The sequence below is a fragment of the Leiobunum rupestre genome, chromosome 1 (genome assembly GCF_980474605.1).
Source record: "Leiobunum rupestre chromosome 1, qqLeiRupe1.1.hap1, whole genome shotgun sequence".
Lineage (NCBI taxonomy): Eukaryota > Metazoa > Arthropoda > Arachnida > Opiliones > Sclerosomatidae > Leiobunum > Leiobunum rupestre.
Window position 1 is genome coordinate 79,426,849 of NC_143384.1, and position 72,089 is coordinate 79,498,937.

At 37.6% G+C, this 72,089-nt stretch overlaps 2 protein-coding genes and 1 long non-coding RNA gene across 6 annotated transcripts; 2 read left to right on the plus strand and 1 right to left on the minus strand.

Moving 5' to 3' along the window:
* Positions 1–4,594: 4,594 nt before the first annotated feature.
* Positions 4,595–13,458, plus strand: LOC149966750 (uncharacterized). Its single transcript, XR_016480421.1, has 3 exons — positions 4,595–4,782; positions 7,799–7,963; positions 12,988–13,458. It is a non-coding gene; the product is annotated as an uncharacterized LOC149966750 (long non-coding RNA).
* Positions 13,459–23,142: 9,684 nt separating this feature from the next.
* On the minus strand, positions 23,143–24,748 carry LOC149966751 (uncharacterized). 3 transcript variants are annotated; one of them, XM_090172395.1, is made up of 3 exons: positions 24,680–24,748; positions 24,233–24,324; positions 23,143–23,439 (listed from the first exon to the last, which is right to left on the minus strand). In XM_090172395.1, the coding sequence occupies exons 2-3, from the start codon at positions 24,315–24,317 to the stop codon at positions 23,192–23,194; spliced, it is 333 nt and encodes a 110-aa protein (XP_090028521.1). In that variant the 5' UTR covers positions 24,318–24,324; positions 24,680–24,748; the 3' UTR covers positions 23,143–23,191. The 3 variants fall into 3 exon arrangements, with proteins under 3 accessions (XP_090028521.1, XP_090028512.1, XP_090028531.1); XM_090172386.1 differs by having other exon boundaries at positions 24,619–24,716; XM_090172405.1 differs by lacking the exon at positions 24,680–24,748 and adding an exon at positions 24,461–24,483.
* A 31,219-nt stretch (positions 24,749–55,967) lies between these two features.
* On the plus strand, positions 55,968–66,988 carry LOC149966752 (uncharacterized). 2 transcript variants are annotated; one of them, XM_090172416.1, is made up of 3 exons: positions 55,968–56,077; positions 63,304–64,517; positions 66,778–66,988. In XM_090172416.1, exon 2 carries the CDS (start codon positions 63,377–63,379, stop codon positions 64,427–64,429), a length of 1,053 nt encoding a protein of 350 aa, XP_090028542.1. In that variant the 5' UTR covers positions 55,968–56,077; positions 63,304–63,376; the 3' UTR covers positions 64,430–64,517; positions 66,778–66,988. The 2 variants fall into 2 exon arrangements, with proteins under 2 accessions (XP_090028542.1, XP_090028550.1); XM_090172424.1 differs by having other exon boundaries at positions 55,968–56,073.
* Positions 66,989–72,089: the final 5,101 nt, after the last annotated feature.

Sequence of the window (72,089 nt, forward strand, 5' to 3'; positions counted from 1 at the left end):
TTTGTTATTTTTTGTTATTTATTAACGGGTTTTATTATCGTCTTAAATATAGTTGCAATACAGCGAAGGCGTTCATTTAACGTTTATTGATATTCGATCTTGCGTTAAGTCAAGTGGCTCTTTGTGCTTTGTTGATGGTAAGGTTTTTGTTTCTTGTTAATACATTTGGTGTGGATATTTGGATATCTACGATTCCTAATACAGTCATTGGTTTCGTGGGTTTGCGAGTCAATATATGATATTGGAAATTGGACGGCATTCGTCTTTTTCACGCGGTATGTGTTACAACGTCAACTGGAAGTTTACGAGTCGTCCACTACCAGATGTCGAAAATAGCTATTCTACGGTATCTTCATCAAGGGCAAGTGTTGAAATAAATTGAGCGTTAAAGGTGTGGCTATAGTATTTCGTAAGCGAGAAAAATACAAATACCCTCTGTAGATATTTCTTTCATTAAAATTTGTTTCGAATTATATTCAACTGACAAACTTGTACTGTAAAAAGGGTTTAATTCAATTGTGCATTGTTATAGTACGTCTAACTCACTGTTGTAACTACTTAATTTATAATATTCTGAATAAATTAAAATTGGTCGTTTAGTCTCAATTATTTTAATTATAATTAAAATTTTATACCGGGCAAGATAGAACTGGGATAACATCATTTTTAGCAAATAACTCTGAATTGCGGAGATATATTTTTAAGGGTCAGCTCGAGAAATTAATACCACTAGGGATAATTCTTCCGAGGAGAGGTATATTTTGGCTTGCCAACTTGTTTAGTCAGCCCCATACTCCTACTGGCATCACGGTTTGCTAGAGAAGGTGAAAATAAAATTTGTATCTCTTCTCGAACGTCAGTGAGTTGGGGGGGTGGGGGTGGAAATGAACAACGCGTCAGAAACAAGATGGCGCAAATTTATCCTATCTATCATTTACCTCTCAAAATCATCTGGATGGCGCCAATATCAATATCGCGATCCTTTTTTTAAAACCCCGCAATGTTTAAATATCAATTTAAAATCAAAGATTAGTAACTTATCTCGATCAATGTTATTCCTCTCAATATAACGCCACTATCAGTATTCCGATCAATTTTTCTATCCATAAAAATCCGTGGAATCATAACCAATCAATTTGTATATAATTGTTTTGGTTGAAAATTGTATCAAAATTGATAGAATTGTAAGGTATATTTCTGAATCGATCAAAAAGTATCAGATTCAAAAAAGATATGATAGTGCCCATCTTTGCTGGGAAGGGCAAGCGAGTTGGGGCAGGCGCCTCGAATACTAGTACAAGATCCAGAAATGGTCCAGACGGGGAAGTACGGTAAAAAAAGGGAAACTTGTATTTTTCATACGTTGGAAGCTCTCCCACGGATTTGGTAGCATTTGTCAGAATTTCATTTGTCCGAATCGAGGCGCTTTTTTCCGAATACTCATTTGTCCGAACTGTAAAAATATGGCTCAGATGGCCGAGTTACGGTTTCATTTGTCCAAAAATTATTTTGTATAATTTGTTGGCAATTTAACTGTTCTATCCGTTTGTCAAATGTCCGAAATGTCATTTGTCCCAAAACATTGGCTTTAGTCAAATTCGAAAGAATAACATTTAACCGAATCCGTAACGAGTCCCAAACGTGCGGTTTTTTTATGTTAACATGAATAATTGTGGAAATTGAATCTAACCTAAATTCCAATGAAAACAGACACCTAACCTAACCTATTTAACTTAACCTAACCTATTTAACCTAACCTAACCCAACGAAAAGCATTCCATTTTAAAAATCAATTAATCTAATATTTATACAACATTATTAAAATTTGACCTTAAATTATTATAAAACAAAAAATTCCTACATAATGCATATACAAGAAACTATTTTTGCGATGAAAATTCGAACAAATGCTACTACTCGTTCGGACAAATGACACTCAAGGTCATTAAATTCGTACAAATGGAACAATTTCGGATTTCGAGTTCAGACAAACAAGTTTTCGGACAAACGAGTATTCGGACAAACGCGACACTATTCAGACAAATGCTACTACCCCCTCCCACGCTCTCCATTGTTGGTCACCTCATTATATTTTATCAACCTATGAACTCCGGGCGCAATCGTATGACCAATACTTTCAACTCGTTTTTAGGGTGGAACGAAAGTAACCAGTGGATTAATGAATGCGCAAAACTGTAAAATGTATCCTTTAATACGCGTTTACCTGCAAATGGTATTCAACGCGGCAAACAATGTATCATTATTCTAGTGTTGTTAAATTTCCAGAAAAAAAATAAAATTCTGAAAATTTTCCAGAATTTTTTCCGAATTGCGGAAAAGTTATCCGAAAATCTAAAAAATAAAAAGTTGAAACATAAATTACTTTTAACTTCTTATGAATATAAAATGCCTAATTACAGTAAATATACTACAGAACATTAATATCGTTACATTGTTTATCAGTGTAAACTAATCTAGAGGGTAAGTTTTACTTTTAGATTCGAAAAAATGAGGCGAAAATGCCGCTTTATTTAAATTTGCAAACAATAACAATATATTAGACTAATCAATTTATGAAAACCTTTTTATTTTTTTTTAAAATACGGAAAATTTTCCGGAAAAAAAACATCGTTTATTTCCCACGGAAAATTTTCGGACTTACAACACTACATTGCGTGTCTTAGCCCTTTGTAATTTTATCAAAAACGTAAAGAGAATTTCCGCAAAATTTAAAGCCCAGTTCACACTATACAATTAATTGGGCCACTTAATTGAAACCAACTAATTGTAAGCAAGAAAATTGTACAGTGTGAACAGAAAAAGTTGGAACAATGGTTACAATTTTTCTGTTCACACTTTTCAATTTTCTTGCTTACAATTAGTTGGTTTCAAACAAAGCGGCGACTGTAAATCAGAATTCTAAGCCTTCTTATCTGCGGGTGGGTAAGGAGCTGATCGTCTACCATTAATACAGATAAAGGCTGCTGCATTCTATAAACCTTTCATTTTAATGGAGTACAGTCTGTACCTTTTCATATTAACCACCCTGCTTTTGCACGTTCACCATTTAACTTTGGCTGTGCACCACAACGTGGTGGCCTACCACTGGTCGGTATTGGTATCGCGACTCTTTTATCGACCGGCAGATCAGCCTTTACAGATCGCCACACGACGGCAGCCTTTGACAGTACTGTTATTTTATCAGCATGTTGACCCTACTGTTATTCTATCCTGGGCCCAAAGTCCTTTCCCTTGCCCTTTGACCCGGCTCTCAGCCTCGTAAAACTCTTAACGCGTGTTTCCGTATTCGTCCCTTTCCCATCATTATTACTACTTAACATTTCCAGGGAGGCATTGTTCATATTCCCTGGTGCCCTTAAATGCCCTAGAGCCGAGCCGTGCAGGTCCATGTCATACTTATAGTTTCGGATGCTTTATTCATCAGTGGTATAACCCGTTTATAAAATTCACAGATCTATATATAACCTTCGTACTTAGTTTTTCAGATTAATGTTATTAACAGTATTTTAAAACGAAATAATTTATTCCAGTTATTTATGTAGGCTTCTTCCGGGCCTAGGTCATGATTTTGTCATAAAATACGCTTCAATTTTATTTACAAGGAGACAACCCGTGGTGGTTATCACCGATTTTGTTGAAACTCGGGGGTTAAGTTAGGTAGACCTGGTCCCTGGGTAGACCTTAGAGTAGTATGAAATTCCCAACCGAAAATGTTTTTGACATAAAAAAATAAAAAATCTGTATTTCAAAAAGAATTTTCTTGGTTTCACACCTGTGAAAGTTCTAAAAAATGAAAATTTTCTAAACCTATTTTGGATAAATTGTCTCAAATAAGGGCAAATTTGTAAACAATTTGGGCAAGTTTTCGTTAAATTTCAATAAATTACATGAATAAAAAATATTGAGATAGTTTTAAGTAAAATTGGGTAGAGGTAAATAAAATTGTTTGAAATCGACTAAAATTGTCTAAAAATCATAATTGGGTAAAAGATTCAAAATTGGGTAAAAGTATGAAAATTGAGTAAAGTGACCAAAAAAACTAGTAAAAGTCGTTCAAAATTAGATAAATGTGATCCAATTTCGGTGAAATTGGATAAGCCGCAGAAAATTGGGAAAACCTTATAGAGTTGGACGAAAATTGGGTAACCGCAAAAATGTCGTTCAAAATGAGGTAAATGTAATTAAATTCCACGCACGTCGTCTGCATCGTTTGCAATTTCGCTATAACTAATAAATTAAAGAACAAACCAACTAATAAAATAGTAACCCATTTGAAGTCTCTTAAAGACCCCGTGTTTTAATATTATTTAGGTCTATCGTTCACTTAATTTTTAAAGTTCGCGTTATAGAACGTCGAGTTATTCTGAGAATTTATTTCAACGCTCCAGTTTAAACGGCGTATTAACAATTCATCCCGCCAATAGCTTACAGCGTCATAAAGTTTAACGTACACCTGAGCTTCTAAGGATAATATATTATTTAAATATTATTATTCATTGTAATGTTTTCAACAGCTTAATTAATGACACTTAAGGCTTATGGTCTGCATTGTAAAGGTTGATAAAATTAGCTGATAAGTCCATTATAAAAAGGGATATAAAAGCTAATTTTATCATAATTTTTTTAAACAATTTTCGGGATTATTTTTAAAAATACCTTTTTTCTATTGACAGAAAATGATGTTAAAAGTGTTTTTCGGTGTTTTATTCGTCCAGTTTTTGTTTCTGAATGCACAGGGAAAAGAGCTCAAATTTCGTGATGGTAAGACAGCGTGTTTTTTTAAAGTCGTACCATTATTATGAACTATCTCGCTTTTATATCAACATCAGTGTGGACATATTTTAATAAATTTATCCTGGAATCGAAAGACAATTCAAAAACCACGGGAGTCACAGTTTGTTTGATGAAAACTGATTTACTGCAAATCTTTTTCGCGTTATTTTCTAGAAGCGTCAACTCAAGCATTGGTGCCAAGGGGTGGGGGAAACGGGGCTTCAAATGCACTAATGAAGGTATGAAGTACCTTACCCCTTGGCCAGGTATGAAGATTGCCCTCCTTTTCAAAACTTGGAACTCAAAATATAGAAACTTGTTGTTAAGACGCGGAAATAATTGAGTGAGCTCGAAAAGCGACCGACCCTCATTTGGAAGATTTTGACCTCTAATCCGCGTGCCACGACGACTCTCGTAGTTCAATGCTAATCAGTATTCTCGCATGGTCTTATACTTGCGTCGCTTACTTAACTACATCTTAGGTTTATTTTTGACCAGGATATTTAGTAACTTGCTGGGTTAAGAATATTTTCAAGTTACTGAAGGCGCAATATTTCACGTAAAAACTTGCCTAATTCGGCATAAAACCACTTAAAGACTTGAAACACTATTGTTTTCTATTTAAAAATAAATGAGGTCATGTCAAGTTAATTAAAAAAAAAGAGTGAGCCCGAAACGACCCACTCTGATCACGAACAGAAATTCAGAAAACGTGATGTGAAAAATACGAGCTTTTTAAATGTTCACAAATCAAGTGTCACATGAATCTTTTTATTTTTATTTTCCAGAATGTCCAAAATGAGATTAGCAATGTCAAAACATAGATTGCACAGACAATATGGAAATTATTTGAATAAAAATTCCTTTCTGCTTTAAAGCTGAAATGGCTAATCCTTGCGCAAAGCGTTGCGTGTGCGATTTCACGCACGCTTTTGAACATAGCTGCCTCGATCGTTACCACAATTGCCCTAATGAGTGTCTTCTGTCTATCAGTTGTGTGAGCAGCATGGACTTGACGCTCATTTATTAATGCAATATTGTTATTCGAAGTATGATTGAAGATGTAATGAATTTAAATATGACACTTCAATAAAGTAAATGATGTACAGTTTTTCTTACCATCTACTTCCTCCCATTACAAACTTTAATCAGATCCAGGAACTTTTTCTATTTTAGTTTCTATAACTAAAAAAGGTACTAGTCAACACGGAATTTCTGATATTCCATAAAATTTAAATATTTTCCGGTTTAAATACCGACTCAATATTTAACCACGATCCATTATCTTTTACGTGCAAAATAATTTGTCTCAATATATTTTGCGCATACGAAAATCAGTTGTGCCTATCAATTAATGTTTGTGCACGTGCGATAGCCTGTAACGTATATTATTAGATATTCTTATTTAATCTCCACTTTTAGCAAATAAAATATTAATGGTAGTTGCTTTTCAGGATTTTCTCTAGTTTCTTAAATAATTTAAAGAATCGGCTATTTTTAGAATAGCACTTATTGTAGAGTTCCTTGAGCGGGTTCCAAATGGGAATCTCGCGCTGGTCGCGGATGGAGTCATTGTAACCATATAACGTCGACATTCTTGTAATTGACGCGATGACTCCGTAGGCCTCGGAGTCCCGCGCTCTCCACGCCTCTCCCGTCGTAAAAACCTTTTCGCTATTGTTGCTCGAAAGCATAAGCCGCTGTCTTTCTGCCCCTCGCGGTAGTGTTCCATTTGAAGTTAAAAGTATCCCCTTTGTTAATAAATGAAACCATATGTACCCCCGCTCCTAACAGTGTCTTTTATCTTGACCGTCTTTTCTAAGAAAATAAGGATTGCCAGTGTAATGCATTTTTGTAAAGCCTTGTTATATATTTCTCGAAGGCCGAAAAACAACTTTCGACCTTTGACCCTCACTCCCCAATTAGTCCCAAATGGAAATAACGTGAGCCCGGTGCAAGGGGGTGACAATAATACTGCCCATGGTCTTAACAATGGCCGCGGTTTGTTTACATCTAACTCCCCGTGAATATGAAGACGATTAAAATCGAATTTTTTTCCTGCTTTCTCATCCCTGTATCTACTGTCCTTGATGTTAGGTTCTGGCGCAGATATTGGTCTTGAAGCGACTTGAAGCAAACATATATTATGTAAAATGAGTAACCTGTCTGCTATAAGACAGTTAAAAGGGTTAAGGAACCCTCGACTCGCGCCCTGACGCTTTCGGAGAAGTACGCGAACCCCTAAGCTGCCGTTCCTTAAGTGTGCTAAGAGCCGCGAGATTTGGGGTTCGGATATGTGCGGTTACGCGTGAGAAATTACATGGAGTGCCGCGTTTTCGGCTGTTTTGAATTCGACCCAAGGGATGCTGAGAACTGAACACATAAGTATTGCTTTTGTCTGTAGTTGAAATACCGCGGGGTGAGGAAGTTAGGGTTTAAGTTGTTGAAGAGTATTTTGAGTTAAGGTATTTAAGTGTTATATGTTGATTTAAGTGTTATATGTTGATTCAAGTGTTATATGTTGATTCAAGTGTTATATGTTGATTCAAGTGTTATATGTTGATTCAAGTGTTATATGTTGATTCAAGTGTTGCATTTTGATTCAAGTGTTGCATTTTGATTTAAGTGTTGCATTTTGATTTAAGTGTTGCATTTTGATTTAAGTGTTATATTTTGATTTAAGTGTTATAGTATTGAACCTGGCAATTCCTGACATAGGTAATTTAATTTCTAGTATATCAGTAAATATTAATTTTAAGTATAGTTTTTAGGGTAATTTACGGGACCCCAATTTTCGTGGTTTTATATTTTCGCCTAAAAATCTACATACCGTTCCTTAATTTAAATCCGATTTTCATATAAGTTATATTTTTGAATAGCTGTGGTTTACATATAACCTAGAGTTGCAAATACGTTCCTTAATTTTAATTCTAAGTAAGGTTTTTTAGGCAGCGTATACGGACCCCCGCAATTTCCAACATTGTAAATCTGCGTGTTTATACAGGTCATCGAGAAATAACATAGGGACTCATAAGGCAAGCATAGAAATGTTTGCCCTTTTCTGTCTAACCTAACTAACGATGCGCCCTCTTGCGCGGCTCTCTGGAGTAAGAAATTTAGGACAAAATGGCAACGTCCAAACGAGTCAACGAGAAGTCGCTAATAAAAGGTAAAAAAATGTTTTTTGAGTAATTTTGATACAGGATTAATTAATTTTGTGTTAGTAATAATAAATTTGGAATAGTAATAAAATGAAATGAATCTTTCTAGCCTTGTGTTTAGAATATTTTTTTTGATAATTTCTTATGACTAATAGGTTTTTTTCCAGATATTCTTAACAACGATTTTGAAAACCTAATATGTGAAATATTATAAACAGACTGATTAATTACCTTTCCAATTAGTGGAACTAGATGTGGATTTAAAATAGTTGGTCCAGATTGTCCTATGAAATGTAGTGATCAAACATATTTGGCACTCTCCTTGTAGTCGAATTTATCAATATAGGCCAAATCCCAACCGCTGTTTCAAATTTTGTAAATTGTTTTTTAGGGTTTGGAAACCTATAGTTTTTAATTCCCTCAACTTTGCGCCTGGAATCATTCTTCCAGTCGCCATAAAAACAATTTTTTACCGTCATTATACGTAAAAAATTAAAAATTTTCGTAAATAAACAGAGAGCTAGGAGGCAGCCATATTGTCCTATATTTTTGTTTCCTTAAAAATTCTCGAGGTAGCGATCCAGTCGTTTAGCGTGACCGTTCTATGTTATTTGTCTATGATTATACATCCCATATAAAATATATTGTAAAAAATTACTATAATTTAAGTTATTGTCAAATTTACCGACGAGCCAATCATTGCGAGGAATACTTTTGTCCCGCTTTTTGGGTCAAACTTGAGATGAAGGATCTCGTTTTAATTTCGACGCTAGCGACATCTGTTGAAAAAAGATCTACTTCACGTCTAGCCGACAATTGCTTTAAAATTTAAAATATATGCAAGTAAATATACGCCTATATTAAAAGGAGGGTAAAAATGCGGACCCCCCAGTAAAATTTGAATTTATATGGAAGTCCAATGAGAAACTGCTATTTCGTTACACGTCGTCTGAAACCGAAAACATGAAACTACGCGAGACGATAAATTCGTCTCCATACAACGGGGGCGCATCTCTGTAACTGGTTTTTGGAGAGAAAGTCGAAACGGTACGAGAGACGGTATCAGATATCTCACCAGTGACGTCACTGGTTAGATTTCAAAAGGTGCGAGTTACGGGGGTACCTACGTTTGTCTCTTTCTCTGTCTGTCTTATTAACGTGAAACTGGTAGCTGAAATTCAGATATCAGCTGATCACATTAATTTATTTTAAACGCTGAATAGTAGCGCTCGGTGGCTTAAGCCTTAAAGGGCAACACAAGTGGCCATGTAGGGGGGCGCTTGGTTGGGAACTATGTTTTCTTCTACAAGTCGTAAGTTGGTTTTAATAGGAGGATTTTATACCGTGCGAAAAGCGAAAACCTTATTCTAATTGGTGTAACCATGGACTAATTAACAATTTAGAATGTCGAGCTTTTTCAATCGTACAAATAGTAAAATATTCTGCTTACCGTCTGAAAGCAATTCCCAAATTTGTTACGGTAATTATTATTATCATAATATAATATTATTCATAAATATAAATGATTGTACCAAGGCTTAATAGTTGTTTACCTTTTTTTGATGATGAATAATTTCCGAGATAATTTCGAATCTATCTTAGAATCGGAGGTGGAAAAATATCATTTAACTATACCAATTATGCTAAAATAATAATTATAATTATAGTTATTTAACGTGATAACATGGATGGTTATGAGAGACGTTTGGGGTTGCCTTTGTAAACAACAATCTGAAAATTCAAATCACAACCGCTAAAACCGTTACAAATCTGTTTCCTGTTTATGACGTTTGAATCACCAGGATAAAAAATATTTGCCTGGCAACGCTGCTGAACGCGTTAACACTTTTTTTGGGGGTCTTTATAGAGAAATGTTATAGATCTGGGGCCCTATTCTGTAAGCAGTTCTCGATCGAGATATCTCTCGATCTCGAATCGTTCTCACGAGATGTCGAAAAACGCTATTCTATAAAATATTTGTCGAAAAATGCTACTCGAATTCGATGGACTTCTCGAAGTTCATCTCGTCGTGTCCGAAGCTTACGAGACCGCTTTCGACAGAGGTTTCAACCAATCATTGAGCTGGTAGTTCTTTTTAACTGCCTCCCCCCCCCCCTTCTCCCGTGTTGCCAAAAAGCTACCACTACCCAAACCGTCTTTCTTAGGGAAAAAAGCAATGGCGCTTGCTATAGCTCGATCGGCTTGTATTGTTAAATATAGCATTAGAAATCGATAATAGGCGTAATTTTCAAAGATAAAGAGTTATAAGAGACCAAACAACAAATCCTTTGGACTTAGAGCTCGGCGTTTGGATAAGAAATAATAACTTTATTCATTTTTATCCACAAACGAAAATTATCCGAAAAAAACCCGATTATTTTACATGTTAAATTGCTATATAGCCGTGGATAATATCCATGGATAAACAGTTAATCGTAATTTTTATGGTTAATCAAAACTTTAGCGGTTAATTTAGCTGTTTCGCCGAGCTCTATTTGGACTTTAAATATATATACTGTAGTATTACAATGAAAATAAATATCCTTTCTCTAAACTATAAAACATGGGCGTTTGTAATCAGCTGTTTATGTGATGGTGTATTCTTATTGGTCGGAAAATAGAGAGCCTATGCGCGATTACAACCGGAAATATGTAGAACCCACTTGGTCTACTCGCTTGTCGAGAGTCGAGATGCATCACTTCGAAGTCGATTTCGATGAAGTATAGAATAGCGTTTATCGTGAAATGACTTCTCGATCGAAGTGATCGCCTTCGAGATCGACTTCGAGTCGACATCGAGAGTGAGATCGAGATAAATTAGAGAATAGCCTCCCTGGGTCGTCCCTGTTTTTAATTAGTCCATGGTGTAACCACCTGGCGGATGGCGCAATTTCACTCTCATTCGCGAATTTTTCGATTTCCTTACCAACGAACCCAGGATTTTAGGCTAAGCTTAATATATTTATTATGGAGAAAAGAACGGAGTTAGTTTCCGAGAGTTTGACGTTGATATATTCGACTTAACATTGTTTTGGAATAAAATTATTTGCCAATTGAACATTTTTAATTATGGAGGTAAAAACATTAGGCCTTGGACGCGGTAAATCTCTGCCGCTAGCCTAACCTTGGATTAAGAAAATCCAAGACCTCACACACTTGGTTCTATATCTCGTCTCCATTAACAATTTCCTTATCATTATACCCCGACAGAATATTTATCTTTGCTTTATTAGATTTATTTTGTATAAAGGATCCGATTTGTCGGTAAGCTCGGAAACTTCTCTTTCCTCGGCCATTTTCGCGACTAAAGAAATCATGGATTTTGCATAAAAACCGCGAGAGGCGCATTTATACAAAATAAATTCAAAAGTCAAAATAAATTCGGCAAATATGGTTCTGCTTTTACAAGATAATTTACATTATGATTCTGTATAATGCGTTGAGAGGAGTTGGATGGTCATCAAGACGCCCACGCGTTCTTAATTGTTAGAAAAAATTCTCCAAACAATCTTGATTGACCCTGTGAGTTAAAATATATTTCACATTGAAGTTATCTCTTAAAGGGCAACGCAAGTGACCATGCAGGGGGGTAAATTATCTTATAGATAAAAAGAACGACTGCGCATGCGCTATCTGCCCTAGCCTTTCCCTCTGTAAAAAAAGGCAGAACCATATTTGCCGAATTTATTTTGTATAAATGCGCCTCTCGCGGTTTTTACGCAAAATCCATGCATTCTTTAGTCGCGAAAATGGCCGAGGAAAGTGAAGTCTCCATGCTTACCGACAAATCGGATCCTAATAAATGTAATAAAAAAAGATAAATATTCTGACGGGGTATAATGATAGGGAAATTGTTAAGGGAGACGGGATATAGGAGTGTGTGGTGTTGAATTTTCTTAATCCAATGTGAGGCTAGCAGCAGAGATTTACCGCGTCCAAGGCCTAATGTTTTAACTTCCATTATTAAAAATATTCAATTCACAAATAATTTTATTCCAAAACATTGTTAAATCGAAAATATCAAAGTCCAACTCTCGGAAACTAACCCAGTTCTTTTCTCCATAATAAATAAATTAAGCTAGGCCTAAATTCCTGGGTTCGTTCATTGCGAGCTAACTCAGCGAAGAAAATCGAAAAATTCGCGAATGAGAGCGAAATTGCGCCACGTGGCTACACCAAGGAGAATAAGGCTTTCGCGCTGTATAAAATCATCCTTGGAAAACCTACTTACGGCTTGTTGAAGAAAACATAGTCCCCCCCCCCCTGCATGACGACTTGCGTTGCCCTTTAAGTAAAAATATAAACCTATCATTGATTCAGAAGTAATGATAATGCCTTTTTTGGAATTGCCGCAAAAGGAACTGTGCACAGTGCACTCTGCAGCAGAGTGGTTTCAACCGAAACTTTTTGACGTGGCGTCTTGTTTCGTTTTCTGGCTCCAGCATCTATGGGAAACGAGATTATCTCCCCCCCTTCCAACCCAGCTGCTGAACTTTCCTTTCCCGACACTCTTACAAGAGCCAACCTCGAAAGCGAATTTTCTCTACAAACCTTGGTCTCCATATAAATTCCAATTTCGAAGGGTTGGTCGACATTTGTACCCACCTTCTTATATAGGCCTATATAAATTAGGATGCGAAATATTTGAAACGAAAAACCCTAGGAATTAACTAAGCTGAATGTGGCTCTACACGAGTCGTAACAGTGCTAGCTTCTCGGCGGTAGCACCTATGATGTAGCGTCTGCTACACCAATTTAAAAGTCATAAGAACTTTTTTAAACCAACTTATGAAAATATAAGCAACCGATGTACAAATTATGTTAATATGCAAGTATCATTATTTATAAAGTCAAATTTTCGAATAACGATGAGGAGAAACTAATGGCGTCTGCTTTAGCCGCTACCTATCTAGGTTTCGATGGCGAATCCAAGGGGGCGTTGCGATAGTTTTCGGTCGCGTATAATGTCGTGAGAAACTTAATAACAACAGGTATGTCAATTAGGAAAAAAATTCACAGACTTGATTTTCAGAGCTAATCCGCATTCAGCTTGTCGTGCCAAAGTAGGAAACGGCTTCACCAAATGGAAATGAAATTTCAACGTCCAAAAAACCTAAAGTACCTGAAAAATCAAATTAATCCTATCGAAGAAGAATTATACTGTCACCTATTACAAATACCAAAAAACCATTCGAAGTGCTAAAGACAGGCTTGGGTGGGCTCTCCGCACTGAGCAAGGAAACTCAGATACAATTGTAAGCACTTCTCAACATTTGGAATTGAACCTTAACTTCATAAGGCATACTACATCCACACCTAAAGAGGACGTACAAATTCCTCATACACCTAAGAAACTTGAGCGTAGCCTACATGATTAACCACCTAAACTAAATAAAAAACGCCTTTTTGATTATGAAACATTATCTCACTCGTTACCTTCTGAAATCACTGAAAATATATTAGACCTCTTTTATATAATCACGCTCGTGATATATCTGATGTCATGGAGAAAAAGAAATCTTCTACAGGAAATCTTCTGTCCCGTAAAGTTAAAGTTTTAAAGTTTAGATTTAAACGGTTTAAAAGTAAAAATAAAAGTTTTAAAAGATATCCTAATTATCCTCTGTCTCGTAAAGTTTAAATTTATAGTTTTAAATTGATTTAAAATAAAACATTTAAAAATATACTAAAATAGCTGTCAATTTACTAAATTTGTGTGATTAAGTTTGTTTCAGCTGTATATTTTATCTCACAAATATTTCCTAATTTTAGTACAGCCAGATTTTTATAAACCATAACTTATTTATCTCATTTTGGATATTGATAGAAGACCCCTTATTTTACGATTTCAAAAAGAAGTGATTCAGAGCGCCATCTGTAGCAAGCAAAATTAAAAAACAAGTCGTCGCGGCGCGATATTGTATCCCCCTTTAATGGGAGCGTGCACGGGCATTGATAATAACGTAGGCAACGGCTAGTCAAGGTCTTCTTTCACTCTTATTCGAAGATGACCGGGAAAATTGAATTTAAATTTAATGAGTTTACTGGAGGGCGTGGTGCCACCTATTAGCGGTAAAGGAACCTAAAATTTAAAACAGCCCAATGATAACGTCGTCATTGCAGAGTATTTGTCAATTTAAATTCTACTTATAGTATTTATATATCCCATATCCTAATTGTCCAGACATTTTTAAGCGAGAGTGGAAAGTGTTTCCTGTACGCCAAAATTAATTGGTCAATAGAATAATAACTTCGGGTGGGGGTAGTAAACACGTGCTAACCCCCACATCTTTTATTGCGCCATTGATCACTGAGGAAAGTAAAGACCAGAGTATTTTTCCCTTTTAAAGTATAAATATTTTTGGACCGAATTGAAATTTCCCGCCAAGAATAAATGTGAAATTGGTGACCTTGACTAATGTCACTCTTTGGCCAAAAGTGAAGTCGGTGAGTGACAAAAAGCGAGAGTGGGAAAGAGTGAAGATTTTAATTTGGTTGAACTCTCACTTTTGAGTGAGAGTGAGTCTCGAAAAATTACAAGCGATTTTGCCCATGACTGTAATATATCTCCGATTTCACCTAAAATTAGTATAAGCATTTCAATGAAACCAGTATTTACGATTACTAAAACGCAGGTTGCTGGAACAGAGACAACCTCCCATAGTTATCTCTCGATTGAATCATCCTAGAGAGAAGTATAGCGATGCCTAGGTTATTCGCTTGAAACCGGGACCTTCGCTTTCTGATCATGCGTAATTCGAGTTGGAAGCAAAAATAGTGAGAGGCGAAATCATAGGTCGCCAACACTTTTGGTCTCGGAGACTGAGACTGGGGGCCGGAGCCACCGATGTATGCTCGCCAACACTTTTGGACTCCAGTCTCCACTGGAGGGTTGGGCCGCCAGTTTCCGTACCTAGGTAATGATTTGAAATTGTTATGGTATTTTCCTGCGGGCAAAATTTGTAGTAAATTCACACACCCTTTATTCTAGAAAAATGATTTACGAAATAGCAGCAAGTCGTGTGAAATATTAAATCGCACTCATTAATTAAAAACATAAATTAAAGCTTAAAATTTAAATATAAAAACTAAATCATTTTAAACAATTGTAAACCTTAAAATGTTGTCCAAATCTATTCAACATTTGTTAAAATCCTTGTATATTTCCAATGTATTATTGTATTTTATATTATTGTATTGTATTGTATTTGTAAATCATCCACGCTCTCTGGATAAAGCCCAGAAAAGCCCAAGTACGTCAACAAAATTTCCACTGCTAGTGGTCACCCTTGCAACGGATATTGGTCATCGGCCCCTCTCCTTTTCATTGTGACGCGGAGTTTTCTTCGATACCCCGGAGACCGAGGAAGGGCAGAACTGCATAAACCTTTCTCTTGGATAGACCCTAATGGTCAATTTGGAAGTTCAAAGCAATAAATAATTTCTCTTGGATAGACCCTAATGGTCAAATTGGAAGTTCAAAGCCATAAATAATTTTATTCGTAGTCGGAAACAGTGTTTTTTTTTTGTAAGATATTTTTTTTAATAACTCAGCACTTAGACGCGAACGGGAACTAATATTTAAATAGTTATACAAAATAAGAATAAAGGACTTAGCTTTTGTTTCAGTCCGGAAGCTTAAGTGTGAATTAAAAGAAATCAAATAGCTCTCACCAGAGATATAACAAGGCGCGCCCGGGAGAAATGGAAAAACCAAAACGGGGTGGAGCTCTGCCTTTGAAAAAAGAACCGGGGTGACGCCCTGACCCGACTATACCACTGTCTACTGGCGATTTAACAAGCGGTAAGTAATTAAAACAAGACGTACAACGGTCAGAATACACACAATCCTTCTAATGTGTTAAGTTTGTTTGAGCTACTCACAGCAACCTGCAATGCCGGTATCACAACCAAAATATATCCACGGTCACACATATATACATATTTACAATTATTTGTTACTTCTAGTCATACTTTGAAAGCATCGATGTTTCCTTCGATCAGTGTCACTCTTATTTTTTACTTCTGATCACACTTATTTGTTACTACTAGTCAGCCGTTGAGTGTCACACTTATTTCTTCTGGTTATACGACAAAGACTAGTTCGATCAGATACTTATTTGTTACGTTGAGTGTCACACTTAATACTTCTGGTCATACGCCGAAGACTGGGTTGATCAGTGTCATATTTAAGAAGTCGGCCCAGGCCGTAATATTAGTTCCACATCAGTGTATTAGAGTGGACAAACCTATACACCCTTAGAAGACACAGGTAGGCCAACTAATACAAAAGTTGTTGAGGCTACGTGATTTCTTATCGTTTGATTTATAAATTGCCATCCTAAGTAAAAGAGTGGATGCCGCCCACCCTCAGGAGACCCGGGGGAAAACTGATATAAAATCTGTTGAGCCCATGTGATTTCCTATTGTTAGATATATAATTGTTAGATATATAATTTAGAGAGTGGGCACCGCCCACCTACAGGATACGCGGGTGGGCCAACCAATACAAAAGCTATTGAGGCCATTTGATTTCCTGTCTTTAGATAGACGGAAAGTATCAAAGATGATATAGGTAAGCAAAACATGACAAAAGTAATTCTTTTAAATTATTGAAATTTATATCAAACATTTCGGTAGTTTAGGCACCAAAAGTCATGTAAATTCGCAAATTCATAAAAAAAAAATACCCATTTTGCGGAAAATAAGAAATCAGTTGAAGACGCGTCAGTGGCTCAGTGCGATGATTTCATAGCAATTTTTAGGGCGTATTACAATTTTCGTGGCGTACGATATCGAACCATTTGGTGACTCTCCCTTAAAGGGGGTTGGTCAGAGGGGGCGAAAATTAACGCCACTGCGTGCGCGTCAAAGAGTTCTATCGAATGAGACCAAATCTCTGGACCAACTATACAAACTATACAAGTTCGCCAAGAAGGCGATAATATTTTTTTGTGCCACACATAAACGACTTCGTTAAGAAAGTGCCACACTTATTCGCCACCGAAAACTACAGCTGCGCCACCTAGTCACACTGCCTAGAACTATATTTGGGTGATACGGGTAATGGCGTTATGCGAAAATGCGCGTTTTATAACATCAATTAAAACATTTTACTAACGATTTTAGCATATTTTTTAAAGCGTGTTCGAATGTTTTGTATTAACAAAGGTGTATATACGACATTTATTTATTAATTTTGAACTGTCAATAGGTATTGAATTCGTAAATATAAGTATAAATATTCGAGTTTAATAACACTATGAGTAGGCCTTGGAGAATTCATACACGGGATCAATTTGAAAGTTTTAAAGGTATGTAGGAAATTTATTATTATCTTCACATTAGAACAAGCCCAGATTGTTCTAATTTCATAAACTAGTAGCTTCAGCATTTTGTATAATGTATAATGTATTTTAAATAATTTTATTTGGTATATTAGTGAATCGCTCCATGATTGAAATTTTTAAGTATATTGGAGAGTAGTCTACTCTTGATCCATAGAATAAGGTGTGCGGATGCTTAAAACAAAAGTTAAAATTTGAAGTTGGTGATGGAAAACACAGCATTGAAAGTGTCCATTGTTCATGCAATAGTGGGTAAATATATTTTTTATTAAAACCCAATTCTTTAATGTAACCTGTTTTACTTATTATTCTAGAAATTCAGGCTTTTGCAAACATGCAGTAAATTGCTGGTCTATTTTATATATAAAGATACTGAGAGCTATCCCAACTTTCTGACTTTAGAAGTGGGGTAAAATGAAGGAAAATAACTAACTGTGCCTTCGGTATTGTACGGTAATAAAATGGTTAGAGTTGCGAGGGTTAAATTTGGCTGGCTCAAAAAGGTTTATGTACTCTTATTTGGTCACTTAGTTAGTCTCAAAAATTTATTTCTAGCTTTTAGTCAGGATGAAATATTTGCGGAGAGTCCATTTGTAGCGAAGATAATATCAATTGAAGAGGCAGTGGCACAAAATAACTAAGTTGGAAAGGAAGGAATCTACTGGCTAACGATTGTAGAGGCTACTATGGAAAAATTCAGCTAGGCCTTTTCATTTTTTTGTCTATTCTCTCAAGGGCTATTTTTAATTGATATTAATAGAGACTGACAATATTTGAAGAATAACGTTGTCCAAATATATAATTTTTATTTTAGATTTTAGTTAAAGAAAAGTTATAATTAAATTTACACTTCTAGTAAAGGAAAGTTATATTTTTAATATGTTAAATTAGTTCCTATTTTAAATTTTGGCCAATTAGTATTTGTAGATAACAAATGAACTGAACTATTTATGTTATGAATTTTCTACTCAAAGCCATGTTAACTAAAAAGGCAAAAACAAATGTATTATAGAATTAATTCAAAGTTAAAAGCAATTAAATTCATTGAAGAAACCACTTAATTAGAAATTACAATAGAAGTGAATAAAATGTTAAGATATGCAAATAAGTATTAAAAATAAAAACCATTTGAATTTACAGTATTATTTTTAATCATATTGGGATCTGCGGCAATAGCTCGAAATGTTATTAATCAACTCAAAAACTCATACCGAACCATCAGGGTGGCAAAGATAGGAAAATTGGGGTCCAATACAAAATAGAAAAATATGCCCTTTTAACGCATAATTTTGTGGGCCTCAATGTAATATTTTCCAGCGATAATGACAATTGAACGGCTTGACCTAAAATTAATTTAATTCATTAGCATTTCCTTATTTTGCAGTATATAATAAAACAGATCACCTTTAAAACGATTCACAAAACGTAGGGTCCTCTCTTTTCATTTAGTTACATTGGATTTGTAATAAGTCTACATGGTAAATTATTGCTTGGAATGGCACTGCATTTCATGCGTCTCTTGAATTATCTTTATCTAAATGACAGTTATTATGATATATATTTAATAATATTAACTTAAAAATCAGTAATAACAAGTAAAATTTGTGTCTCAACCTTTCTTTCTAAAAAGTCTATCTTTAAAATGGGCGCTGCAAATCTGTGCCCACTAACTAATCTTCCCTGATTTTATATTAGTTAACCACACATTAAAAAGATTTTTGCATTTCGGAAAATTGTGAAACGATAACTCCAACGTTCTTTTCTCACCATTTACTCGAATTGTAATATTTTTAAAGGCAGTATTACTACAAAGAGGCAATTTATGATACCTCTGCGCCTACAATCCGCCATATTAATCGTTTGTTTTGATCAACATAGTACGCAGACAAACCAAGCTGCAGGGGTAGCGACTGTGGCGCCGCCTATACCCGTTTCGCTAGCGAATTACTTCTGACCACACACGGTTTCGATAAGAAAGTGCCCCCCTTATTTATTACTTCTGACCATACACGGTTTTGATAAGAAAGTGCCACACTTATTTATTACTTCTGACCATACACGGTTTCGATAAGAAAGTGTCACACTTATTTGTTACTTCTGACCATACACGGTTTCGATAAGAAAGTGTCACACTTATTTGTTACTTCTGACCATACACGGTTTCGATAAGAAAGTGCCACACTTATTTATTACTTCTGACCATACACGGTTTCGATAAGAAAGTGTCACACTTAATTGTTACTTCTGACCATACACGGTTTCGATAACAAAGTGCCACACTTATTTGTTACTTCTGACCATACACGGTTTCGATAAGAAAGTGTCACACTTATTTGTTACTTCTGACCATACACGGTTTCGATAAGAAAGTGCCACACTTATTTATTACTTCTGACCATACACGGTTTCGATAAGAAAGTGCCCCCCTTATTTATTACTTCTGACCATACACGGTTTCGATAAGAAAGTGCCACACTTATTTATTACTTCTGACCATACACGGTTTCGATAAGAAAGTGTCACACTTATTTGTTACTTCTGACCATACACGGTTTCGATAAGAAAGTGCCACACTTACTTATTACTACTGACCATACACGGTTTCGATAAGAAAGTGCCACACTTATTTGTTACTTCTGACCATACACGGTTTCGATAAGAAAGGGCCTCACTTATTAGTTACTTCTGATCATACACGGTATCGATAAGAAAGTGCCACACTTTTTTAATACTTCTGACCATAGAAGGTTTCCATAAGAAAGGGCCACACTTATTTGTTACTTTTGACCATAAACGGTATCGATAAGAAAGTGCCACACTTTTTTATTACTTCTGACCATACACGGTTTCGATAAGAAAGTGCCACACTTACTTATTACTACTGACCATACACGATTTCGATAAGAAAGTGCCACACTTATTTGTTACTTCTGACCATACGCGATTTCGATAAGATAGGGCCTCACTTATTAGTTACTTCTGATCATACACGGTATCGATAAGAAAGTGCCACACTTTTTTAATACTTCTGACCATAGAAGGTTTCCATAAGAAAGGGCCACACTTATTTGTTACTTTTGACCATAAACGGTATCGATAAGAAAGTGCCACACTTTTTTATTACTTCTGACCATACACGGTTTCGATAAGAAAGTGCCACACTTACTTATTACTACTGACCATACACGGTTTCGATAAGAAAGTGCCACACTTATTTGTTACTTCTGACCATACGCGGTTTCGATAAGATAGGGCCTCACTTATTTGTTACTTTTGACCATAAACGGTATCGATAAGAAAGTGCCACACTTTTTTATTACTTCTGACCATACACGGTTTCGATTGCCACAATCCAGGCGGCGCCACCGTCGCGATGCGACGCGCTAGAACTAAATTCAACTTTCACCTAAGAAGAATCTATTTCCGTTTGATTAATCCATGATAGATCCTGCTTAGGTGAAAGTTGAACATGGATCTATCACCTGCAGCTTTAGCCAGTGCAAGTTTTTATCATATAACTATTCTTGTTTTTTCTTTGAGTAAACAGTAAACACGATTAAGAAAATCTTTACGCCCAGGAACTAGCATTTTGTAAAAATATGTTCAAGGGTAAAAGTTCAGGCGAATGTGTGTTGAAGACGGCGTGGTTTGGTTGGTATAGTCGTCGGATTTTGGTTATTACGCGGCCAGCGGCTATCTGGGTTCGAGTCCCAGCCCCGCCTGAAATATAAATTATATAAACATTATTTTTCGCAGCTCCATCTACCGTGTCGTCGCTTTTCCACGCCAAACAAACATACAAAGAAACACTTAACGACATTCCGTCCATAGCAATAGTGTCACTTCGAATAAATATTCTATTTGAAACTAATTATTACATCTGGTCATACGTTGACAGCGCCGCGCTCTCCGAACGGCCTTGAAAAACGCTAGAGTTAAACGGGCGCGTAGAACTCTATAAACACGCGTATTTCCAATGCTGGAAGTTGAGGGGGGTCCGTATACGCTGCCCAAAAAAATTAAGGAACGTATTTGCAAATCTAGGCTATATGTAAACCACAGCTGTTCAAAAATATAACTTTCATGAAAATCGGACTTAATTTAAGGAACTGTATGTAGACTTTTAGGCGAAAATATAAAACCACGAAAATTGGGGTCCCGTAAATAACCCTGAAAACTATACTTAAAATTAATATTTACTGATATAACCGCTGAATCCTAACCTATCCAATAATATGTGTTAACGTTATCGGACTTAATTTTAAATAAAATATCTACCACATAAAGCGAAACCACCGAAAATAGTATATTGGGCAAATGCCCACTTCAAAGGCTCCGATTATTGTACATGGCGATGCATGTACATTCAAACGAGATATCATTGACTCTTCTAGCCCTAACCGTTGAAGAGATATGCGCGACACGGCGGCATCGGCTACACTGTACGTGAGACTAATACACTCAAATCCTTAGGATTGTGTGTAAAAACGTAATATAAAATGTTTGAATATTTATCTAGAGAGCAAACCGTGTTTTATTTATAATAGTTCCGAAATTCGCCAAAAGAGGGCAACAGTGTTTCGGGAGTGATCCCTTCTCTTGCCCCTGAAAAGTCCGTTTTTACCCCCGGAACATGTCTTCCCCCCAGTGAGAGAAATCTGTCCCGAAATAGAAGTCAACCTTTGGAGATAGCGTGGTAGAAGGCAGCCCGAGAAGTGTCCTTCAGAAATCCGTCCATGGTGAGACGAGCTATCTTTCAAAGAAGATGAGGGTGAGATAAGTCTCACCGATCATGGAGGGTGACATGAGACATTGTTTTCACGAAACCAAATTTTTGTGTCGAGTAAAACTACTTTTACAGATCAAAATCCCTAGTCAAACCAGGAAAATTTACTTTCGTTCACTTTTTAAGTTTCTTGAAAATTACCGGTGTTCTGGGTATCGCACGTGCACAAACTTTAATTGATAGGCACAACTGATTTTCGTATGCGCAAAATATATTGAGACAAATTATTTGGCATGTAAGATGTTTAAAAAATTCCGGTCTCATTTAAGAAAATTACTTCCGTGAACTGCTTTTAAATAATCAGCTAGGCTAATACCCAAGGCACCACTTTAGGCCTAAGTCATCAAGCGACTTCGTTTAAAGCCATTAATTCAGGTGGCCTGGTTACAATAAGTAAGAGGGTGCTGCATTCCACGCGAGCCAACAGCACCCAACACTAACTATTACAGTTAACCCCAACAAAATATTAAACCAGTGCGGAGAGAACGTTATGATTTTTTATCCCAAAATGAGTTTCCCGCCAAGGGGTTATCGATGGCGCAGCTTCAATAAAACGTTGTAACGTACACATGTTACCGCAACTCGAAAAAGTGGCGTTCCTTTTATGTTAACTCCAAAGTATAATTGACATATGTCTTACCACGTTTCTGTTAAATAGATGAAGCGTTATTTGTTAAAAAATTACGAAACCATTTACATTATTTATAATTTGTTAATTTTCATCGAATCTTATGATATCGAACGTCTTTCGCCAAAGCGACCTTCGCGCTAAAATCTCCAAAAGTGGATGAACAAAGAAAGACGCACTGACCAATTTCGATTCCGACCACCACACATTGTCTTCTCCAACTACTATCTTAATTTTTCACCGGTGAAGATAATGGATCGTGGTTAAATAATGAGTCGGTTTTTAAACCGAGAAATATTTTAATTATATGCAATATCAGAAATTCCGGGTTGACTAGTACCTTTTTTAGCTATAGAAACTGAAATAGAAAAAGTTCCCCGTTCTGATTAAAGTTTGTAATGGGAGGAAGTAGATGGTAAGAAAAACTGAACCTCATTAACTTTATTGAAGTGTCATATTTAAATTCATTACATCCTCAATCTTTCTTCAAATGACAAAGCGTAGGTATGTGACGCACCTCATAGAGGTCAAGACACTCTTTAGGGCAATTATCTATACGACCGAGGCAGCTAAGTCCGAAAGCGTCCGTAAAATCGCACAAGCAACGGTTTGCGCAAGAATTTTCCATTTTATGAAGATAACAATTAGTAATTTTTCTACATCCAATTTCCATATTTTCTGGGCAATTTAAGTGTTGACATTGCTTAATTCCTTTTGGACATTCTGGAAAATAAAAAAATAAAGATTCATGTGACACTTGATTTACGAACTTTTAAAAAGCCCGTATTTTTCACGTCGCGTTTTTTGAATTTCTGTCCGTGATCAGAGTGGGTCGTTTTGGGCTCACTCTATTTTTTTTACAATACTCTTGACATGACGTAATTTTTTTTATATAGAAAACAATAGTGTTTCAAGTCTTTAAGTGGTTTTATGCTGAATTAGACAAGTTTTTACGTGAAATATTGCGCCTTCAGTAACTTTAAAATATTCTTAACCCAGAAAGTTACTAAATATCCCGGTCAAAAATAAACCTAAGATGTAGTTAAACAGGCGAACCAACTATAAGGCCGTGCGAGGTTACTGATTAGCATTGACCTACGACAGTCGTCGTGGCACGCGGATTAGAGGTCAAAATCTTCCAAATGAGGGTCGCTCGCGTTTCTAGCTCACTCAATTACTTCAGCGTCTTAAAAACAAGTCTCTTTATTTCGAGTTACAAGTTTTCTTCATACCTAGTTAAAAGGGGGAAGGAACTTCATACCTTTATTAGTACATTTATAACACCGTTTGTCCCCCCCCCCCCCCTGTGGGCGACCATGTTTGAGTTGACGCTATTAGAAAATAACGTGAACAACATTTGCTGTAAATCAGTTTTCATAAAAAAATGTGGCATTTTGAATATCACGGGTGAGCCACTGAATTGTCTTTCGATAAATTTATTAAAACATGTCCAACACTGATGAGAGTGAGATAATTCATAGTAGTGGCAAGACTTTGACAAAACACGCTGTCTTACCATCTTCCATTTTGATCTTGTTTCCCTGTGTATTCAGAAACAAAAACTGGACGAATAAAAGACCAAAAAACACTTTTAACATCATTTTCTGCCTAAAGAAAAAAGGTATTTTTAAAAATAGTCTCGCAAATTGATTTAAAAATTATGATAAAATTAGCGAATTTAGGGTTTAGCTTTTTTACCACTTTTCATAATCGACTAATCTACTTATTCGCTAATTTTATCAACCTTTGCAATGCAGTTCATAGCCGGGGTTCCTTTTAACTTAAAAAAACTTTATCATATAATTTGCTAATGTAAATTACACTTTTTTTACAGATGTCTTAAATTAATAATATCAATAAAATGTAATCAAACTTAGTTATTGTAAATGTATTCATATTTACTACTTAAAATAAAAGACGTCCAGGGAATAACGCAGCAAACGGATGTCCGTGTAAAAATTATCTTTGCTTCTTGATAAATATACACCGCTTTCAACCGCAACTGGACACGTATGATATTCTGCCCTCTACTTCCTATATAATTAATGGTAGCCTAACAAACGAATTTACAGTTAAGTGTCATGACAATCAAGTTATATTTCACCTTTCATTAATGAAGCTGTTGAAAACATTACAATGAACAATAATAAGGAAATAATATATTATCCTTAGAAGCTCAGGTGTACGTTCAAATTTATGATGCTGAAAGCTATTGACGGGGTGAATTGTGAATACGCCGTTTAAACTGGAGCGTTGAAATAAATTCTCAGAATAACTCGACGTTCAAAAACGCGAACTTTAAAAATGAAATTAACGATTGACCTAAATAATATTAAAACACGGGTTCTTTTAAAAACTTCAAATGGGTTACTATTTTATTAGTTGGTTTGTTCTTTAATTTATTAGTTATAGCGAAATTTCAAACGATGCAGACGACGTGCTTGGAATTTAATTACATTTAACGAAAATTATTGCGTTTTCCCAATTTTCTGCGGCTTATCCAATTTCATCGAAATTGGATCACATTTATCTAATTATTAACGACTTTTACTAGTTACCCAATTTTGGTCACTTTACTCAATTTTCATACTTTTACCCAATTTTGAATCTTTTGCCCAATTTTGATTTTTAGACAATTTTAGTCGATTTCAAATTTTTTTTTTATTTACCTTTACCCAATTTAACTTAAAACAATCTCAATATTATTTTATTAATGTAATTTATTGAAATTTAACGAAAACTTGCCCAAAGTTTTTAAAAATTTACCCTTATTTGAGACATTTTACCCAAAATAGGTTAAATTTATAATTTTGGGTAAGTTTCGAAAATTTGAATTTTTAAGAACTTTCACAGGTGTGAAACCTAGAAAATCCCATTCTTTTCGAAATGGAGATTTTTTATTTTGAAAGATTAAAAACATTTTTGGTTGGGAATTTTCATACTACCCACAGACCAGGTCTACCTAACCCCCGAGTTTCAACAAAATCGGTGATAACCACCACGGGTTGTCTCCTTGTAAATAAAATTGAAGCATATGTTATGAAAAAATTGCGACCTAGGCCCGGAAGTAGACTACATAAATAACTGGAATAAATTATTTCGTTTTAAAACACTGTTAATAACATTGATCTAAAAAACTAAGAACGTAGGTTATATATAGATCTGTAAATTTTATAAACGGGCTATACCGCTGATGACGGAGCAATAAATCATCCGAACCTATAAGTAGGGTTTATTTTTTTGGTAAAATAAAATCTCTTTTTTATTGTAAATAATTTCGTGCCAGTGACAAGTAATCTAATTTTTCATGTTAACTTTTAGAAATTAACATATTGGTTCTAATCTTTATGAATGTTAAGTAATTGAACGTCCGGCGTAATTTTGGGAGCAGCTTTTTGAACTGTAATAGATACGTTTAAAATAATAATTTCCAATGCTAGGGAGTTCTATCTTTGCCTTCCCTCGTGACAGTTGTCTTATTATAAAAATTATAAATGCTTCGCTGACGTTATTAGAGAGGTGAAGCTAGCACTACACTTTCCACTAAGGTTATTTTTCGAAGAATTGGATAGATTCACTGCCAACTCTAATAACAAGGGCCTTATCATAATACAGGTGGCAATGATAGAGCCGACAGTTGCTTTAAATTTCATTAAAAACAAAGCGAATTTATTTATTGTATTACTTCAAGAATGTATTTAGTTATACTCAGGGATAATGAATATGTCGAGACTATCGACGGACACGTTGAGGCCCTAACCCCGTCACGCTAAGGAGGGGGGAGAAAAAAGGAAGGGGTCTTATTTTTTGCGTCATCGCAGCAGCGTTAATCGCGTCGAAAAACGTAATTTGTAAGAACCAATGATATTGCAGTATTATTTGATTTTATTAAAGCGGAGGAGCATACCGGGGGGCCCAACGGGTGGAATTGGAGAAACGCTAAAAATAATCTCGACATATTCATTCTCCCTGAGTATAAATAAATACATTCTTGATTACTTATAGAAAACTAATCATACCTTAATATAAATAAAATAATTGATAAATTAGGTTCCAGTATAGAATTAGGACCAGTGCCGCATTATCCATAAGGCTGACTAGGCTAACGACCAAGGGCCCAGCAAGAGCAGTGGCCAAGCAGATGCCTATGCATCACAAGAGGGAGGAGGATGTTCATGGTTGAGGGGCCCTAAGAAACTTGAAGCCTAGGGGCTCTGCCATGGGTAAATTAGGCACTGATGTGACGTAACATTTCAGCTCATGTAACATTTGTTAACGCTTTTAGAAACCCCTTACTGCATGACGTAATTTGTGATTCACCCTTTAGAGTTAATAATGCTGATATTGTTTGGCTAAAAATCAGTAAGAACATTTTCAAAATCTTATGGGGTCGTTAAGATGAACGGTAATAGTAAGTGTAGGGAGTTATTGGTTAGCATGGCATGAAGGGCTTGCCACCCAGTGGCGGATACATCTGGTAGGCGCGTGCCTCCCCCCTTGACACTTAATCTTTGCGCGTGACTTGATGATTCGTTGTTACACCCATAGCTCAAGATGTCTTTTAGAAACCCCTCCCCCTTGAGATTTTTTTGTATCCGCCACTGTTGCGACCACCCTCCTACGAATTGTCACTCGGCCAAAGGATGGAACTACCACGAATTACCTTGATTTGCATCGTAGTCAACAACCATTCGCGGTCAAAGCCAAACGGTACCTGGAACGTCTTGTATTGCAAAAAATGGCGATTTTGACGGAATATGACATGAAACTGCACGGCTGGGCTCTAGGGCATTTAAGGGCACCAGGGAATATGAACAATGTCTCCCTGGAAATGTTAAGTAGTAATAATGAAGGGAAAGGGACGAATACGGAAACACGGGTAAATAGTTTTACAAGGCCGAGCGCCGGGCCAAAGGGCAAGGGAAAGGACTTTGGGCCCAGGGTAGAATAACAGCAGGGTCAATATGCCGATAGCAAAACAGTACTGTGAAAGGCCTCCGTCGGACGGTGAACTTGTAAAGGTAGTGTGGTGATCTGTAAAGGCTGATCTGCCGGGCGATAAAAGAGTCGTTATATTAAAACCGACTAGTGGTAGGCCACCACATTGTGGTGCACAGCCAAAGTTAAGTGGTGAACGTGCAAAGGCAGGGTGGTTAATATGAAAACGTACAGATTGTACTCCATAAAAATGAAAGGTTTATAGAATGCAGCAGGCTTTATCTGTATCAATGGTATACGATCAGCCCCTTACCCACCCGCAGATAAGAAGGCTTAGAATTCTGATTTACAGTCGTCGCTTTTCGGTGGGTGTTGAACTAACAAAGCTATGATATCCCTGGTGGTGAACGTGTAAAGCTATAGAGTGGTGAACCATAGACTAAGAAATGTTTACACAAGGACATCCCACGGGAGAGGTTCTAGATTGAAATAAACTCGCCGCGTCGTGGCGCTAGGTGCATAAAATATGGGGGCGAACCAAAGACAAATCAGCCGTGGGCAAATCAACCAAGAGGTAATATTTCCCTGGGGAGTCGCGGACTGGTTTCTCGGCGTATCCAACGGAAGAAATTTTGATCTTGAATTTCTAGATGTATATTATTAATCTCGAGTGTCTCGGAACTGACCAAATCATTATGTCCGCTATAAAGTATATACCGATATCACTAATATTATTAAACCCTATAATTTTCTCCCAGTTTTGTTGAATCTCAAGGGAAAATACAATTTGGAACTTCACAAGCTTCAACTATTTTCAGATTTATTTAAATTTACATAAGTAGTCTAATTAAATTATAATAATTCATTCAAAATTGTATGTAAAACAAGTCATATTTCAAACTTCAAAAAAATTTACTTTATTTATGATAATAAAGCCTATTACAAGTTGAAACTTCCTTAGAGTCTAAAAAGGTTGGCTTTTAAAAGCTGTAGTTAGTTTCTCACGCCTATTTCGTTACCTGAAAGCAAAATCCACGTATCTTCTTAACGCTTGCGTATATAGTTACATGGAATTTGCTTTCAGGCGACGATTTCAAGTTCCTTTAAAACGGTGTGGTGGCGCTACGTGCTTCTTCCCTATAACGCATGCTACGGAGGGGGGGGGGGATGAAATTTCCATTACAGAAAGCAGCTCTTTTTTTCCCTACAATGAGGTCACTCGCATTAATGGTAAGGTGGATGCGTTTTCTCTTGAGCTGTTAGCAATACATGAGGGTATTTGCTGGTTAAGGACGCATGGTCAACGTCCTGGTGATGGTGCAACGGTTTTTACAGATTGTCTTTTTGCTATTAATGCATTAAGCAATCATAAAAACAATCATGGTTTATGCCATGATATCCGTAAGGTGTTAAAACGGATGGAGACTCAAGTCAACTTTACTTGGGTAAAGTCGCACACTGGGTGTGCAGGGAATGAAAGGGCTGACTTTCTTGCAAAGTCAGCAACCGATCTTCCCGAGGAGAAGGAGATGAAGCCAACTAAGTTAGTGGTTAAAAGGTGGCTTAATGAGGTGACGACTCAAAGGTGGCAGGAGTCGTGGGATGAGAGTGAGAAGGGAAAGGTAACTAAGAGATACTTTCCTAAGGTCAATGGTAGCTTCAATACGAATTACTATTTGACGCAAATCCTAAGTGGACACGGTAAGTTCCCACTCTACCTGTTCAACTTGGGTCATATTGCATCACCCAAATGCATATGCGGTGCTCTGGAAGCAGACTCAGAGCACTATGTTCGTAATTGTCCTAGAACGAACCATTTGTTAAGGAGACCAATCCGCGAGAATGGTCTCCACAATCTGGATAACGAAACGATCAACGATCTTGAACGCGTAATGCGTTATATCGTTGTGAATTTTGACGAACTCACGAGTGAGTCGTGAGTAGGAGATGCAGGTATACGGGTGTATACCGTTGTGTGTATGTGATTTAGGAAGCATTTCCTATCTTTGTATACAGGTCGACGGCTCGGCCGGGACAGATGATGAGTAACCCCTGTAATGCTTAGGCGGTGCACGGGGTATATAAATACAACAATCTGATGTCTGGGCAAGGACCCCCTTGAGGGTCGTTCCTTGCCGTGGTAAGGGGGCTAGCGCGGGTTGGGGCTAAGCTGACGGGGACTGGTGGGTCTTCGAACGCCAGAAACCGGATGTGTTTCCCCAACTCCAGACTAAACGCGACCCAGTTTTCCCAAATGGTCACGCCTTGCATGGTGGGGAGCTTAAGGTGGTTGTTGACACAAAGGGCCGTTGGCGCAGTTGATTTATCCTGTGACCAGCTCGTCCCGGCGGAGAGACCCCGACCGAAGTGACTGATCCCCTAACGGTTACACCTTGATGGTGGGGGGCTTAAGGGAATTGTTTGACGTGCGGGCTATGCTGGGTTAAGGTCTCCTATACCAGATTGGTCGTGCTTAGATTCCTAACCAATAGTAACCACCCTCTGTCGAGGTTTCAGGTCCTGACTATGGCCTGTTTAAAACTAGTCCCATCTGTCTGCCGTGGACAGCGACCTGTAAGCCATGCGATGGGAGTCCTGGAGGTTGAGTTTGTTGACATACTGCGGTTAGTTTTCAGACAACACGCATCTTCGGTCCTTGAGTGTAGTTAGACAGGAGGTCTACGCTAGTCCGACGTAGATCAATCGGCTCCTATACGGGGATTGTAGTCCCCGGTAGGGAGGACTAACTGGGCATTGTGATACTGCTAGTTATCCGTGCCTGGGTATATCAATCACATATCACTTATCTTGCTTGCAAGATACCCATGTTGGGCTCCGTGGTGGGCGGTGAGTGGGGTTGATGAAATGTTTTGTTTTTCTTTATGGCTACCGAAAACAACTACCTTGAAACTGGATTCCTCGAGTTTCAAGAAATTTCCGATTCGGAAGACACTGTCTTCCAGAGGTCCAAGCGACCTCGAAATGACTTTCCAGAGGTAGAAGAGGCGGTTAAAGAGAGTGTCGAAGCTACACTCGCTAGGGAATTCCTCGCCCTAGATAGAGTCCTTTGCAACAAGGACAATAAAGTGCAAATGGCAGTTGCACAGAAGATCAGGACGGTCTTCAAAGCGGTGGAGACCATGGTATACACCAGTCACCTGGAACTTGCTAGGGTGCAGGGTGCTTTTGAACAACTAAATGAGACTGTGAAAGATCTCAGAAAGCAGAAAATGAGCTTCGCTACTGTTGCAGCCAGTAATGTAAGTTCAAAGGTTCCTGAAATTACCAAGGGCAGGAAAAAGTCCACCGTTAAGAAAGGGGGACCGAAGATTAAGCCAAGGGGAAAAAATGTGGTACTGCTCTATACCACAGAGCAAGGTGAGACTTCTAATTCTCTCAAGAAGAGACTAGAGAAGGAGGTTGATCCCTCCAAACTGCAAATAAGTGTTCAGAGTGTCCGGTCCTGTAGGAACGAGGGTCTGGTGGTTCAGGTTAAAACCGCTGAGGATATGGAGAAGCTGAAGAGGGGAATCAGCGATTGTGCTGCCTTGGCAGACAAAGTTAGTGTTAGAGCTCCAAAGCTCAATAACCCTAGGGTTATCCTTTACGGTGTTGATGAGGACATCGTAAAGGAAGAAATTGTTGCTAAGCTTATAAGCAACAATAAGCTCTCCTGCAAGGAGACGGATATTGTCCCTAAGTTCTCGTTGAGGAACAGAAAAGGTGGTGTTAACTGGGTGCTGGAGGGGCCTCCAGCCCTGCTTAATTCGTGGAAGGCGAAAAAGAAGCTCAATTTGGGCTACTCTGTGGTTGGAGTCAAAAGTTATGTGTATCTTCCAAGATGCTTTAAGTGCATGAAGATTGGACACATAGAAGGTGGGTGCATTGAAAATAGAAGGTATTGTTCCCTATGCTCAGAGGATCACAGCTACAAGGATTGTAAGAGTGATCTTAAAACTTGCAGAAACTGTGCCCTGAGTAATAGGGACAAGAATACCAAACACAACACTGCGCATTCAGCCCTGGATGGCCAGTGTCCTGTGTATAAGAAGGAGTTGGAGTTTCTAAAGAGTAGAACCAACTATGGAGGTGAGTAGGAAGCTAAGCTGTCTGCAGGTCAACTTAGGCAAGGGCAAAACTGCAACCTCTGCGCTTAGACAGTCTTGCCAGGAAGGCTCTATAGACATTGCCTTACTACAGGAACCATACGCAATTAACGGTCGGGTAATAGGTCTACCCATGGGAACAAGGATCGTCTGTTCCCAGGACAATCCAAAGGCAGCTGTAGCTGTCTTCAACCCTCAGGCACAAGTGATCGTGCTCTACGAAGACTCTCACATGGTTGTGGTGGATGTGCTTTTGGGGAATCTAAGCTTATGCCTGTTCTCCATTTACATACCACCAAATGATGACATTGAATTCCATATCGATAAGATTGCGAATCAATTGGAAGTACAGAGTGGAAAAAAGGTTATCTTGTGTGGTGACTTTAACGCCCATCACGCGCTTTGGGGATCAAAGCATCACGATGAGAGGGGTAGGTTGTTAATCGAATTGTTCAACTCGTTTGATTTGAATGTCGAGAACGATCCGGGTAGTGTCCCGACGTTCTGGACCGTTAATGGTAAGAGCTGGGTGGATCTTACGGTATCCAGTATGGCAATTGCGAGTAGAGTAATTGAATGGCGTGTCAGCAACGAGGAAACATGCAGTGATCACAAATACATTTTCTTCGAAATTGGTGATCTTGTCCTGGAGAATGATTCGAATGCAATTCGTGTCAAGGATATTGATCTTGAAAGGTTACAAGATATTATCGTGCCTGACTTGGAGAGGTTGATGGAGTCTCCACTCAACAATGAGGTTGAGGTCGAGGCATGCGCGGTGGAGATTAATAATCTCATTATTGAGCGTTCGAAAGAATGTTCAAGGTTGCGTAAGAATAAGGGGCACAAGTCCACTCCCTGGTGGACGAGCGAACTCAGTGAGAAGAGGAAGGAGTTACGAACGCTCAGGAGGAGGTTCCAAAGAACCAGGGACCATGCAGCCCGGGAGGCGCTAAAGGTCGAGTACCGTCGTGAGTCAAAAAGCTATAAAGCACTTATAGCAGACTCGAAGCTTAAGTCCTGGCAGGATTTCTGCACAAGGGTTTCAAGGGAGGATCCTTTCTCCCTACCCTATAAGTTGGCCACAAAGAAGGTCAAGTGTAAGAATGCATTAAATTGCATCAAGAAACCGAATGGTTCTTTGACCTCAGGTATTGAGGAGACGTGGTCTACTCTGATGGATACTCTTTTTAAAGAGGACTCCTTGGATGATGATGAGGAGGTTCATACGACAATAAGGGAGTCATTGCACGAAGACTTCATGAGTCAGAATGATGAGCCATTTACGAGTGATGAGGTCTTGGAGACTATCAACTCTTTTAAGAAGGGCAAGGGTCCTGGTGAGGATGGTATCACCATCGAGCTTTTCAAGATATTTTTCTTAGCTTGCCCAGCGTTGTTTGTCAGGCTTTTCAACACGTGCCTCAGTATGGGATACTTCCCAAAACTTTGGAAGGTTGCTAAGTTAGTTTTTCTCTATAAAGAAGGCAGAGACAGGCAGGACGCTAAGGCCTACAGGCCAATCTCGCTTCTTCCGGTGGTAGGGAAGGTGCTTGATAAGCTGTTGTCAAGAAGGTTGTATTACTTTCTCCACAGCAACAAATTGCTTAGCGATAAGCAATTTGGGTTTAGACATAGTCGATCCACGACTCACTGTCTAACCAATATGGTGAACCAAATCAGGGATAACAAAGCAAATAATTGTCACACCAGTCTGATATCTCTAGATATCGAGGATGCTTTTGACAATGTGTGGATTCCAGGAATCCTACACGGTTAAAGGAACTTTAAGTGTCCGAAGAACATATATGAGACATATGTTAACTATCTGAAGGATAGAGTTGCAGTGGTGAGGGCAGGTAGTACCTGTGTACGGAGAGTACTGACCCGCGGCTGCCCTCAGGGTTCATGCAGTGGACCTCTGCTATTCAATGTGGTTATGGATAGCGCACTGAGGATTGAGTATCCAGAGGATTCTCTAATCCAAGCCTTCGCGGATGACTTGCAGTCATTATTTTGGGGCACGTCCAGGCGTGCTCTCGAAACCACGGGTAAGGTGATCGTGGATAAATTGACTAAGTGGAGCCAAGTCTATAAGCTGAGTTTTTCCATTAAAAAGTCGGCGGCTATCACCTTCGCCGCAAAATCCATAATGAAAAGGCTCCCAATCTATAAGATGGGAGCCGTCAACATTGCAAATGTTGACAAGTTGAAAGTTGTCGGTGTCACCATCGACAGCAAGCTTTCCTTTCTTCCTCATCTCGAGGAAGTAAGTGTCCGGGTGACGAAGCTGGTGCAAAGCATTGCTTGTTTTGCAAAGGTTGAGTGGGGCCTCGACCATAAAGCGTTAAGGACTATCTACAATGGGTGTATTGTGAGAGTAGTGGCTTACGCTTGCGGTGCTTGGTGGAAAAGCACGCAAAATAGTGTGATGGTGAGGAAGTTGAGCTCAATTCAGAGAATTGCGGCCCTTCGTATTACTTGTGCTTACCGGACTGTCTCGAGCGATGCGCTGCGGATCCTTGCTGGTATTCAACCGTTAGACCTGGTGGTGAGTCAGGAAGCTGCTGTGTTCAGGTCCTTTTCTTTTAGAGAAAACAGTAAGCACTGTGGGGTGGAGTTACGTGGTGGTAACTACCTCTACCCAGGCGACCCATGGGAGGACCACCCAGCGGTCAGTAGCAGTATAAACATCACAGAGCAACTACCCAATGGCAATGGGATAGAGGTGTTTACTGACGGTTCGTTGTCCGGTCGGGGTGCCGGAGTGGCATTTGCTGTGTACAGAGATGGTGTGGAAGTGTACAATGAGGTCACTCGCATTAATGGTAAGGTGGATGCGTTTTCTCTTGAGCTGTTAGCAATACATGAGGGTATTTGCTGGTTAAGGACGCATGGTCAACGTCCTGGTGTTGGTGCAACGGTTTTTACAGATTGTCTTTTTGCTATTAACGCATTAAGCAATCATAAAAACAATCATGGTTTATGCCATGATATCCGTAAGGTATTAAAACGGATGGAGACTCAAGTCAACTTTACTTGGGTAAAGTCGCACACTGGGTGTGCAGGGAATGAAAGGGCTGACTTTCTTGCAAAGTCAGCAACCGATCTTCCCGAGGAGAAGGAGATGAAGCCAACTAAGTTGGTGATTAAAAGGTGGCTCAATGAGGTGACGACTCAAAGGTGGCAGGAGTCCTGGGATGAGAGTGAGAAGGGAAAGGTAACTAAGAGGTACTTTCCTAAGGTCAATGGTAGCTTCAACACGAATTACTATTTGACGCAAATCCTAAGTGGACACGGTAAGTTCCTACTCTACCTGTTCAACTTGGGTCATATTGCATCGCCCAAATGCATATGCGGTGCTCTGGAAGCAGACTCAGAGCACTATGTTCGTAATTGTCCTAGAACGAACCATTTGTTAAGGAGACCAATCCTCGAGAATGGACTCCACAATCTGGATAACGAAACGATCAACGATCTTGAACGCGTAATGCGTTATATCGTTGTGAATTTTGACGAACTCACGAGTGAGTCGTGAGTAGGAGATGCAGGTATACGGGTGTATACCGTTGTCTGTATGTGATTTAGGAAGCATTTCCTATCTTTTTATACAGGTCGACGGCTCGGCCGGGACAGATGATGAGTAACCCCTGTAATGCTTTGGCGGTGCACGGGGTATATAAATACAACAATCTGATGTCTGGGCCTCTACTTATTTTCTATCTCTATGGTACTGACAATGAATGTTGTGTAACGAAATGGATTTAGAAGATACTGAAGACATTTCTTTTGGTTAATTCCATTATGATAACTTTTTTTTATTAATAACAAATAGTTGTTTTATTATTTTGATTTTTCAGACTTTATGATCTTTATCGGACGACGACAAAGTAAGCCTTGTCGTTGCACATGTGAATAACTCTTCACAGTGATTTACGTTGAATTTATTTTGATATTTATCGTAGTATGTTATTAATCTAGGAAGACAAATCCCTGAAAAAAAAAGAAGTTCGGAAGACCATTCAAAGTATATCTTATCTCAGCGGCGGTGATCGGAAAAAATTCCTGCAGGGGTACGGGCAATTATTTTTTCATCCAAAAATTCATACACTTAAAACTTAAACAAGAAAATGTACAGCTGTAAATTTTTATTATTACTATATTTTTTTCCCTAAAAGTGTTCTTTCTTATGTCTAATCCGTTAAGGAATGCATTGATAACAAAAGTTAAGCCGATATCTTTCGAAAAATATCTGCGTACATGGCTAGATAATAAAACAGCCTTTCTTGGCCACATACTTTACGAAGGTATTTTAGGTAAAAGAGGGTAGACGACGCGGTGATTTTCTGTTTGGACGAATCTATCGAAATCAATTTTACGGTTCTATCATCTTAATGCTATTCGCATATGCAATCTCAAAATAACTTTTGTAAAATGACTGAATTCGGACCCAAATAAAGGCAGTGAGATTATAAATTTTTCCCTGATTGTTATTTTTCCTCAATTTCATTTCTGTGGGGGCTCTGCCCTCGTTTCTTTTTCCCTATGGGGGGCTCGAGCCCCAGAGCCCCCCATAGGGATCGCCGTCACTGTCTTATGTTCCTGTTACTTAAGTGGGAATGTTTTTAATAAATGAAGTGGATTCTCAACTTACTGGAAGAAACATTTGTACCATCGGCGGAAGATTTTTTACTGACATGTTTGGACAAAGCTAAAATCACGCTGGGGAAACAATTTCATGATGAGATCTATCAAATCTTCCCTTTTAATTGGATTTCACAATTTTCAATCGAAGATATTAAGTATTGGGATAGAAACAAAATCCAATGTTTTCTTTTGGCACTTGATTACCTCAACGTAAGAGATCAAATAATTATTATTAAGGTAGCTCAATGCGTAACTATATTCGTTATTTAAACTATATGCCGGGCGGAAATCTCTCTTTCAAGGCTAAAGAAGTGGGAGTTCGTATCATCTTATATGAAACCTTTAATTCGTTTATATCGTTTAAGCCACATCCAATGCAAAGTATTTTAGTAGATAAAAGAATCAGGGACCAATGGGAGTATTTTGTCCAGAAACGTGACCTGGCAGAGAAGACACCAAAAGCTCTGATAAAGTTGATTATCGCCACTCTGTGCAATACAGAAGGGAATGGAACGAGAAACAAAGGATCAAAATTAATTTTGTGAGAATTGGGACCAAAAACACAAGGCTAAGGAAAGCTCTGCGGAAAATTTATCGTCAAACATGTTAATTTGGTGATAATAAGGATATAGTGAGAAAAGCATTAACTAAAATTAGGTTCCTAAATTAACATAGGTTGTTTCTATAAAAAACTTTTATTTAGTCATCCAAGTTTACATTCATTTCTATGTAATTATCAAGGTAATTAACAGTCATTCAAATCTTTATAAAATTTTAATGTTTTTAAATTAATAAAATGTTTTACCATTTTATAAGCGTTCGTTACTGTACATATCTTTCATATGTTCCTTTAACTTATATCGGCTGTCACTTCAACACTTCAAATGTACGCACGTTTTGTTTTTAGGCATTGTTTTAAATTTAAAATGAACGATAAATATCTAATATAACGAACGATAAATATCTAATATAAGGAACGATAAATATCTAATATAATGAACGATAAATATCTAATATAATAAACTATAAATATCTAAAATTTGATATCCATTTCGAATTGTAGTACATCAACAGAAAATTAAAAATACTTCATTCAGAAGTATTAAGCGAGGGGGTAACCACTTCGTGTAGTAGGTGTACACTTCTATTTGTATTATGAATAAATACTACAAAATACTTTGTAATACAGCGTAGTATTGTAATATGGTGAATTATTGTGTAATACGGTGAATTATTGTGTAATACGGTGAATTACCTTGTAATACCGTGTAATACTGTGATATACCACGTAATATCAAGTAATATTGCGCGTAGTAAGTGTAGTACGTTGTCTAATAAGATGTAGTATTATATAGTACAGTGCATTATTGCATAATATTTTAAATTAATGTATTACCAAATAATTTTGTGTAATACCTAAGTAATATTGGAAATATAGAGGTAACGAGTGGAACTCTGAGGCATGGGCGAAGGTGGAATTCCAGCGAAAGGGAAGAGGGTATGGTGCGGGGGGGACGACGACGGTTACTCGCATAGCCTGAGCAGGAAAATCACCGGCGGTATGGCGGGAAAATCACCGATGGTCGAGCCGATGGTATGACGTTGTTTATGCCTCGGTTTATGCGTACAACAACTGTGACTACAACCCATCATCCCCCATTTTATGGAAAAATTAGAAATGGGAATGGGTTAGTTCCCGACGGTAGTTCACTCCGACGGTTCGCTCGCGTTAATTCCTCGGTTAGCGCTTTTTCTGAGGCTTTTTCTCGTTGTTTTTCGTCAAAGAAACTGAGAGCGTAAGTCGAGCGAAGGTATCGTCATGTCGTCCGATCGCAGCAATGTGTGCTGTAAACTCAGTGATTTATAATGAATGTTATTTCCTCGGGTTAATCCGAGGCTCCGGGTTGCTCTCGGGGTCCTTTTCAGGCGTCATTTGATAGGTATTAGTTATATCTACCTATCTATGCAAGTGCTGAGCGGCGGATTTTAATCAAAGGGGTATTTCTCTCCCCGATTGGGAATTTCGGCGTATAGGTTGCTATCATTGCTATTTCGATATTCGAATAAATGTTATTTTAAATAACGCTAGTGGTAAAATTAGGTCTTAAGAGGAGGAGGCTACTATTTTGACTGTACCATCTTGTTTTACAATAACATTATTTATTTCTGGTATTACCAAGAATGTAATTATTTATATTAGGAAGAATGATAATGGCCCTATAATCGGCGGGCACGTTGAACGCCTTACCTCCCATCGCGTGGGGTGGGGGGCAAAGCAAATGTCACCAGCGTTTGATTCCATCGCCTCGAGCACGGCCAACTTTGATCTCTCGCGCTACAGCGGCGAACCCATTCGTCGAAATTCCGTGAGCAAAAAATTCCCCCCTATAAACTGTACTATAACCCGTAGGAGTTCAGCGCCACACTCGTTTTTATATTCGCTTCAATGCAAAAACTATTCTAAAAATAATATTCCGCTAAGGGCGCTCAAACCATACACATCTTTTGCTCATAGGTTTACATAGAATCTGGTTGGCCGCTCTAGCGCAAACAGCGCGTGATCAAAGTTGGCTTAAATATTACACACCAATGAGCGTACTGGGGGGACCAACGGCTGGATTGAGAGAAACGCTAAAAAACGTCTCGATATAGACATTATCCCTAGGTATAAATAAATACATTCTTGGTATTACTATGTAATACCATTAAAAACTTGTAGTACTGCGTAATACCGTTAAATTCCTTTCAGAAATTGTAGTATAGTGTAATAGTGTGTAGTAGCTATAATACTGTGTAGTAGCTGTAATACTGCGTATTACCGTGTAATTCCGCGTAGTACCGTGTAATACAATGTGTAATATATGGCAGTACGGTGTATTAATTGGTAATACAATCAATATTCAGTAATACGTGAAGTACAAGAAATATTTCTGTAGTACCAAGTAATCTGTAGTCCGGTGTACACTAAAAAACCTAGTGGTTACCCCCTCGGTATTAAGCAGACGATATGGGGAACGGAAATCCGAAAATCATTATCTTTATTATCTGCGCATGCGCGAATATTTAGTTCCATAAAAATATACGAGAGTGAGCCACCACTTGCCCCGAATTTATCTCTGGCATTGCTCGTAACACGGCGGAAGGCAGGAAGCGTGCCGCGTGGGATGTCCTTGTGTAAACCTTTCTCAGTCTATGGGTGAACAATCAAAGCTTCATAATTAATGTACTTCATTTGAGTACAGCCAGACTTTTAGGGAATCTCAATGGGGATTTAACATTACGAGGAAGGTAGTTAGTCCTGTATTTGTGTTTTTAGCTTATTTCCTACCCATTGGATATTATATCGTGCCCCTACAATGGTTTTTCCCTGCTTCGTGGGTGCGTGCTTACGTCAGCCTACTTCCAAGGGCTAGTAGGCCAAACTTTAAAGCCACCTAGCGCTATTTACACTCGTCGCCCAGAATCGCGACAAAAACTAACATACTTCTCGGCTCATCCCCTACAACCACCAGAAATGACTGTACTGACCATTAAATCACCCTGTATACATTTGATTTGTTTATTTTAGAACTTTCTTTGCATATTTACGTAAAAATGCAAGCGCAGTGGAAGTCCCCCATCCAGGTGGAGAACTATCAAGACCGTGTTAATAAATAATTAAGAAATAATCAACATCATGTTTCATTTTACAAACGTATAGCTTCGTTTAAATTCGACAAAGTTGGGTTCGTTTTATTCCGGTTACTATACGCTGCATGGTGGAACTCGTTTGCAATATTTCTAGTGTCTTCCATTATCAGCCAGCAAAAAGATAGGACTTCTCACTATACCCCAAAAGTTCACCCACTCATCAACAAGACCAACGAAAAGAGCCTTATAAAATTTAAGGACGAATTAGATGGTGTGACAATACTAGAATTTAGCGGTTTTCGCCTCAAAATATGCTCTATCTTGTCAGCGTGGTGCGGAAGCGGGTCCGGTTAGTGGAGAACCGCGACAGTCTCCAGTAAACTAACGGTCGTCGAGATTAAAAGGATTGTCAGTTATGAAGATATTGTGACAACTGTTTAGACGACTGAGAAATGCATGTTGCTTTGAGCTATGATGAGGTCAAAACATTTTCGATTGCCCTTTAAGAAGTTTTATACTACCATAAGGTCTACCGAACCCTTGAGTTTCAACAAAATCAGTGATAACCAATACGGGTAGTCTCCTTGTAAGTGTAATACGTGTCTGAGAAATGCAGCCATCAAATATGCTAATAACGACCCGATCAAAGCAATTGTGCAATGCGGTATAAATGTAAAACTGTCAGATATTCAGAAGAAGCGATTGAAGCGACATTGTCAATTTTTGCGAAAGATATCTAAACCCAATAACGTCGCAAAACGGAAAAAGAGTGTTTTTTTACCGCTACTCTTAGCACCACTTCTCTCAATTGCAAGCAGTGCAGCAGGCACCACTATAAGTAGAGCTATCAAAAATGTCCTAGCTTTGCTATAGTTTACCGCCCAACGAAAAGCGGGGACTGTCAATCAGGGTTCTAAGCCTTTTTTTGCGGTCGCGTAAGGAGCTGACCGTCTACCATTAATACAGATAGGAGCTCTTTCTACGTAGGTTGTCGGCTGGAGTTGCTATAGCATCCGCTCTTATTCCTACTGCTGTGTGTGTAGTGAGGGGTTGCGTCGAAGGTGAGACCGTCCGCGGTAGGGTTCTCTCGCTGCCTTGGCTGTTCTGTCAACTGTCCGGGCTGTGGACGCTGGCTCAGGGCAGTAAGATGAGGACTTCCGGTGGTGTGAAACTCTGTTTGCGGTGGTTTGGAGTGGTTTTGCTATTTCCAGCTTTGCTCACGCCTAAATCGTGCTAGCGTATTATTTTTCCCTATTAATTATTTTCTTGAAGGTATTCTTTCCAAAAAACCCTAGTTGCTTCTCTACTTAAAACAAAATTAAAATGGCTGCCAAGAGAAAATGTTCAAAAACGTTTGATGGGGACTGTACCTATTTAAAGGAATTGCCAAGGGGTGATACGTGGGGAGCAACGCAATTTCAAAAAACATCAGAGGTGACGTAGAATTTGGGAGGGCACTATTACGGGGGGTGTTAACGAAAGGGTTCCGATTGTTTCCCAGGAAGGCCACTACGACGTCATGGCGCTTCGCGTTTCCGTTCATTTCGGTAGAGTTTTGTTCAATAAACGCCCCTTTAGTTGCCTTCTTGACCACTCGGTGGCGTCACCGCCGAAATATTTTCAAAATGTTTATCTTTGGAGTTTGCTCTCTATACAAGCTCTGACGTCAGGAAACCCAGACGAATATACCCGACCGAGACCCGGAATTTGTATACTTAGAGATAATGATCCACTTATGTTAAAACAGATTGTTGTTCCTTAAAATGGCTATCGATGTTACTTAAATATAATAGTCAAATAATCAGCTAGGCTAATACCCAATACACCACTTAGTCCTAAGTCATCAAGCGACTTTTGAAGCCTTTAATTCAGGTGGCCGGGTTACAATGCGTAGGAGGGTGGTGGCAAGCCCTGCATGCCACGCGATTGAGCCAACAGCTCCCTACACTAAATATTACCGTTAACCTCAACAAGTTTTTATGGAAGGGGAAACCGAAGCGCTCGGGGGAAAACCCCTTAAACCAGTGGGGAGATAACTTGCAAACTCAACGCAGAAGGCGTTGTTCCGAGTTTTCACCCAGTGCCACAAGCTGGGATCGAACCCGGCTCCTCTTGCTGCGAGGTGAAAGTAATCAATGAATCTCAGAGTGGTGTAGTTGAGCCCGTAAGACCTTTGTTAGATGAAATGAAATTGTTATCAAAGTATGATGGTCAGTTAACTCGATGTTTTGAATATATGTATGAGTTTCATGATACACCATGTGACAGTTGTGAAATGTTGTTTAAAAAAAGCAAGTTAAAATCAGTGGGCAACATGTTTAGGAAGCAAATTACTGAAATAATGCTTTGATGCTTTTAATAGCTGCCTGGCAATTTGGTGAGACTCCTATTTCATATTCTGATCAAAGTGTACAGGATGATATTGGTGATGGTGATATTACAGAAAGTGAACGTAACATTCTAGTGCCTTCCATGTTTGAAGATAAACTTGTATGTGATTTGTGTGTGCGGTACACTAACTTGGGAAAAGTTCGACCTCAGTGTTTCCTAAATGGCTTACAAGTTGACCTTGTGCCTGATGAAATTAGCGAATTAAATTTTATTGAGAAAATGCTAATTCAGAAAGTTAAAGTATTCCAAAGTAATAAGAATAAAAGAGCCCTTGTAAAAACATTATCTTGCTCGGAGTAGTGGCGTACTTCTTTGATATCAAGTGGCTGGAGACCAGTTTATTTCAAGTCGGTCAGTTCTCGATAATTCACTGTCCAAATACGGCCAAATATTCGTCTACTATATACTTTTGTCAAAATCAAGACAGGAAGAAGTTTCTTACTGCGACATAAATTGAATGGATGTACAATGAAAAGCAGATGTCATTGGACTAGCGCCGTATATTCGTCTAATTCATTTGATTGTGGGATGATATCAATCGGCTGCAGAGAGTGATTTAGTTGAAATTAGTCAGTCGTTAATAATTAACTGTGCAAATTTATTGGTACATATATTTTAATTGTTGAAATCGCACATATGTATTTTAGTGTTAGTTTAAAATGGTACACGCATTCGTTTGTTTATAATATTAATAATTCCAAGGTGCCACTCGTTCCATTTCTAAAAATTGTTCTAATGAAAAAATCCAGTTCAGGACAATACTTTAAGTAAAGTAATAATAACAATATTTAGATTAGCTAATGCTTTATGTACCTCTGTTGGCTTAAGTCAACTAGCGAATTATAAAGCCAAGTGCCTGGCCTTAGTGTATAAAAGCAGGATTGTTTTTTAATTCTGTCTGAAAGTCAGTGGGTTTGTTGAATAACGAGGTTATTTAAATATGGTACAATGTTATAATTAAGTTTAAAATCATTTTAATTTATAGATAGAATATAATTAAATAAAATGGAGAAATAAGTTACTATATGGAAGTTGCTAAATAACTTCATAATTTCACCCAAAATGTATTTATGGTTTGATATGGAAAGTGCGATTGTACTAATTTTGAAAAATTATTTTATTTTTGGAATGACAAAATTTATCAAAAAAATATATATTTCAATATTGAATCAGGAACTGTTTGGATTTATAAGTATAAACATGCAAAAAGTTATCTCTGAAAGAGATCAATTTCAATGTTTTATATTTCATAGTTTGATGATTTTTACTTAATAGAACTTTTGTCATCTGTTTATGTTATAATTTTATAAACAATGCCATTTTTATCTTAATGTACGTAATTGAAATTCAATTTATTACAGTTTATATAACAGTACACGAGCTATTTGATGTTACTTGAACACAGAATATAACCTTTTATGAGGAGATATTTTAACCTCTCCGAGGGGACAAAGTCCCCTAGGAGGGGTTATACAATCACCGTGTCTGTGTGTCTGTCTGTCTGTCCTGCATTCGCATTTTCCGTGCAAAGGTTAATCATTGCGTACGCAGTTTCTCGAAGGGTTAGCAAAACCACCATGCGACGGTGAGCGTTAACGGATTTATTTTGCGGTTGGGTTTGGATGGTTTTCTTTCGTTTGATTGGATATTTATTACCGGGCGGGATTGAACCGGGATTACGTTTTTAGTAAATAACTTTGAATTGCGGAGATATCTTTAAGGGACGTCTCGAGAGATTAATACCACTAGGGACAATTCTTCCGAGGAGAGGTATATTTTGCTTGATAACTTGCTTATCTTAAAATGAAAACCCTGTTCATTATTGTTTATATTAAAATCTAGTACAATGGTCCTGAAACTTTTTCATTTCATTTCTCAGTTTAGACGAAAGGACAGATATTATAGGAAAAAGTTCAGCTACGCTGAGGAAAAAGGAGATATATAGGTAACCCTGGGCATTTTACTGCGGCTAAGAAGGGACAGGTATTAGAGAAGATAGTCTCAATTGGAAACGCCCTAACTGGCATCCCACTTAATGACATCTAATTAAGTGGCATCGTACCAAGGGACATTGCCCTAAGTAGAATCGTACCTAGTGGCATCGCCCTAAATGGTATAGTACCTAGTGACATTGCACTAAATGGGATCGTACCTAGTGGCATCGCCCTAAGTGGCATTGTACCTAATCTGGTACTGAAATCTGGTGTGTATTGAGAGGGGAGTTTTGCTTTTCAGCCTATATATAACGGACTTTACATACTAAGTAGGCAAACTTTACTCCTTACGTCATCCAGCGCGCATTGGCCCACGAATCAACGTTTTTATTATATTATAAATTCTTTTCAATCCTAATTCAAAATAGGACTGTACTAACTAAAATTTAATTTTGAAATACGGGTAAAGTTTATCAAACAACTTGAGTGAAAGTTTCCAGACCAATAAGTAAATACTTGATTATTATAAAGATCAATATATCTATAACACAAAATTATTATTAATCTCAATTTCTTTTAGTGCTGCATTTGGAAGTCCACAAAATCCTTCACTTACATTTAAGGAATCTGAAATGTTCGAGGCTGAGTCTTCAAATACCCTCAAATGAACACCTCTTTGTTTGATCGAAATCGAAAAATTACTAGAATTAATTGAAAAAGCTTTCGTTGATCCGAAATGTAATTACAAAGAGAAATTATAACGGTTCGGTTTTCCAAAGAAATTAACACCATTCCTTTAAATGGACTTCCGCTAATCCTGATTTGAATTTAAAATTAGCAGCGAGCGTTTTATACTCCGGGTGCTCATTTTCAAAAGTATGTATAAATTCATTGATCACTAATATTTTAATGTGTAAAATTATCTGAATATTATTATAGTGTGTATTCACTAGGCGGGGCTTAGTCTCAATTTCGAATTTCCCGCGTAAAGACCAAACCCACATCTCGGATCGGAACGGTTTTAAAAAACGTCACTTCCGGCTGGGTTCATAACACAATATGTCCCAAGGTTTTCGACGATGGAAATGTTTTACTAATTGAAAAAGTATTTATTTATAACTGATTTATTCAAAGCTGCTAACGTAGATTTGGAATGGACCGCTGTTCTCAGAGAATCAAGTTAAGCATTCAATGACCTTTTTCTAACCACCGATATGCTAAAAGAAATTGAAAAGCGTACTCGGACACAATCTAAATGTCCTGATTGGTTTATGTATAGGTCCCGTAGGATCACCGACTCAAAAATGAAAAGCAAGGCGAATCATGAAACTCGTACATCTCTTTTTAGCAAATTACTAGCTGCATGCCATACTTAGATAGCAGATCAGACTCGTCTAATGAAGGTTGCACTACGTCTGAGTCAGATTCAATATTCGCTTTCCGTATACCTATCTTGAACGCCGCAATGTACTTTTTTAGGCACTGTAGCTTATCAAAATTACCAATTTTAAAAGCCAGACCCAGTTTTTGATAAAGGTCAGACCAATATCTTTTAGAAGAATACGTAGCGCACTAAAATGTGGAGCTAATTCCCTCAGAATTCTCAAACAACTCGTACATTTCTTCGAATCAAGGCAGTAGCGTGGGTGACCCATTCTAACTTCGTGAGAACCAGCACACTTGTCAATAGTGCTAAATATTTCAAGACAAAAATCCTTTTTGAAATAACCTATTGTCTTGAAAATGTTTTCAATTCTTTCTACAGACATAGGCCTAATATAACAAATAGCGCCACAATTCCAAGAATGTTTGTTCTCTTTTAGTTTTACACCATTCCCTTCATCAGCATTTACAATAAGAGGTATTATGTTACGTACTCATCCTTTAACATCAATGGACGCTTCAATAAAAGATACTCGGTTTCTACTCCCCTCTCCAAATTCATCTGGGAAGGAACTATTTACGGTCGGTCGGTTAAACGGTTAAAATGGCTAGCCAAAAAGTCATATTTAAGCCAATTGGAGACGCGTTTTTGCCCTCATGAGAATTTTGCGTCAGATAAGAAACGCGTCGGCTCACGTGTATAAGGAACATACTAATGTTAATTTCGATAATATATTTTAAGGTAAAATATATAATGTTACTAAAATTAAGTATAAGAAGATAATATTATTATTATTATCATCCTCTTATGGTATAAATAATTCAAATTATACGGAATATTTTTATATTACTGGGCAATTTTAAGGCTTCTCATGGAGGCAGAGTTAATTCAATTCGTATAAAATTATCTTTCGGAAAAAGATGAAAACTAATTCCTTAGAACTAAACGTATAAGTTTTGCAGTACGGTATGAAACAAGTGTTTCCTTTTAACCAGGTAACTTTTTTTGCCATGTTAAGGCTTAGCAAAAAACCGATGTTATGTTCGAGAAAAGTTTCCAGCTTCTAATATTTCAACAAGCACAATATAAATAGTAACTTATGAGTCCTGGCTGTCGGAAATATTACTTCTTGGCAATTTCTGGGAAGATGTTTTATTTAAGCGCCTATTACAAGTGGTTTCTCATCCATCATATTTGTGCATGGTTGATACGACTTTTCCCAAAAATACGATTCACTGGTAGCGTTGTGATATTTTTTACCAATAAAGTAATCAATCAAATGATCAGCATTTACAGTGGTCGGAAAGCAATCAACAATTTCCTCACATTTAATAGATAGTGTTTTAAATTATGTATCAAATCTTTTCTGTATTATCGCTTTATAATTTAAAGCTTTCCTAGAGAATAATTGGTAAAAAAATTTAATTCAATATATTTGGGGTTACATTTAGAAATAAATCTACCTGATCCATCTTCAAATTTGTGTTTTTGCATTTTTTATACCAACAAAGTTTGCTGAACTCTCAATGACAATTGTTTTTTTTTCTTTTATATAGGACATATCTAAACAAGACGTACGACGGTCAGAATACACACAATCCTCCTAATGTGTTAAGTTTCTTTGAGCTATTCACAGCAACCTGCAGCGCCGTTATCACAACCAAAATATATCCACGGTCACACATATATACAAATTTACACTTATTTGTTACTTCTAGTCATACTTTGAAAGCATCGAAGATTCCTTCGATCAGTGTAACTCTTATTTTTTACTTCTGATAACACTTATTTGTTACTACTAGTCAGCCGTTGAGTGTCACACTTATTTCTTCTGGTTATACGACAAAGACTAGTTCGATTAGTTTCATACTTATTTGTTACTTCTGATCACACTTATTTGTTACGTTGAGTGTCACACTTATTACTTCTGGTCATACGCCGAAGACTAGGTAGATCAGTGTCATACTTAATTGTTACTTCTGGTCATACGTTGAAAGCGCGGCCCACTCTGAACGGCCTTGAAAAACGCCAGAGGGAAACGGGCGCGTAGACCTTTATAAACACGCGGATTTACAATGTTGGAAATTGCGGGGGTCCGTATACGCTGCCCAAAAAACCTTACTTAGAATTAAATTTAAGGAATGTTTTTACAATTCTAGGTTATATGTAAACCACAGCTATTCAAAAATATAACTTTCATGAAAATCAGACTTAAATATGTAGATTTTTAGGCGGAAATATAAAACCACGAAAATTGGGGTCCCGTAAATTACCCTGAAAACTATACTTAAATTTAATATTTACTGATATGACCGAAGTTGTAGGTCCGCTGAATCCTAACCTATCCAATAATATTTTTTTAACGTTATCGGACTTAATTTTAAACAAAATATCTACCACATAAAGGAAATCACCGAAAATAGTAAATTGGGCAAATTCCCAACTTCTTGGGCTCCGATTTGAAAACTTTATGAAAGGCTATCAATGGTAATATATGTACTTTTGAACGAGATATCATTGACTCTTCTAGTTATAACCGTTGAAGAGGTATGCGTGACACGGCGCCATCGGCGGCATCGGCGGCAACGGCTACACTGTACGTGAGACTAATACACACAAATCCTTAGGATTGTGTGTAAAAACCGAAAAATTCATCTGAATTTCTCTTATTATGTAAAGTCATTTCTAAATCCCGGGTTTCTGTAACACTTCAAATAGTGTTAGTTATAGGACACTAACCACACTCAATCGATCATTGATTTTCTAAAGTCAGTTTCCTTTTTTTAAGGGGTGGAAGGGTAATTTTTATTGTATGTTTTCTTTTCATTTGTTAAATTTGTTGCTGAACAAATTAACGGCCCTAGTTCATTGTATACACGAATGAGAGAATGGGGCCAAAATGTTTAGCACGCCATTTTAAAGTTTTGACCCACTTCCGTTTCACAAAATTTGCCTGGCAACAACGAAAATCCGGTAATATTCAAAATGGCGGTGAGCGTGAGTTTGTGTTCTACTATTACTCCTAGCAAAGGCTTAGGGAACGTTTTAAATGAGCAAGTACCTGGATCTATTGGAAATCGCTTAATGTTTCCAATTACCGGTTATTCGAAATCGCTAGAAAAGATACCAAAGCTTTCGGTAGAAAATGTTTTAGCATATTACGAAAATAAATATCACCAAACGGCAGTTCGAGAGGAGTTACAAGTTTGCCATCGAAAGTTATGTGAACAGTGAAACTGTTGAATCCTTATTTAACCGGGGTGTATCATGTGTATATCATTCTCAAGAAATTTCATTTGCGTTACATTTATTAGAAATATCATTATTTTAGTGTTACCAATGTCGTTATGTCAAAGCAAAATGCTTTCGAAGCCAACGCAAAAGGCTAGAACCTTACACTCCGATGGTTGCGTTGTCAGCCCAGACGCATAGTTGATGGAGCATGTGAGTGCAAAGCCAGAAAGCCTTTAACGTGTAACCATATAGTAGCTTTATTAAGAGAAAACCACCAGCGCTTGCGTGCACTGAGTTACCACAGAAATGGAATAGGTCCAGAGGAAAAAGCGTAAAGCCACTAAAGCTACGTGATGTCAATTGTGGAGCGCCTAAAGAAAATAACACTACGCCCAATATTAAAAGTCGATTATTTGAAGCTCGTAGATACGGAGAAAAAACCGAAACTGAATTGAACGAGGCAGTGAAAAAGCTTTAATCGGACCTCTGCGCTAGTGGTCATAGTTCATTCTCCGATAGTTTAGAACAAAATTATACCACTCTAGGATGGGAAAAAACCCAGTTTGGTAGGGCTCCTAGCTTGTCTACCTTAGGTTTACCAATGCCATTAGTCGAATATGGTTTTGATTTCAAGTTCTCTGTTTATGTAATGCGTACAGATTCATATGCCGAAGACAATATTAATTTTTTTTATACCTAGCCAGAGAAACAGCTCAATTTGGGAGTGAACGAGTTACTATTTACCACTTCCCGAAGATGAATATCAAATAATTCAGGTAAATTTAAATTAATTGAAATGTATTTCCTTTTTTTAAAATAATAAATATATATTAGACCAATAGTTTTTGACACGGTAAAAATTTAAATATAAATGGAACATTTAGAGAAGATAAAACACGTGTAAAATAATAAAATACCACTATGGAAGAATTCACGCGTGTAAAGTCATTAGAGGGTGAAACTAATTTAGAAGAATTCACTCTCGTAGAGATGTTAGCGGGTGAAGCTGATTTGGAAGATTCAACGCTCGTAGAGATTTTAGCCGTTGAACTGATTTTGAACACTCAACGCTTATAGAGACTTTTCCAGGTGATAATTTAGACTTAGGCTGAATATTGCTTAAGGATTTGTTATTAATAGGTGAAACATTAATGGAGCTATCCCAATCAAAAACTGAGGGAATGGCGTTAGCTTTTAAACGTGCTCTTTCAGAGTCTAACGATAAAATGTCTTGAGCAGATTTTACTAGATTTAGTTATTTTACAGTATTGCAAATCTCTGTGAATATTTCTTAGCCATTTAGTCTTCAGTATCTCGTCTTTAGGTAAAGAATGAAAGGTAACCTAAAAAACCAAGGCTTAAGTTAGAAAGGTCTTTCCATACGAAAATTTTATTTATTTTAATCGAAACACCTACTTTTTTGCCGTCGTGATTAAAACTGGATCTTTGACGACAACGCGAAACAAAACATAACCTCGACATTTTAAAAGAAGCGATTTTTACATCAATTTTTGTTAGGATATTAAAAGAACAAGCATGTAGTGTTAAGCCGCCAAGAATTTACCAAAGACTAAAAATATACCTGGACTGGACAGCTTTCTATTCCGGAAGTACGAAGCGGAAGTGACTCAAAACTATAAAATGGCAGAAAAATTTCAAGCCCCCCCCCGTAACCTCTTTCGTGTATTACCACTAGAATTGCGAACAACTAGCCGTTCAAAATTCCCATTATTATTATTATTATCAGAATTTAAACTACCGAGGTCATTTCTCGTATGACTATCAATATTATTTCTCTAACCACCAGTGTGGTTATTTATCATACCACCAGTGTGGTTGTTTATCGTACCACCAGTGTTATTTTCAAAGATATCATTTTCAAAAATATTTAAATCTAAATATTTAAAAAATAAGTTACGAATTATTGGGTGTAGGTTTTTAACGCCTTAAAAGATGTCGCTATACCGTAACTACTACTAAATTAAGCGGATAATAAAAAACCTTTATTTTCCATACGGAATGTATCATATGTACAGGGATGTCATTCTGGTGAAGAAGAATGGGATTGGTACCTCTGGAAGAATGGGATTGGTACCTCTGATTTTTAGGGTCGCTGTAATAGTATGTACTCTGAATAGTCGGTTACTGGAATAATGCGTAAAATGTTTCATTTTGGAGTAGTCGGTAACTGGAATAGTGGGTTATCGGAATAACCAGTAAAGAGAATAGTGGGTACTCGGAAAAGCGAGGAACTGGAATAGCGCGTAATCGGAATAGCCAGTAATGCATTTAATGGCCCAATGTTTCATTACGGAATAGTCGGTAACCGGAATAGTAGGTACTCGGAATAACCAGTAACGAGAATAGCGGGTACTCGGAACAGAGAGGAACTGGAATAGCGCGTAATCGGAATAGCCAGTAATGCATTTAATAGGCTATGTTTCATTCCGGATTAGTCAGTAACCGGAATAGTGGGTACTCGGAACACAAGAAACTGGAACAGCGCGTAATCGGAAAAGCGCGTAATATGTTTAAATGGCCTATTTTTCGTTTCGGAATTGTCTGTAACCGAAGTAGCGTGTAATCGGAATAGCGCGTAATATATTCAAATGGTCAATGTTTTGTTTTGGAATAGTCTGTAACCGGAACAGTGGGAATAACCCTAGTAAATTAGCCTGAAATTCGGCAAGGGGATAGGCCCAAGGGGGTCTGGACCCTGAAACCCCCCCCCCCTTGTCTACACTATACTGACCACCCCGCGATAGTGAGTTTCAAAAACTATATAATACTAAGGTGAAATTCAAATAGTTCTCTTTTTACTGTTGTACTCCACTCTACTGTACTCTACAGTGGCTTAGCAAGGGTTTGTGGCGCCGGGGGCAAATCTCTTCAATTGAGTACTTTTTGCATTAAAAAATGCGTAAAATTCAACTTTGTTTGTCGAAAATAAAATCATTAAACATATTTAGTCGCCCATAATGCGTTAAGCCCGGGACGGGTGCCGGTGCCCCACCCCTCAGCACCCTCAATACGCCACTGGTACTCTATTAAAATTTTAATATTTTTGTTTAAAGTTGTTTTTATAGTAAATAAGTGATTATTGCTTATAAATGGCGCCATCTATTGTAAAGAAAACCATTATAATCGAAGCGCCAATGGCTTAGTTTCATACGCTTGTTTTCCTGTTTGCAATTTGTGAAACGGTCTATTAGAATTAAAATTAAGCAACGTAATTGCAAATTTAGGTTATATGGCAACCTCAGCGAGGTGGTGAACGCCGCCTGCGCCTTTTCCCCAAAAACGATTTAGCGCCCTCGATTCGACTACTTTAAAAATTTAAAATGAGGCGTTTGGCGCCTTTACCTTCCCAGTGCGGCCCTGCTTGGCATTACTGCCATGTGTAAATAACTGCGGCGTAGAGCTATCGTGGACTTACTCGTATCGCGGGTCAAAGTAGTAACCATCATTTTTTCCTCAAGAGAAACTAGACGACCACGTTTTTTAAGTTCCATCTCTTTTCGAAGCCTGCTTTTACTTCCTTTCAAAATCGAAATTTTTTTTTTAACAGAATTAGATTTTCATTAACTATTCTGTACCTATGAGTAGTGGCGTTGCAAGATATTCGTCAAGGGGGTCGAACTATATAAATAATAATAATAATAATAATGATAATAATGAGCTAGGCTAATACCCAAGTCACCACTAAAGGCCTAAGTCGACTTTTGGGGTCTTTTTAACCAGTGGCCGGGTTACATCGTAGGAGAGTGGTGGCCAACCCTTCATACCACGCGTGCTAGCAACCGTCTCTTACTTCCAAAAATAATTTTTGCAACGCCCTGTGGCATAACCGGGTATAAACATATAGTTTTCGTATACTTATGTTATTATGTTACTTCTGGTCATAAGTTATGTTTAAATGGCTAATTAACTAAAAAGCTTACACAAACTGTGGTGCACTTCAAATATAATGCGCAATAGTGCGGGCGCGTGTTTTGAGTTAGAAAATTAGTTAAGCCTAACCCAGAAAAACAATAAAGTTATAGTCATGTCTGTGATAGGCGCAACAACGGGTTAAAAGTTATTCGTCATTTCTTGTTCACACTAAATGTTTTTAGACATTTTCGCTTTACTGCTACAAAACTACACCTGTAAGTTGAATGGTTCGGCCGTGTTATTAATAATATAAGATTTCATTCCTACAAATCTGAATATTCGGGTAGACGTACAAACAGTTCATATGTCCAGTTACTAGGAGTATTTACTAGGGTTATTCCAACTATTCCGGTTACAGACTATTCCGAAACGAAACATTGACCATTTGAATATGTTACGCGCTATTCCGATTACGCGCTACTCCGGTTACAGACTATTCCGAAACGAAAAATAGGCCATTTAAACATATTACGCGCTATTCCGATTACGCGCTGTTCCAGTTTCTTGTGTTCCGAGTACCCACTATTCCGGTTACTGACTAATCCTGAATGAAACATTAGCCTATTAAATGCATTACTGGGTATTCCGATTACGCGCTATTCCAGTTTCTTGTGTTCCGAGTACCCACTATTCCGGTTACTGACTAATCCGGAATGAAACATTAGCTTATTAAATGCATTACTGGGTATTCCGATTACGCGATATTCCAGTTTCTTGCTGTTCCGAGTACCAACTATTCCGGTTACTGACTAATCCGGAATGAAACTTTAGCCCATCAAATGCATTACTGGCTATTCCGTTTACGCGCTATTCCAGTTCCTCTCTGTTCCGAGTACCCGCTATTCTCGTTACTAGTTATCCCGAGTACCTACTATTCCGGTTACCGACTATTCCGTAATGAAACATTGGGCCATTAAATGCATTACTGGCTATTCCGATTACGCGCTATTCCAGTTTCTTGCTGTTCCGAGTACCCACTATTCTCGTTACTGGTTATTCCGATATCCCACTATTCCAGTTACCGACTACTCCAAAATGAAACATTTTACGCATTATTCCAGTAACCGACTATTCCGAGTACGTACTATTCCGCCCGCCTGATTTTTACCAGTTAAAAAGGTTAATAAATATGCATTTAACAGCATTAAAAACGTCTTGTCTCTAGTGCGAAAGGAAGATTAAATTGAACATTAACTTGCATAGTAAGTGTTGGGTAGTATTTTAAATACTGTTTCAGTATTTTGTACTTAATTTCAAATACTTTTTAGTGTCTTGTATTTTATTTCGAGTACTTTTTCAGTGTTTTGTATTTTATTTCGAATACTTTAAAAAAAATTATTTAGTATAATATTTAAATACATTTTTTGAATTTTGAACAAAATACAGATTTTTATTGGTAAAAATACTTTATCCATCTAATAGTCTCCTTACAACACCATTAAGCGGAAGACATACGTCTAATTCATACTCGCGCAGAAACTCGTGCAACATTCCTCTTATCGGTTGCGGTGGCGTTGGAGTAGGGGAGACTCGAGACTTCCGAGACAATCTGCCTTTTAGATTTAAAAAAAATAATAATCGTATACACCGTTTTAAAGTTAAAAATGCGCAAAAAATAGTATAGTTCATATTGATTTTGCCTTAGCGTGAAGCCCACTAGAAAGTCCCCTAGCATTTGGTGGAAAAACGGGTTAATTTTTCCATAGCGTTACGGTGGGGGAAGGAAGAGGTTTTAATGTTAAACTCGAGACTACCTATATATACACACAGACGACGACCTTCTGTGGGTCTAATAACTTAGGCAACGTTTGCAATTTGTCTAAGCCTAATCAGCGTAAACACATTATGATGTGATTGATTAAAACATTTTGCTCATCGCCCCAAGTTATTCTTAATATAAAATATATACAACGTTTTCCGGTTTAAATATAGTTAAAAAGTTCTTTTTTAGTTACGCAGGGATGTGCAAATCATTTGGTGATTATAAATAATTCGATCGAATATAAAATTGAATATTCGATTCGACGAATTAAAGAAACTTTAAAGTGTACAATCAATACCCCTAAAAGTAGAGTTCGCCGCCAAAATTTCGATTATTCTGTGTTTTTACGGGTATTTTTCGCGGTTATATATATAAAAAAATTTATTCGTATAACCAACCAATAAAACATATATTTCTTACCCAAACCCCGAGTTCTACCTAGAAGTTATCTGGCTAATAAACGAAAAATATTAACTTAGCTGATTAGCATTTAGGACTGTATTTTCTATAAACTTGTAGCTTAACCTATCTTTGAGTTACCTACCTGCTCCATTAAGTAATTAATTTGCTTAAGAAGTTATTAAAATCGTTCCATTAATTTAATTCTTCGTAAGCCTTTGCTAAAGTGCGAACCAACGGGAGATGATTTTCGCGTACATCGTTAGACACGGCGTCAATTTCGACAATATACTGGAAGGAATGAGTGTCTTATCTATTTGATAGTTCTAAATATGTAGAAGAGGTGAATATCCTTGAACGATGTTGATTGGAGAGATTATAAAAAGAACGTGAACCACTGTCGTAGGCGGGAATAAGTATCCCAGTCCGAATTCTGCCTATGTAAAAATGGGTAACATCCTTTTTATGGTAGTGACTAGCAGTTTGACTACCGTAATTGCTTCACAAGAATGGACTGATAAACACGTTCTTAGTAGTATTAGTGAACTTAGAAAACGTCGGTCCACCGGTTTTCTGGTGCACTTGAAGGAGTTTAATAAACTTCTGATATCATGTTATCTCTTCAAACATTATATTTATAAAAAATCGATAAGTATGCTATTAACTATTTTTCAGCAACAACACTATCACGCGAAATGGACTAGCAAACGAACTGAGTAGTATATTATCGTCCTTGGTAAGAAATATTTATCGCTTTGGGTATATCTTCACACTAGGGGGCTCTGTAAAAAAACTAAACCTTAATTGCTCAATAGTTCTGAAAATAAGTTTGGTGGTAAGTTTTGATAATTGTCATACTTTTTGTTATTAATTTACTTATGCTCCAACAGATATACTGAAAGTGGTCTTCAACCAGCGCGTGCGTACTGGTTTCCCACAAACGCACATTACACCCACGTGTTTCAGGGAAGCACAGGTTGATTCAAGGGCAACTCAATAGTACGTGCGTATTTTATTCTGAATGTAATTGGAATATTTGTACATAGATGGCGATATCGTTCCCGTCGCGGAACAATCGCTCGTTACCTCTCTGCCTAGTATTATAATTGCATTTATAAGCGGGAAAGGTAGGAATCATTAACTTCGCGGGCTTTTGCTTTGAATATTATGCAACCTTATTTCTGAATTTAACGATAGCAGTCTTCAAACTAATATTTCAGACGAAATAATTTGAGAAAATAGTAGGTCACAGCAGCAATTCCAAAAGGATCATGTCCGGATGACTCGGTTTTAGTTTTGTTTACGTTTTAACCATTAAAGAGAGGAAGAAATCAGGGCCGTTTTATCCAATGGGCGCAATGGGCACTGTGCCCAGGCACGAAGGATTTAATGGGCCTACGAATGTCTATGAATATGAAAAAATTAAATTTATTATATTTCTTCTTAAAAATAGGGCCTACAAAGGTCTTAGGGCCCAGGGAATACGAAAATCTTAGTGCCCAGGGCCTGAAGAATTTTTAATGGTTGATATCTCGAAATGCCTAGTTCTTTTGATTCTATTTTGCTTTGGAGGGCTTTTATTTTAATTTTTTACACGCAGCTAACGGGCTGAAACATTAACTGGGTTCTTATAATTTTAATTGAAGATTGAATTATCTACTTAAGCTTATGATTTTGAATAAATTATCACAAGGTTATTTTAGACTAAATATTTTATTGAATGCTGCTTAAGCAGCCAAGACGCTGATTTTGGCCTTTCTCTGACAAGGTTTGTTTTTAATCTGCCCTAACTTCTCTCTCTCCTTGCCGAAGAAAGCTCGATTTTTACGGTCGCACCCAATATCCGGCTCATTGTTCAGGTGGGGAGGACCCATAATCCCCTAGCCTCTTTTTTCGGGCGATTTTTTCCAGAACTGACCAGAGCAATGTCCCTTCGAAAAGGGCATTTTATAACGGTTTTTACATTTTGTTAAATTTTGATGTTTAAATTATTTTATACAATTTTAGAAGCTATTTATTTTAAGTTTAAGATTTTAGTTAGAATTAAATTTGAATTAAATATATTTTGAAGTTTTAGGATCAATTTATAAACACTCCCCCCGGTAATACTTGAGGAGTATTCCGAGATAATTACCTTGTGACCAAATTTTATACACTCTTTTACGAAGTCGGCCATTTCATTACAGGCCTAATTTAAAATAGTACGGGCAAGGGCGTCTGCACGTGCTCATCAGCTCGAGGCGTCGCGTGCACTTGACCGCGTGAAGCGGGCTTGCATGCACTATTTGAAATCAGGCCTGTAATAAAATGGCAGCTCTCACAAATAAGGATATAAAAGAGTGTATACACTTTGAAATTGAACATTTGAATTTGAAATACACTTTTACACTTTTTTTTTACATTTTGGTTTACAGTTTTTCATTGAGTTTTAATCTGTTATTTCTAAGTTACAAAGATGTTGAACCGTACGCTGGATAATAGTACATGTAGCGGGTTTTACCAAACAATATCGACATTTCTTATCTCGACCAATGATAACCTCAACTATTCTACCTAATTTCCACATATGACGGGGGAGTTTTTGTCCACAACTATTACTATGTCATCTTTTTTTAATTCTTTTACATTTTTAGGATTTTTCCCATAATGGGCTGTGCGAAATTGCATTAAATACACGCGTTGAAAGCGCTTCCATAGTCGGTTAATTACATTTAACCGATTTGTTAATTGTAATTTAGTAGCTGGCAATTTTAAGTTTTATTTTTATTCTCAATTGGCGGTAGAGATGTTACTCGTCTACCGATCAAAAATTCAGCCGGAGTTAAAGGTGCTGGTTCGCGTAAATCATTGTAAACGTAACTTTTCGGGCGGGAATTTATCATTGCTTCCGTTTCTGTTAATGCGGTTTCCATCTTGACATAGTTTAAGAAAGAATTACCCAGATTCTTTTCTAATGCGATTTTAGTAGATTTTACTAAGACTTCCCACCAGCCCCCCTAAAACCAGGCTTTTTACCGATCCTTTAAAATCTACTATCCATGGGTGAAGGATAATCTTTGTCCAAACCTTTAGAGCACTCGGCTTACCTCTCTATTAGATAACTTAAAACGAGTAGTGGAAGCTCAGAGTCTAGCTCGAATCTCATATCATATCACGTTTATATATAAAATTTAAGGATCACGTTACCAGATCTCCAATCAATCGTGTTTATAAGATCGGAGCACTTTAGTTTTAGTTTCACAATAAACGGGGCTATTATCGTAATGTAACTCTTCATAATTTAATTTATTTGGAATACAATGCACATGCATGAAAAAAGGGGTGTAGTTAATTTATAGATAATGCACCGACAGATAATAAATTGCGACAACGCAATCCAACTTTTAGTTTTCGTTTGAAGGAAACAATGACCTACGGTTATAAAAATTCTTTGCGCATTATTCAGTGAAGCTCAACCGGATTGATGTTCTTTCTTTTATTGAAAGGTACCCATTTTTGGCATAACAACTTAAAGTCTTGGCGTTATATCATTTTTTTGCTTAATTTAAATTTTTTAACTGCAGGGGTACCAAAATAATCACATTTTCAAGGTTAAATAACTTTAAATTAAACGTTCTCTATACTTTAATTTTAATTAAATGTTAATTATTCTTTCAGACTTATTTTATAACATAAAATATCTGATAGTATAATTCATATTAAATCAAGAATACAATTTTCAACGCAGTTATAGTTTCAAAAACATATATCTGGTAGTTTTAGCAGTCAATTTCATTCTAAGATCCGCGATTTATTTACTTTTGGCACTAGGAAATGAAGCTTTTCTCATGGTTGTTCTTTATATGCAAAAACTATAGAGACTAGAATTTTTTAACTATTTTTACCGGAACCAACCTGACCCGAAAAGTATTTAATTTAATTAGTTAATTAATTTTAAACAAAACGAGCTTTATTTAAAGCCAGTGGCTGCTCCAGTCTAGTTACATTCGCTCGCAATAGATGTCGCTAGCATATAAATCTCAACAAGCTCAGTAAGCATTAAAATCTAGCCTAAAAGGTGTAGCAAATTGGGAACTTCACGCCTTGATTGGCTTTTCGGAAGCACGTGATTATTAACTTACTTTGCTTTAAGTCCCCGAAAAGTGCTGCCACCTAGAAGCGCTTTTAGAAGCATTTTTGTAAACTTTTTTGATTTTTTGATAGAGCCGCCTTTTGCTGTAACACAGCCGAATAATATATAATATTATATTGTATAGTATATAATATAATATAATATAATATATAATTATTCAAATATTTGTTATTATGACACCCGTATCAACCGGAACATGTATATAAATTTAAACAAATAAATGTCAACTTTCATAGTCTAATTCGTTGTATGAAAGCTAAGGTTAAATAGAATTGACATTGACCCTCAAACTAGCCGACACTAAGCGGGTTAGAAATGGACCTAGTTATTTATTTGAAATGTTAATTTTAGTGAAACTTGAAGATCAATCTTTTAGGTATTTCACTTTCATTGGTTTTCTTGAGTGAGCATTTGGGTTAACATTTGGATCCAGGGACTATTTTACGCCTATAGCCGTAGTAGGCGCGCGCCTAGGGGCCCCAAGTTTTAGGGACCCCATTTCACTTACTTCAGAAGGGTGCAAAAAGGAAATTGTCACATTTGGTGTTAGGTTTGTAATTTCCAAAAAGACGTTTTTATTTTGTACTATGAATAAATAATTTCTGTACAAAAACAATTTAACCAGCTTAACTCAAATTAAGCATACATTTTTTTAAATTAAAAGTTAATTACTATTATTCGAAACCAAAAAATGTTTATCTGGAGCGGCGCTTGGTTTAGAGGGGCTAAAATAATGGACCCTAATATCATGTCTCGGGGTTGTATTAAATTATATAACAGGCACTACTAATTTGCAACTTGCGTCCCCCCCCCCCCCAAAGAAACCTTATATTACAAATCAGGTCGTTAAATTGGGTAAGCCAGGGTTAGTGGCGTAGCTAGAATTTCGCCAGGAAAGTTATGTACAATTTGTGACGAAATAAATAATACATTCATATACATTATTAGTATGATAGCGTAGTTAGCTTGGGGATCTAGGCTACTTTGTTTACTTAGTGGTCGAAGGTTATTCTTTCTTGGGTACAAGTGTGCCCTCTTTTGTTTCTAAGAATTTTTGAAAACTTTCCAGGTGCCCCATACGCGTAAAGATGGTAAAAACCAGTGACGTAGCCGAACTAATATCCGGTTTGACCCAAACCAAGAAATGGGAGACTCTTGAAAAAGAGACATCGACATCGTTCCTGGTCGAGCTAAAAACTAAACGAAATAAGCGGTTGCCCATAGTCATGAGCCTTGTTCCTAATTAAGTGCTATCGGTTGGTTCGGGATATATAAGTGAGGACTTGTGTACGCGACTGCAGTGCCCCCGAGCCGTGATTGACTCATTCCATCTCGGCGTCAACGACCAGAGTCTAATTAAGACTTTAATTAAATCAAACCCACTCGCGAGCAGTGTTGGGCATTTTCGTCAAAGAGCCGCTCAGCTCATTCACCGCTCGCACTCGCTAGCATAATATCACGCATTTTTGAGCGGTAAAATAAGCGCTCATCTCCTTCCTCTCTTTTTTGAGCGGAAAAATGAGCGCTCCTCTCCTTTTCGTTTCGCGCTCTTTTAAAAAACATTTTGCCGCTCAATTTCGCTCATAATAACAAAAGTGCTCACAATTAGAGGAGCGCTGCCCATCACTGCTCGCGAGAGAAGCAAGGGTTCGTTCCAGTAAGGCGCGTTATAGTCTCACTAAATGCGGTGGGTTCCGTACGATTACGGATATCTACAATTAGATTGAATTAATCGATAAATCACGTTACTCTCTGTAACTCAAATTTATAATTTAGCGAACCGGAGCTCTAGGGAACAAATTAAATTTCCCGAAATTTCCTTATTTTATTAAAAATTAACCACTTAATATTTTTTGATGCAGTTTTCGTCATAACTTTTAGTTTTTAATGGGCTATAGGGCTATCCAATTGGTTTAAGCTTGACCGTTCCCCTTTAATTAGAAAACCGTCGGCAAACTTCACTAGGCTGGTTACCGAGCAGTTCATTAAGGGTAATCAGGAAGGATGCTACAAATTAATGGGAGTATATCAAAAGCGTGACATTTTAAAATATAGTAGATTCAAAGCTATAAATCATGGGCACGAGGGCAGTTTCTCCTGGCAAAATATTCGCACATGAAATTGTATTAACCAATTAAACAAGCACCAAAGTAAAAGCGTGATTTTTTATTTAAAAGAGAAGCTAGCCCTACTTTGCGTAGTCAAATCAGATCCTCTTTCCGCGTTAAGTTTGCAAGTTAATGGGGTTTTCCACTGAGTTCCATGGTATAATAGCATAAGTAACATAATAAATCTAAGTATGGCACTGAACGAATTTGGTTAATGATAGTCAGTCTTGGAGTGATTGCGAAATAGGAAGTTTCCTACTCTTTCCGTTGGCCAAATAGTTGGTTAGTTTGGATGGCGAGAAATTTGAGCGTACACGCGTTAAGGTTTGAAATCCGGAAAAAACTAACTTCTGAAATTGAGCCAGTGTTTATAATAGTTATTTTTATCTTTCGATTCAATAATTCGTCCTTATTTTCCAAAAGTGACATAATTACTAAAAGTGTGACAATCCCTGTACTTTCGTATGCTAAATGTCTGTGAAACTGTTGGCTTGCATGGCGTGAAGGGCTTGCCATCTTTAATGACGGCTTTGGCAGTATAATGAAAAACCAGCTGCAAGTCCAATCGCAGCAGCACGAACTCCATATTGGTTTTTGATGGAGATTTTATGGAAACATCTATAGATTAAATTGATATTAAAGTAATTAAATTAATATGAAAATATTATTACTGTGCTTTTGTAACCATGTTTTACGAAATGTAGATGACGGTAAATTAGCAAATCACGGACACATTGCCCGTGAAATCCCGAATTTAGAAAATACGTCAAACAGTTCATTATCGCGAAGTTATTTCTTTAGTTATTACCCTGAAATATACAGGTCAAAGTTTCGACTTCAACCTGACTTAATAATCATTCTTCCTAAATATAAATAAACTACGGGTGGGCCCTCAGCTAGTTGTGTGTTTCGAGGCACTCCACCCCAGTAAGACCTCCCTGCCCCATTTTCCCCATGCCAGAATTACCGGGGTTCCCTTTTTCCCCGCAAAAATAACAAAAAACTCGCCTCTCTCTCTCGTCGCAAACCCTCCTGTACCTGTAAACCCCCTGTACCCAATGGCAGCTTTTCACCCCATCATGACGAACAGAAACAAATACGCTCGTCCCTTAAAATTTTAAGTGATCGAGAGACCACCTCGCCTCGCAGAACGGCGGAAAGGCCGGGAGTGTCGAAAAGCTTGCCGCATTCCTCGTCCCAGCTTTGACAATGTTACCTACTGCTGTCCTGACCAAGGATTCTATATTTTAAAATATAGAATCTTTGCCCTGACTGAGTAAAAAGACCAAAATATAGAATCCTGGCCCTGACTGAGTAAAAAGACTCCGAGAAACCGAGGTAATTGGTTTTTTCGACCACAGAATAGCGTGGAAAAAGAGGACCCACTACCCATACGCGCAGATTTTACCACTCGGCCTGATTAACAGGGTAAGACAGTCCCGATTTCCTTCGTGACTAATCCAAAGCCCGAACGTCGGTGGTTCAAGGTCGACTATAATTACTTCAGCGTGCGAGGCGGGGGGGGGGGCATCGTTGGCGCCTCGCTATCTGTGCCTATAGGGAAGTCGAACCACCACCAGTGACAAAGCGAAAGGCAGTCCCGGTTTATCTCTGTCCCGTGCCACCTTTGTCTTCTCCCGTTCGCCTTTGGTAGCCTTACTGACTAAGCAAAAACACAAAAAGGGCTATAATTGAGCCACGAACAAATCGAAAGGCTGCAGCTTCTCTCGCCGTCCCGCGCTGGCTTTTTTTTCGCCGCCCCGCCTTTGGCTTCATGACAGACTAAGCAAACATTCCTGAAAGCTGGGACGTACGACCAACGTACCAAGCGCTCCTTATAATATAGATACATTCTTGGTTGTATTAAAAATCCACATGCAAATTTCCGAAATTTATCTATTGATAACTGATTAACACTCCTGATTTTAATTTAAGTCATATATTTCTTATGGTTTTTAGATCCTTTACCTAAAGCCTCTCTTATTTCAGATGTTTCGAAACAAGCTCATTCTGACTGTAGTGACGATTCCTAAAACATTATTTGGCTAAACATTTTGCAAGAATGGATGTAACTGACATTGTAATTGTGGTCGCTTTAGTAGTTTCTTTTCTTGTAATATGTTGCTGTACGTGGAAAAGATTTAAAAAATGTTTTGAGGGTAAAGTTAATGAATATGAAAGACTACCATTTCTTGGTTCCGAAAGAAACAGATCAGATATTATATTTAATATCAACGATCAAAATACCGCACCAATATTCCAACAATGGGAGTATCGTCGAAAAAAGCCAGCATCGTTGGTTGTATCCGTAGATTCACGAAATATCGGAACCCATATCGCGCCAAGAACCCAATGTGTTCGTGGTCGAAATGAACCAGCATCGTCGCTTTTCACGGAACCTCTCGCAAATAACAGAACGCAAAACATAAATCCAAACATCTACGCGGGTTATGGTCGAGGAAAAACAACATCACCTGTTCCCGAACATATAGTAAATATCAGATCGCAAATTACAGTGCCAAGAACTCCATCGGGTTATGGTCGAGCCAAAACAGTATCGTCGATTGAACCAGAACATATAGTAAATATTAGATCTCAAAATACCGTTCTTAGAATCCAATCTGGTGGGGGTCACAACAAAACAGAATCCACGGGTCCAACCGGAACCGTCAAAGTGAACGTGATTGATGTTCCAGATGGAGATGGCGTCAAGGCGTTCGACGTGGACGCTAATGAAATCCTGGATGTCCGTTTGATCGGGATCGACGCTCCGGAAATGAAGGGTCGACAACCATTCGCGCTCGAAGCCAAAAGGCACCTGGAACGTCTTGTACTTCGCGAAACGGCGATTTTAACGAAATATGATTTGGACCAGTACGACCGTGTTCTGGGCAATTTGCGGGTGCCAGGGAAGGTGGATAATGTCTCCCTGGAGATGCTCAAAGCGGGTCTCGCGTGCGTCTATAAAGGGAAAGGGGCCGAATACGGAGGCATGTGCAAAGAGTTTTATAAAGCTGAACGTCTGGCGAAAATGCACAAGAAAGGATTCTGGGCCTTGGATAACGTTGTGTTACCCGGCGAATTCAAGAGAAGGCAAAGGGATCTGAGTCCATGATGAATCTACAGACATTTTCTATTGGCGAAATTGGAGAGTCGAAGCGTAGTTAATGTAATCAATTATAGTCTAATCGCTACGAGTTTTTGTAAGTATTTAATTTTCTTCAAATTTGTTTAGGGTTTAGCTTTTTGATCCCTTTTCTTAATGGACTAATCTACTTTTTCGCCAATTTTATCATCCTTAACAGAACCTAGTGTTGTTAATTTTCAGGAAAAATAAAATTCGGAAAAATTTCCAGAAAATTTTCCGCAAATCGGAAAATTAAAAAATTGAAACATAAATTACTTTTAAGGGTTTTTTAAATTTTTTGAACTTTTATCGATATAAAATGTCTAATATCAGTAAACATACTAAAAAACATTACTTAGCCTATGTTACATTGTTAATCAGTTTAAACTAGTCTAGAGGTTTAGTTTTACTTTCTGATTCGAAGCAATTAGGCGAAAAAGCCGCTTTATTTAAATTTGCAAACAATATATTAGGCTAATCCGGGAATGCATAATATCCTTTACGTCGATCTAAACTTCCAATTCTCGTTTCTTATGAAATCGCCATCTTGAACCACTCGACAACATGAAGGGAATCGTCTAGGCTGCCGTTTCCTGAAGTTATTTTGGCAGTGTAATTGTTAAAGCAATTTGAAGTTGCCGTTAATACGTCTAATGACGTTACTTAATCTTTCTATTTACATTAACAGTATTATAACCTCCATCACAAGCCCCCGAAGTAATTAATTTCTGGTTGAGCCACTGTACTAATGTACTTGACCCCATTTTACTCTCATCCCGCCCTGTTTGAATATTAACGATGACATCTTGCAATGACATAGATAGATAGATTACTCCTAGACTGATGAACTTCTGCCTCCAATTGTTTCGACTAAACGAAAGTCACTATTAGCTAGGAGCAACAAACAGCACCCCACACAAGAAGAACGCGACCCTTCAAAAGTCGTGCATTTTATCGCGTACATTTTTTATGGGCTAGACGCTTTAGCGCCTGCTACCTTCGGAAGGAGAAAATTCGGAAATTGTCTTCCCCCTTTCCGTAAAACGCTCAGCGTAAAGGCTTGTACAATGAAATTTGTACACAACACTGCGTTAGCGTGTTTAAAGGCTAGCCGCTTTCTCCTTGTCAATTTTGCTCCTAGCTATTAGTCACTTAGAGATAGTCAGTTATGTACTTATTTATCCTTAGGGATAATAATTATAAAAAATCCCACTCGTGGTCGAAGAGTTAGTTCCTCCTTCTAACAAAAATCGAATCAGCTCTGTATCTTATTGGTGAATAACTGTGTTTGGCTAATCCTGCTTTCCACTAAGCAAATGAGAGCAAAACATCAGAGAGTTTCAACTAGGGTTGTTAATTTTCCGGAAAAATAAAATGCGGAAAATTTTCCGCAAATCGGAAAAATAAAAAATTTAAACATAAATTACTTTTCAAGGGTTTTTAATGTTTTAAACTTTTTATCGATTTAAAATGACTAATATCAGTAAACATACTACAAAACATTAATAGTGTTACATTTCAACCAGTTTAAACTTGTCTATAGGTTTAGTTTTACTTTTAGATTAGAAAAAATGAGGTGAAAATGCCGCTTTATTTAAATTTGCAAACAATATATTAGACAAATCATGGAATGAAAACGTTTTTAATATTTTCCGAGCGGGAAATTTTCCGACTTACAACACTAGTTTCAACTCACCATGAATTCCATGACTACAACTCACCAAGAAACTCCCAGAACATTAACGACTCCAGAATCATTATCAAAGAAGTCCATTGCAAAACTTTCTCAATATCATTAGACCATTGGTGTCGTAATCGCTCTTGATGAAAAATTAAATAAAACCTTTAGTGGAATAAAATCAAACAATTGTGATCAATGTTTTTGAGAAATGAAAATAAATTTAAAATTAAGGCATCTAAAGAATAAACTAATCTCTCCTTTATATTTAAAAATAAAAACACCACGAGATGCTCTGGTTTAATGATAAAAACCCGACCGAGGTTCCGGTAGCCTTTATGGTACCATTGTCAATTAAAAAGAGTTATCTTAATAATTCTGATGTTTTATTTAAACGTAACGAACTATAAGTATAATTAAATTTATTGTAAATGGAAGTTAATCGAACCCAATTTGTAATCATATTTAATTCTGGAACTTTAATTATTGGAAAAGACTTAATACAAATAGTTGCCCCAAAAAGTGGTATACTTCGTTCAAATAGGGTTTGATTAACTTCTGATACTTCTCTAGGAATTCACCGCAGTTATTTCATTATAATTATTTACTAGTCCTCCCCTTTATTAAGGAAATTACAACTATTTGCTTTTTCAATCAGATATCAAAAGTGGCAAGAATTGTAGCCCACCGCAGCAACTAATTATAATTTGTAAAGTTATAAAGTGAAGAAAACCAAACGGGACTCCCTATTCGTGAAATATTGCACTCTCTAACTACAAAGTGGTTAGTTTAAACTGATCATTAAATAAAACAAACTTTTATAGTACTTTATTTGGGTCTTTTAAATGATCATTTTCATTTCTTTTGCTAGAATATTACAGGAATAAAGTTATAAATGTAAGTAAGTAGGTTTTTCTATTTCTTATGGAGGAGTTTCGGTTGGGAAACCAAATAAATTTAATTGCCCGAGTTGGTTCGCTAAATCTTCTTTGCTTGAAGAAATTACTTCTTCTCGCCTAAAAGCTCGAAACCCTTTTTTTAAGCTAAGTCTAAAAGCTCGAAAGCTCGATAAAATTGTAAAGCTGGGCTCGATACTCGAAAAGTAAAAATTGTGATACTCGAAGCTCGACTCAAAACCGAAAAATCAAGGCTCGCACATGCCTAATGAATACTGATATATGGCAGCTGTAGTATTGAATACTTCAGTTATTGCGCTATCTCGACAACCATTGACTTTGAGACATGCTAGACGTGGTGGTTTCATCTTACTTTCTGATGGCTAAATTGAAGTACTTTTTTTTACTGAATTGTCAAAATTTCTGGTTGTCGAGGTTAATTCTATAATCAGTGACAACTTTAGAAAACTATTCAACTTCTAAATACAAATAACAATCAATGATGAACCTTAAGCTGTTGTAATGTTTTCAAGTGTCGAAGATACAGTTTTTTCGTTGTCAATTAGTGCTTTTGAAATTTGGTAAAAATGAATATGTTTGATAAATAGAGTTAAGGTGAAACGCTACCAAAATGGAGTTTTCCGATATTTTCTAATCCATTTTGTATAGCATATAATTTACATTTAATTTCAATTTTCTTGCTGCGTTTATGTATACAATATAAATTTAGGCGTACTCAATAATAATTTATGTTATAAAAAATGTTCATTTTTAGAGATAGAAGGTTTAACTTGGAAGCGTTTTTCAAATGAAAGTTACAACCGAGGTAAAAGTTGGGAGGGTACACATGGGGGAGGGAACTATGCAACGAACTTCAATTTTCCATTTCTTATGCTTAAAAAAAAGTGAAAACATGAAATATGAATATAGAACCAAGGATGATAGAACCGCTTCAAAACGACCAAAACTCTACCATGACCTTGCCCAATTTTTATTTTTTGAATGAAAAACGATTTTAAATATTTTAACAAAAAACTACATTGTTGAGTAGCCTTATCGAGCTTTACATGGTATAAATAGCCGGGCGAAATAGAGTCAACAATCAGTTTTTGGTGGTTCAGTCTTTGCACATCATAAAAGTTAATTTGACGATGAAGTGTCTAAGTTTATTGACTGTTCTATTTGTGGTGGTCCTCCAGAGGGCTTCAGCGGTTCCTCTACCAGAATATTCTCAAGATGACACCGAAATTGAAGGAAAATCATTCCATAGGACAGGTCTGGGATGTAAAAATTGCAAGGTGCAAGTTGAGATTTCAGCCGTGATTCGAACTGTCCCTCAATTACCGAAGAGGAGAAGACCAGGCTGCTCTTGCCAGAAGTGCGATTGTGTGAGTGTCTCGACGCCCAAGCCTTGTCACGATTGCGACCTTCATAAATGTTTGTAAGTCCATTCCAACAAAGAAGACATGCCATCAATGCGGTCACATCGTCGAGAGATCCTTGTCTGAACGATCCACAACGGGACCAGTTGAAGAGGTCAAAATAGAATCTGAAGGTGTATCAGAAACGACGATCATTACCGATAATTTTCCAGCTGTTTCCACGAGTTCTTCAACATCAATTAGCTTTAACGATACCATTGCCGAAGATATTGAATCTTTGGTACCAGCCATAGAAGAACCATCCGATGAAACCCTTGAACACAAAACCTTCAACGACAAAGCTCCCGTCGCAGAAGCCAAAGACCAGATCCGTTGCCAAAATTGCGACGATAGTGCCGCTACTCCAGCACACACTCCTCAACCATTCAAGCAGAAGGACTATTGCGACAACCATGGGCCCGTATGCCATGGCACCGGGCATTGTATCGGCTCCAAGTGCTGTCCTACCGAAAATCCATCTTCTCCGGTCTACTTGGCTCATCCCACTCTGAAGAATGTCTTCTACGAATGCAGCTGGGGTCGAGCTTACCCTTTCTCTTGCCCGGACGATACAGTCTTCAATCCGAGGTTGAACGTTTGCGATTACCGGCGATAATTTAACCAAGTCATCAAATGACTCAAATATATTTATACACTTGTTTTCATATATGTAAATAAACTATAACGCAAAATTTTTAAAATAAGTGCATTTTGTATTATGTAAGGTTTTTGTCGACCTACGTGAGTAACTTAACACTTCCTAAAACCCCTTATACGTCATACCTTTGGTACAGTCTAAGTTACAGATATATCAAGCTCTTGGGAATATCAAAGAAATTATTTGCTAAGTGTCAGTGCGGACATCGCTTGAACCTCCCTTCCCCAGAGTAAGAGGTCTCTACTCAAAATCTTTTTGGTCAAGTTTCTACTAAGGGCAACCGTGCAATAAGACCAAAGCCGCGAAGGAGCATGGAAGACATAACAATTTGAGCAAGAATTCACTGAAGCCATACAATAGATGAAAGAGAAAATACAGGTGGGTTTTATTTAAGAGTGGGTATTTAGCGGTGTTTAACTTTTGGTAATTTTAAGTTAGTGTGTTTTCGGATATCCTTTACCAATATTCTTCAAGATATCCTGCTAGAATTTTTCAGTAAAACCAGGTACGCAACACCGAAATAGTAAGCCTTTAATGCAGGTCCATAGGCTTTTTACCTTAAGGGGTTGGAGTGTGCAATAACTGGTGGCTTTACCGGGGAGTCGGGGTCCGGCTCTTGTAACCCATAAGTGGTGTCTTGGGTATTAGCCTAGCTGATTATTATTATTATGAACTAAATCAATTCATTATTTTTGTAAGGCGTACAGTGGCGTAGCTTTCACATTACCAAATTGTCACACCTTCTTCGATCCGTCTCAATTATTATATACACTCTTTTTAGACACGTTTACACGGCGCCGCCATTATCGTACAGGCAACCAACGAGCAAGCGCTCTACCGCATAAATTTCATCCCCCAAAAACCCGCTTATCATCACCCTCCCTGTAGACTGTAAGGTAATGGCGATCGATTGGGGTGGCGCGTTTAAGAGTCTATAGTCTGACATCCTGCCTAACGAATTCCTGAAAGAGTACAATATGCTGTAATCGGTTTTCAATATCACCAGAAATATATATATTAACAGGGTATCCACTAAAACAAAAAACGATAAATAACTGAAAACGTTTTTTCGATTGCACGTAGTCAAAACGTTCACACTTCTTGCCGAACTTCGAAAAATTAAGTTCCGTAGTTACCATGGTAACCAACTATAGATAGCTCTCTACCGCAACCCAACGGAGGCCGATTTTCAGGAGGTCACGTGCCGGAAGTTTGTCATCACTTCGTTACGAAACCCTCAATCGGAAAGCTCCCTGAATAGTTGATTTTATAAAATAACAAGTGGTCTTGCCCAACTTGTTAAAATGTTGCTCTTACGTCACAAGACCCAGCTTTATTAGTACATTCTTCGCACGAGCGATTTGCACGCGCCCTAGAAAAACCTATATTCCTCGCGAGTGTAGCGCGCGCTCGTAGACTTGTCAAAGTAAGAGACTGTGACGTAAGAGCAACATTGAAACCAGAAGGCCACGTTAGAGATAAGTGAGTGCGTCTACCGATAAGGGGGCACCTGCGGGCGGGGGGAAACGGGGGTGAAACAGGCCCCTGTAGGGGCCCCCATTTTGCGTACATTTCCGGCGGGGTCAAAAGGTTAGGTCAAAAGGTTAGCTTATTTACGAGGTTAGATGATTTACGATGTTACCCTGGGTCAATAGGTTATCTATGGCGGTGTGGACACGATGCAAACAGCCGTTAAATAGGGGAAATAGGGGTGAAACAGGCCCCTGTAGGGGCCCCATTTTGCGGCAATATTCGGAGGGGTCAAAAGGTTAGCTTATTTACGAGGTTAGATGATTTACGATGTTACCCTGGGTCAATAGGTTATCTATGGCGGTGTGGACACGATGCAAACAGCCGTTAAATAGGGGAAATAGGGGTGAAACAGGCCCCTGTAGGGGTCCCATTTTGCGTACATTTTCGGCTGGTCAAAAGGTTAGGTCAATAGGTTAGATGATTTACGATGTTACCCTGGGTCAATAGGTTATCTATGGCGGTGTGGACAACGATGTTATGCAAACAGCCCGTTAAATGGGCCCGTCATAGTTAATATCTGGCGTGGTAACCCATTTTAGGTCAAAAGGTTAGCTGATTTACGAGGTTAGATGATTTACGATGTTATAACCCATAAAACCCAGGTGTTAACCCATTTTAGGTCAATAGGTTATCTGCCCCTATTCGGCAGACGGTGTGGACAACGATGTTATGCAAACAGCCGTTAAATAGTTTCAGTCATAGTGAATGTCGGGCCTAGGGCACCTGTCTTTCGTGCTGGTAATAAATAGTTCAATGGGTTTTCGCCGACAAACACTTTCAAACACTTTCGGGCCCCTAAGAGTTGTAAAAGGGTACCGTAAAATAGCGGGTGGTCATCGGTAAAAGTGTTTTGGAAAAAAAGAGCAGAGTGTATACAAATTATAAGGTTTTATTATTGCTCCCAATCGCTAGAAATTGGCTTTTTTTTTCCATTCACTATAAATCGCAGCAGTTTGCCAGAATTAGTTTTATCTCTCCGAAATAATTAATGTACCCAAAATTGGACCGCCAGTTTATTATTCTTTTTAGGGGGATCTCTATGGGCGTTTAACATTACAATAAAGCTAAAAGGTCCAGTTTGGGGTACATTTGGTCCAAAATGGGGTACATAGGGGCGAAAATGGTGACTTTGGTCGTTTTTAGGGTACATTGGGTCCATTTGGGTCCATTTTTGGGTACATCCGAATTGCAATTGGAAAACGAAGAGCCGTAATTTGTTCCACCCATCCCTAAACTCCTTAAATTTATTGCTATAATTTATTTATCGCTGGCGAACCCTAGAATATAATTAATAAGGACAAGTTATTTAAATTTAATTTAGAACTTTTGTTTACATGATTACGACTAATCCGATATGATATATAATCCGTTTAAATCGTAATTTATCTATATAATTGTAATTAATTCGACATTTTAAAGGGTTGAAACGAACTACCTTCTGCAACTTGTATAAATAATTTAA

Coding starts and splice junctions, on each gene's coding strand:
- LOC149966752 (XM_090172416.1), top strand. CDS start 63,377: ATGGATGTAACTGACATTGTAATTGTGGTCGCTTTAGTAGTTTCTTTT.
- LOC149966751 (XM_090172395.1), bottom strand. CDS start 24,317: ATGATGTTAAAAGTGTTTTTTGGTCTTTTATTCGTCCAGTTTTTGTTT. Junction 23,440..24,232: donor CAAGATCAAAATGGAAGATG/GTAAGACAGCGT, acceptor TTTATTTTCCAG/AATGTCCAAAAGGAATTAAG.